Source organism: Myotis yumanensis, unplaced genomic scaffold (genome assembly GCF_028538775.1).
Source record: "Myotis yumanensis isolate MYYU_CA2020_CCGP unplaced genomic scaffold, mMyoYum1.0.hap1 SCAF_5, whole genome shotgun sequence".
NCBI classification, from domain to species: Eukaryota; Metazoa; Chordata; class Mammalia; order Chiroptera; family Vespertilionidae; genus Myotis; species Myotis yumanensis.
The window spans coordinates 40,370,132-40,442,220 of NW_027223756.1; the positions used below are offsets into that span (position 1 = coordinate 40,370,132).

At 39.0% G+C, this 72,089-nt stretch overlaps 1 protein-coding gene across 1 annotated transcript; it reads right to left on the reverse strand.

Annotated features, from left to right (window-relative positions):
• Positions 1 to 13,715: 13,715 nt before the first annotated feature.
• Positions 13,716 to 44,792, reverse strand: ANKRD50 (ankyrin repeat domain containing 50). The gene is made up of 5 exons (XM_070415157.1): positions 44,602 to 44,792; positions 42,155 to 43,023; positions 28,553 to 28,782; positions 18,044 to 21,591; positions 13,716 to 16,696 (listed from the first exon to the last, which is right to left on the reverse strand). The coding sequence occupies exons 2-4, from the start codon at positions 42,697 to 42,699 to the stop codon at positions 18,047 to 18,049; spliced, it is 4,320 nt and encodes a 1,439-aa protein (XP_070271258.1). The 5' UTR covers positions 42,700 to 43,023; positions 44,602 to 44,792; the 3' UTR covers positions 13,716 to 16,696; positions 18,044 to 18,046.
• Between the last annotated feature and the right edge of the window lie 27,297 nt (positions 44,793 to 72,089).

The following is a 72,089-nucleotide window of genomic DNA, read 5'->3' on the forward strand; positions in this document are numbered from 1 at the left end:
TCAACCTTTTCCTTTTTTTCTAACTATGGTGGCTACTAACTTTAGAACAATATTAAATAATAGAACAATATTAAATAATAGTAGTGAACCTTCTTGACTTATTCTTGACTTTCATGGGACGTAGTTCATATTTCTTCATTAAGCATCACGCATTTAATCATCTATTTTTGTAAAATGTCACAGGGGTTTGTCACTGGGAAACAAGGAAACAGTACGATGACATGTTCTGCTGTCTGTGGGTGAAATAAATCACAGGTACTCAGTGACTATCACCAACAGGCCCTGAGAGTGGTGACATGATGGTCACTGATCATCATGCATAGCTGTGCGTGCTTCGAGATTTGTAGACTGAACGGCGAGCAGTGAAGTTTTCACAGAACTATAAAAAAATGGAAAAAGAGTGTGTGTAAAAACTTGGGAAACACAAATAGTCTATCATCTTTTAAATAGTGTGAGTCCAGGTAAAGAATACATGAGAACTCAACACCATTATTATAAGTAAAATAAAAAGTTTGCTTGTATTTGAGCAAACTCTTGTCCTGAGATTGATTATTCTTAGACTAGAGGCCCAGTGCACGAAATCGTGCACTGGGGGCGGGGGTACCTCAACCTGGCCTGCGCCCTCTTGCAGTTTGGGAGCCCTCGGGGGATGTCTGACTGATGGCTTAGGCCCAGCAGTTGGACACCTTAGCACTGCCGCGGAGGTGGGAGAGGCTCCCACCACTGCTGCTATGCTCGCCAGCCATGAGCTCAGCTTCTGGCTGAGCAGTGCTCCCGCTGTGGGATCAGGCCAAAAACGCCTCTCTGACATCCCCTGAGGGATCCCAGATTGTGAGAGGGCGCAGGCCATGCCAAGGGACCCCACCAGTGCATGATCGGGGCCAGAAAGAGATGTGGGAGGTTGGCCAGCTGGGGAGGGACCACGGGAGGGCTCCAGGGCATGTTCAGCCCATCTCGCTCAGTCCCGATTGGCCAGACCCCAGCAGCAAGCTAACCTACCAATTGGAGCATCTGCCCCCTGGTGGTCAGTGCACATCATAGCCACTGGTCAACTGGTTGACTGTCTGCCCCCTGGTGGTCAGTGCATGTCATAGTGAGCGGTTGAGTGGCCTTACATACATTAGCATATTACACTTTGATTGGTTGAACGCCCAACCAGTCTACCGGACACTTAGCATATTAGGCTTTGATTATATATGATTTACTTCTTCATATAGAAACTTAGACCTTTTAAATATTAAGATAGGCATATGAATAATAGGAAATCCAATAATATTGTTTTGTCTGTGCACATTCAAGGTTCATGTTTGTTTCATACATGTTGTGGTTCTATTTTCATACAGCATTGTTATCTCCACTTGAAAAATTTGATAAAAATTGCTCACAATTGGGATATATGCTACTGTTTCCTGTACTGACCTCTGATAGGAAAAGAGGTATCTTCATTTGGTACTGTGACAGGTTGAAGAAATAAATATGATCCACTTCCCTTTGAAATAATCAAACTTCACTGTGGATTCCCTTGTGGGAAAGGAAGAATGTTAGAATAATCGATGGGAATGTAAAACCTTAGCGGTTGAGGCAGGGATAGAAATGCTTCAGCTTGGATTAAGATCTGTCCTATGACTGAGATTAAATATACTGAGTCATTCTATTGAAGAAGGAAGTTGAACTAGATGACCCAAAGCTATGCGTCACAACCAGGGCTGATTTTCAAAACGGCCAGGAAGTGATATGATGGCCAGCTGGGTTTGGAAATCCACTGATCCAAGGTAAATTTTTACAGCAAAATTATTGTTTTAAGCAGGACTGTATCAACATCCATTGCAGAGATAAATGCTATTTCCAGCTAACAACCCGCTGAAAAAGTGAGAGCTCTTTAACCAACCTATATATGTATTTCCAGACTTTAGAGAGAGGTGTTGTTTTTTTTATTGCTCTTTATCCATTGGATTTTCTGGATCACCTTTAAATCTTTGTTCTTAAGCATTCCCTTAAGAGTGTATTTTACTGAAATATATCCTGAATTGCAACTTTTACGCAAGAAGTTAGCATTTTCTTTGAGATATTGTGAAGAATTTCATTAATATGAAATAATTCATTATTCAAGATTTGAATAGGGCCACTATAAAAAAGGAGGAACTCCTTTAGACAAAGCTTCTATATGACTTTATAACTGATAATACACATCTTGCTTAACAAAGTTTTATTTTCTTGCTAGATTGTCATTGCTCAATTTTCAAAAATAACTGAGTAATTTTTCTTTCCCTTAAAATGTCTATTTTAAATTGTTTGGATAGAACAGCTTTAAATTATTTAGGTAGAAGCATCCATTCACATGGGCTAACTGCTTGAAGACCTGACTTTAAAAGTTTACCTTCAGATTGTTTATCTTTTTCTTTAATACTAACTTTTACCCTTAAGCCAACTGATATGTTTTTAAAGCAGAAACCAAGAACTATTCCTTCGGATATTCCTGAGAGGCACCTTACAGGAGAAATAGCTACAGGGACATTGCCCACACTTGCCCATCTTCTCCCATTAAGGTACTAGGGTGTTGCTCTTGGCTCAAGTCCCACACTTACAACAATTTCATCACTGCCCTGTGGGAGGGGCCAGGACTGACAAGGACAAGATTGGCTTCTTTTCTCCCAGGAAGTACCCGTGAGCTTGGACAGAGAAAGGTGCCTATATCAAACATAATGAGGTTTGATGAGGAAAATATTTCAAAGCATGATGGCCAGTTTTCATCCATCTTAGGAAACAGTGCAAGGCCCAGGTGTTGTTGTGGGAATTCATTCCAAAGAATAGCTCACTGTGCGCAGTGACTACTCCGTCACTAAGGTGATGGCATGAAGCTGGTCTCTTGGTTGAATTCCAAACTGAGCGCTGCCTGATTTACACATATTCTTGCATCTTCTTTGATAAGTACATTTGTGTAATTCTTCAAGTTCCGCCAAAGAGATGGAGGCACAAACTGACACAACTCTCACCCTGTCATAGGTGTTGCAAGCCTGCCTGACCCACAACAGCAACAAAGGACAATCAGGGTCTGAGATCTCCTCTAACGCCAGCACCAGCATGACCACCTGTTCTCTCTGAACCTATAAAACCCAACTCTCTCAGCTCTGGGTCCCTAATCTTATCTTATCTCCTAGTCCCTTTGAACTTGAGTTCTAATGTTTTGGACATTGACCTTTTTCTTCATCTTTGATTTGTATCAGACATTCATCTGTCAATGTCTCTTTGTCCCTCTCAACTCATCCTTTGACCTTATTGGCAGACAATTCTCCATGGAGGTCTCATGTTTCTGCCTATCTTGTGACATCTTCTTTTTGTAGCAAATAATCTTAGAAATATAGTATCTCCTTTCAGTGCAGAGGGAAGACTTTTTTTTTCAACTATCCAAGATAATAAAGACAATGGTTCTCTTCAAGGCAAAGGTTGGGCAAGTTTGCTAGCAGTCCCTTTATACGACTGAGAATTCCCAAGACTCAGAGTTTTTTAGGTGTGATGCACAATCACTGTGGCACATGAAGCATCTTTCTGGGGCTGCCTCTGCATCATCCCTGTAGAGCTTGTGAACAACACTAATGCAAACATGAAGGTCATGACGCTAGCTGTGTTCTGAGTGATAAAGTTCTTTATTTCTGACCCAAGTCTCGTGTCTTCTGCTGGCATCTATGAGACTGACAGGCTGACTTGTGAGCTTGTGAGTGAGGTAAAATCAGAGTTGTCACAATTCTTGATATGCCTCAGTTGACATAAGCAGTATAGCTGACATTTTCTAGCATTTATTTCCCTTCCTAATTACACCCTGATTCCCTCTTGAGAATTCTATATTCCCTATTGGATACTATCTCATGAATGTAATTAGGAATTCTGTTCTTTCCTAGGTAAGAGATGGGGACATGATCTGAGCTAACCTCACTAGAACTTAAACAGAATGACACAAAGATTGGAAAACTGGCTGCCACTCAGCAGGAAAAGCCATGCCACTCACACATGCTACAACATGGGTGAATCTCAACCCCCAAACAATTATTCCCCACTATTTCTGCCCATCCTTTTTCTAGAATCTATACTTTAATTGAACTCTGCCTGTGACCAGACCAGGTCCCAACCATTTCCCATGAATTTTGTGAGCTTTTAATATCCTCAAAATACATTTCCTTTAGCTTGAGTTGGTTGATGTTTCCTTCAACCAAAGAATTCTAACATAAACAGCCAGTCTAGGTCTTATCACCTCACAAGTCTAAAATATAAATCCTTTGTGGGCAAAAAAAATTGCTTTTCTTGTTTATTATTTTCTAATATGATACCTAGCAGATATTAAGTATTCAATAAAAATTTACTAAGTAAATAATCTTACTTTCAATGAGAAGTTTCTGCCACTGAATATCTGCATTATTGGTCATAAACAATTGTCCAAGATAGAAATTAAAAACAGAAGAACCCAAGGGAATGAGGAAATAAGTTCTCTTTGCATTTATGTGAGGCAAGTCTAATAGTTCTCAGTATCAACGTAATAAATTCTCAGTGGTCAATGGACACTGAAAATAATTCCTTATTAAATAAGAATTTAGCTACAAAGTAAATGTGATTACAATTAAATAGAAAAATTAATAAATGAGAAAAATACAGATTAAAAAATATATAGGAATAGAATTTAATCTATAGTTTAATGAAAGTTTTTTTGTACAAATCAAATGAGATATAACCCATAACTTTAAAATAAGGCAAAATCATAGTCTTGATTGCTTTTTGTCATCTCAACTGGTTTTTTTTTTTTTTTTTCTTTTAAAGTCTCTTTATTTGTTGTTTTAAAGTCACATTTTCTTTTATTTTTCATCCTGGTACACTTTTTATCACTGTTTTTATTTCATTATAGTGAGCTACAGATCCAACAGTTTCCATTTGAGCTTCTATTAAAGTTTATATCAGATGAATTATTCCTAGGTCTCCGATCAAATGCCAATTGTTATTGCACCAGGAGAATTTATGGTGGCTTCTCAGAGAAAGGGTTGGTCAGACAGGGAAGCGATGTGTCTGAGATGTGGCATGGGGCTGACAGCCCAGACTCACTCTTTGCATCCCTGAAAACTGCTGGTGTCCATGCTTGCTGGATAATTAAAGGACAAATGGATAGCCGAAGCCGGTGTGGCTCAGTGGATAGAGCGTCGGCCTGCAGACTGAGGGGTCCCAGGTTCGATTCCGGTCAAGGGCATGTACCTGGGTTGCGGGCACATCCCCAGTGGAAGATGTGCAGGAGGCGGCTGATCGATGTTTCTCTCTCATCGATGCTTCTAACTCTCTGTCTCTCTCCCTTCCTCTCTGTAAAAAATCAATAAAATATATTTTAAAAAATAAATAAATAAAGGAAAAATGGATATATTTTCTTGACTTTAGTGACAGCTACCAAGTTTGTCTTAAAAGAATCAACTGAATTCAACTTAATTGTTTCTAAGACAAAGAGGTCAGGTCAGGTTATCAGCAAAAGCAATCTAGCAGTCAACCACATATGTTTAAACTAATAAGCAATGGCTAATTTGCCTGTTTTCTCTTATATTCAACACAAACTGAGTCAATAGAATAGATGAGAGAGGAATCAGTGCTATTTTGTACTGAGTTTGATCCTTCTTTGAGCTTGGTTAAGCCAAGAGTATGTTTTAATAAGTGGCCTAAAATAGCAGAATTTAAATGTTTCTCACTGCATGACTCCTTTTGAAAAGAAAGTGCAATTAAAAGAATAGTCTTGAACACTTATTATGAACAAGACAATTTAAAAGATACAAACATGAGTAAGATTCGATTACTGCCTACGCGAAGATGAACCTAGGAGAAAAGAAAACAATGTGTTTAGCACAAGGCCGAAAAAGAGCCATAAACGACAATATGAAATACAATAGTAATTAAAAAGAAGTGCTCTCTGGCTTGGAGACTGGGACAAAAATCAACATGAGCAGCAAAATATAGCTGTGAAGGAGCATGGAACATTCTAGCAATAGCAAGTGGTCTGTGGGAAATGGGAGCAGGGGTTGGGGTGCACGTCCAGTGGGCTGGATGGGGAGAAGAAATAGAAGCAGCAGCAGATGGAAAGACAGGTGAAGAGCAGTCTGTGACGGGCTTTCTGTGCCTTGCAGTCACAGCGCCATTCTGTAAGGAATGACAGCTATTGCAGGTGCAGAGGGAGAAGCATACCATAATCAGAGAGATGTTCTGAAGAGAGAATTGGTGGCTCCCTGAAGGACAGACCACAAAGGAGACAGACCGAAGGCCAGCTGGAGTCTGCACTGTGATCACAGCCATGCCATGCTTTAAGAGAATTTATCTACCATTGATTTGTAGGGTTGGAGAAGGCACAGCACAGAGGAGACGAGTCCTGGTTAAGGGGGTTCAAGGAGAACTACTACACATTTGGCAGAGTGGCTGTAAAAAGTGACAATGCCTATTGTTGGCAAGGATGGAAGATCTCAGAGTACACGTACATTGCTGATGAAATGTAAAATGGTACAACACTCTAGAAAAGTTTGGTGGTTTCTTATGAAACTAAACATGCAATTGCCATGTGACCCAACAATTGTACTCCTGGGCACTTATCCTGGAGAAATTACACCTTATGTTCAACAAAAACCTACACACAGATATTGATAGCAACTTTATTCAGAATACCTCAAAACTGGAAACTGTCTGCATGTCCATTAATAGGTAGACAAATAAAATGTGTACATACATACCAGTACCATGAATGCTACTCAGCAATAAAAAGAAAAGCCAATGATACAAACAACTGGATAAACTTCAAGGGAATGCTGCTGGGTGAAAAAGCCAGTTTATAAAGGATACGGACTCTATGATCTCATTTACATAACAATTTTGAAATAACAAAATTATGGAAATGGAGCCTAGATTAGTGGTTGCCAGGAGGTAGGAACGGGGGGGGGGCTGGGCAGGAAGCAGGAGAGTGTGGTTATAAAAGGGCAGCAGGAGGGCTCCTGGTAGTCATGGAGCTGTTGTGTATTGTGACTGTTATAGTGGATACAGAAACGTATTCATGTACTGAAATGGAACGAAACTAAATGTGTGTGTGTGCTCACACATGGAAATGAGTACAAGTGAAATGGGAAATCCAAGTAACTCGGTGGATTGGGTCAATGTTAGTATCCTGCCTGTGATACTGTTCTGCAGTTTCACAAGATGTGCCGATGGGCGGAAGCTGCAGAGAGGGTACTTAGGATCTCTGTATCATTTCTTTTGACTGCATATGTGTCTACAATCATCTCAATAAAAATTTCCATTAAAAAGACCAACAGTACCAAGTGTGGGTGAAAATATTGAGAAACTAGAAATTTCATCCATTGTTGGTGAGAATACAAAATCGTACCACCACCTTTTAAAGTGTTTTGTCAGTTCCTTATAAATGTAAACATACATTTACTGCAGCCCAGTAATCCCGCCCAAGACAGATGAAATCATATGCTGACAAATATCTAAGCACACATGCTCATAAAAGCATTATTCATTATCACCAACAACGGGAAACAACTCAATATCTATCACCGTGTGAATGATAAACATCATGGTACAGCATTAGAGTGGAAAACTGGCTGCCAGTCAGCGGGAAAAGCCATGCCACCCACACATGCTACAACATGGTGAATATGAAAACACTATGCGAAGTGAAATTAGCCAGGCACAATAGTGCCTATATGATTTTACAGCCATTTCTGAAAAGGCAAAACTATCAGAAATCAAGACCAGTGGTTGCCAAAGGCTGGGGTGAGGGGAGGGAATAGATTTTAAGGGGCGTGCATAAAGAAATTTTATGAAGTGATGGAGATATTGTATATCTCAACTGCAGTGGGGTTTATGTTGTATAGACTTGTCAAAACTCATCAAACTATCCTTTAAAAATATGAATTTTATGTATAAAAGTTATGCCTCACTTAAAAATAAATTTAGGTAGACTTCTGAATAAATGATCAATAAACTGAGACAAGCTATTTCTCTATATAGCAGCACATAGAATATGAAATAAAAATGCCATTTACAACAACATCAATAAGAAACAAATGACCTAGGAATAAATGTAATTGGTACACCTACCTCTACACAAAAAAATAAAAAAAAAATTACTTAAAATAAAGAAAATCTAAATAAATGAAAGATATAGCAAGTTCATTGATTGGAAGACTAAATTTATTAACAAATCAATTCACCCAACTCCAAATTGATCTGTAGACTCAATTCAATCTCGCACAAAGTCGAGGCAAGTTTCTTTTTTAAATGAAATGAGAAGCCAGTTTTAAAAGTTATATGGAAATACAGAATGCTAAAAAGAGCCAAGGCAATCTTGAAGAAAAATGTGGAGGATTCATACTCCCTAATATTAAAACTTATAATAAAGCCATGGTAATTTAATGACTCTGATATTGGCTCAAGGATGGACAAAAAGACACATCCATATAAGAGTACCTGGTTTATGATAAAGGTGATAGTAAAAGACACTGATAAATATGGGATTAATTTGATAATTAATTCAGGTAAAACAATAGCTATTAGAAGAAAACAAAGAAGACTCTAGCATCATGACCTTGGGATAGGCAAGTATTTCCACAACAGGACACAAAAAACTGTAACTACTAAAAAATATTAGATTTTATTCAATAAGAACTGCTATGAAAACATGCTGCTGTGAGAGTGAAAGGACAAAGCTCAGAACCTGAGAAGATACTTGCACTGCACATATATTTAAAAAAGGACCTATATCCAAAATGTAAAAGAATGTCTACAAACCAAGAAACCCAAGGGGGGGGAGGGAAGGCAAATTTCTTTAAAAAATATGATATACAAACAAACAAAAATCTTATGTAAAAGTGCCCAATTTCATCAGTCATCTCAAAAATAAAAATTCAAACCTCAATACAAGTGCACAACCAAACAGAATTACAAAAAGAAAAAAAGAATTAAGCAATACAAAGTGACAAAATATTAGCAAAGATGTAGAGCACAGATTCTTCTACTGCTGGTGTGAATCAAACTGATACCAGTACCTGGGAAAACTGATGTTATCTATTAAAGCTAATCATACTCATGTCCTAAGACTCAGTAGTTTCACTCATATTATCCTATATAATAAAAGCCTAATATGCAAATTGTCCCCTCTGTCGGTCATTCAACCAGAGGTTCGACCGCTCGCTATGATGTGCACTGACCACCAAGGGGCGACACAGAACATGGTGGGCATCGGCAACATGGAGCTGGCAACAGGTGGCAATGGAGGCGCTGCCCGCCCTGATGGGCCATGACGAGATCGGGACCACTTCGGGATGGTGGAGTAGGTGAGCGGGCAGCGCCAGGCCAAGGCAGGTGCGAGCGGGGGCCCGATGGTCCCAGTGATCGCCCCAGGGATGGTGGCCAGTGGCTGCAGTCGGGGGTGGGGCTGTTGCCCAGCTCCCAGGCACTGAGGGAGCCAGGTGGGGGGCCCGGCCCTGACCGATCATCCCACAGATGGCGACCAGTGGCCAGAGGCCCTGATCACCTGATTGGGGCCGGGCCTCGGGCTGGGATGGGGAACTGGGGGTGGAAGGCAGTGACCAACCTCCCGTGGTGCCATGGCGGAAAGGCTGCACCTCTTGCCAGCTACCTGGGGGCAGGGGTGATGGGACCGGAGGAGCGGTAAGAATGTGGGGGGTCTGCCGAGCTCACTCTCACTCCCCGTTACCCTTCCACAGGACGCCAGGGCTCATTGTACCAGGGAAGCCCCTGTGCTCAGGTGCCAGGCACCACAAGGAGGCCGCCCCACACCCATGCTGCCTCTTCCAGGTGAGCCAGGCCGCAGCCCCAGGACCGCAAGGGCTGGTTGGGCTCCCCATGGGCTAGCACAGGAGCCTGTCTGCAAGTCTGGCTAAGAGAGAGTGAACTGCCCACCTGACTTCTGTGCAGCGCTGCTGGGCAGCCCAGAGGCCCACACTGTGCCCCAGCCCGCAGCATCCAGCCACACTCACCACATCTCCACGTGGGGACTCTGGCACTGTGACTCAGAAGGGGGTGCGTGGGGGCCCAGAGGCCCAGGTGCTTCCCAGGGCCCAGAGGTCAGCTGGGACCTGCCTTTTCATGCCAGACGCTCATGCTTCGATCGCCAGCCAGGCCTAGGGACCACACCTGTGCATGAATTTTGTGCACTGAGCCTCTAGTTAAAAATAAATATGTACTATGGGCACCAAAAACATGTACAAAAATGTTATTGCCTGCAGTATTAAGAGCCAAAACCTGGAAACAATCCTAATGTCCACTTGTAGTAAAATGTATTTTTAGAAATATTCACACAAAGCCATGCAATACAATTTAAAAAGGACAAATAATACTACATAGCAATGGAAAAGGGCAAATCATTGTTACACAAAATAATGTTAAGGAAACCAGCACAAAAGGGACATATTGTTTGATTCCATTTATATAAAGTTTAAAATACTAGTAGTTAATACTGATCTATGGTGATAAAAATTAAAATAGGGGTTTTCTTTGTTAGGGTTAATGTCTGGCAAAGGGTAAGGGAGGTTTCTGAGTGTGGTTATGGCCCACATCTTAATCAGGGTGGACAGACAGGTATGTTCAACTTGTAAAAATTTATAGGACAGTAGCTTAGGATTTGTGTCTTTTCCTGTATATACCTTATAGTTTGCCATAAGTTTATAAACAAAATCAGAGTACCAGACACTCATTAAAAATATAGCATCAATTCTTTAGGGACATACCATTATATCAATTTTCACACATGTAAACCAAGAATAAGTAAAAGGTATAAATATTTAGGGGGCTTCTTCTAAATGTTACAGATACATTTTTTAAAGAATATGGTTCTCAGAACTTAGCTAAATTTTGCAATGTGGTAATGACAGTGCATATTTAAGAGTAAAAGCCTACTTTAGCTATCCTATATAATAAAAGCCTAATATGCAAATCGACCGAATAGTGGAACGACCAGTTGCTATGACACACACTGACCACTAGGGGGCAGATGCTCAATGCAAGAGCTGCCCCCAGCCCGTAGGCCCCAGGCCAGCCAAGGTGGGTGCCAGTGGGGGGCCCCCCTATCGCCCTGCCAGTTGCCCCACAGATCGGCCCTGATCGCCTGCCAGGCCTAGGGACCCTACCCATGCACGAATTTTGTGTACCAGGCCTCTATTTGTAAATAATGCTGCAACAAACATAGGGGTGCATACATTCTTTCAAATTAGTGTTTTGGGTTTCTTTGGATATATACCCAGAAATGGAATTGCTGGATCATAGGAAGTTCCATTTTTCATTTTTGAGGACCCTCAATATTGTACCAGTCTGTATTCCCACTAGCAGTGCAGGAGGGTTCCCTTTTCTCCACATCCTCACTGATACTAGTTGTTTATTCATTTTTTTTTTTTATGATAACCATTCTGACAGGTAGGAGGTGATACCTCATTGTGTTTTAATTTACATTTCTTTGATGATTAGTGACATTGAGCATATTTTCATACCTATTGGCCATCTGTATGTCCTCTTTGGAGAAGTATCTATTTAGGTTCTCTGCCTACTTTTTAATTGGATTAATTTTTGGTGTTGAGTTGTGCAACACCAATTGTTGATGGGTGGGTAAAAATTGTGGTACATATATACAATGGAATATTACTCAGCATAAAAAAGAATGAAATCTTATCATTTGTGACAGCATGGACGGACCTGGAGGTTATTATGCTAAGTTAATCAGTCAGACAGGGAAAGACACATGCCATCTGAGTCCACTTATATGTGGAATCTAAAGAATAAGATAATGGAGTAAACAAAACAGAAACCGAATCACATACAGAGAACAACAGACTGATGGCTGCCATATGGGAGGGGGTGGAGTGGCTGGCTGAAAAAGGTAAAGGGTTTACGAAATACAAATCTATATATATAAAAAGCCAGTGACCCAAATGCCAGAATGACCAGTCACTATGATGCCCACTGCGGCCAGCAAACTGCCCGATTGGGGGGGATGATCAGGATGGGGCTGGCCGGGGGGAAGGGCTGTGGGCTGATCGGGGTGGTGGGGGCCCATTGGGGGTGGGGCCGGCCAAGGGGAGGCTGCAGGAGGTTGGCTGGCCCCACCCTCTTGGGGTGGTGAGGCACTTGGAGGTGGCCCAGCCCTGATTGGGCCCTGATTGGGGTGGGCCGGCCAGCCAACCTCCCGCCATCTCCTCCTCCCGACAGGCCCAGCCCTGATCCACCGATTGGGGCCGGGCCAGCCGGACCCCACGGGTGCACAAATTCATGCACTGGGCCTCTAATATATCAGCATAATCACAATAATAGTCACAGGGATGTAAAGTACAGCATAGGAAAAATGGTCAATAATCTATATATATATATATAAAAGGCTAATATGCAAAATGTCCCCTCGGGAGTTCTGGGAGTTTGATTGCTTGCTATGATATGCGCTGACCATCAAAGGGTGGCGCAGGGCAAAGGAATGCCTTGGCCGGTAGCTGGAAGGCCCTGATTGGCCCTGATCGCTGGCCAAGCCTAGGGACCCTACCCATGCCTAAATTTCATGCACTGGGCCTCTAGTATTGTAATAACTGTAGTGTCAGGTGTGTACTTGAAATATTGGTGGGATCACTTTGTAAAGTATATGATTGTCTAACTGCTATGCTGTACACCTGAAACTAATACAAAATAATAGTGAATGTCAACTGTAATTGAAAAATAAAAGTAAAAATTAGAAACCTAAACATACAATAAATTTCAAATGACTCCATTTTAATTTGGATAATTTTAATTTTAATATAATATCAAAATAGGCAGAGGCCTCCTCCTGAAAATAAGATTAGTGGCATATATTTGCATGCTGACTGAAATTTTCCCAGAAATTCAGGAATCTAAGCCTTCAATGTGTATCTCAGTACTATTAGCTGGAATCCTTCCAAGTACTAGAATGAAGGAGTGAAAACATTAGTCATTGCCAAGTTCTCAGTGCATTTTTTTTGGACCACCAGCTAGAAAATTCCTTGTTTATTTAGTCAACCAGTCTGTTTTAAATTTTTCTATGTATATCACCCATTTGTGTTTAAACATTATTAAATCATTTAGAATAAGGTTTCTATTCAACAAACTTATAAAGAATATAAGGTAGTTACTGAACCCAGTAATTATTGTAAAATTACCTAACAAAAAAAGACCTTGCTGGCCTTTTTAGAAACCTCTCTTTGGAGTAATAGAACACACACACACACTTACACACACACCATTGTGCTCTGGTTGGGGAAGCAGAAGGTTGTGAAGAAGTGACTCAGTTTTACTGAGTGAAGAATACACAGAAATTTATTTGGAAAATGAATGACCATGTTTGCAATAAAACTCCAAAATATCAAATGCAAGATGGCCATAATGTTCTGATGGTCAAGTAGCATACATGCACACAATTTATTGGATTAGTGTAATCTTAGGGGCCCGACACCTAACATGGTGAGACATAGTGTAAGTCAGGAGAAGCAAACATTAAGTCCTTACAGAAGCTTTTAGGAAGATTTATAGGCTAGATCTTTTTCTCTGCCTTCCTTTGGAAAGTAATCGTGTCTCATTTTTTGAAAATAGTTCCAAATTCATTTGGTCAGTATGTAAAACAAACAGTTGTTTTACTGTAAACATGTCATGCATGTTCTATTGGTTCAAAAATAAAATTAAAACAAGATATCCTCTGTAAAGCAAATATATTTATTATGCACTTTCATATACATAGGGATTTTTGCTTAATATAATACAAGGAATAAAATAAAACTTTTACATTGTGAAGTTCAATGTACATTTTAGGCTATTTACATACCCCAAACCAATGGAAAAAAAAAAAAAGTATTTGTTTGCAACTATATTTGCTGAGACATATAAATGGAGACATGAAGGAAAACAAACATTTGCATAGCCAGACAATATTGAGAAAAGTATTTACTCCTGTTTTTTAAGTAGGAATTCATTTTGGTGAAGATTCCAGTAGGAGAGGGGCAAGGATAAGGGACAAAAGATACTGTGTGCTACACAGTACACAGAGTTCGGGTCAAACCTTTCCTACAAGCATTCAGGTTTTCATTCTTCAGTACTGTATTTTTTATCACTTCCCTTTTTACCACCTCATGACTTTTAGGGATGGACACGGATGGAATATTATAAAAATGTTATAAGCACATGGCATCATAGGTGTGTAGTGGCATCAAGTGATTTACAAAATTTAAACATTTTAATTCTTAAAATAGCTATTTAGGAGTTATATTTGGGGGACTATTTTTACTCTTCTTAAGGATTAAAAGCCATTTTCAATCATAGTATTAAATCAGTACAGAAAGAAATCAGCAGTCAGGCATCTCAGCACCCTCTCATCCTCAGTCTGACTGAAGGCCGTTTTTGTCCTATTCCAAACATAATATAAAAACATCATATTGAACATCTTATTTTTTCCAACAGGTTCTCTTCCTACCAACTGTTTCAAGTGGTAATATAATGTGGACATGAAAACATTTAGCTCTTTGAAAAACATAAATCCCTTATGTAATGAGTCATATCTTTGCCCTTTGGCCACAAGGTGCATTTTTGTAAAAAACAAAACAAAAAAACAATAAAATTAAATAAATACAATTCCAATAATTCAAGGTTAATAGAAAAACTGGCAGCTTTCAGGGTTCTCTTTCTAAAAAAAATACACCTAATAAAACATTAGAGCTTCATCTTCTACAGTAATGTAAATGTACTGTATTTGAGATATGAATAAGAATGGTTCTCATAATAGTGTATATTCATATTTATTAATAGAATCATTAACACTTCTAAGGCTACTTTGCAAGAGTCCTATTAAGTGTATTTAATAAATGTCCCATAGGGACAAAAATTCAATACTTGAAACATTCACATTCGAGTTATCCATATTGCCATGTCACCTTAATAGCGAGTGAACTTATTAATGCATTTCCTACTCCTGATTATGACTTGATGACATAAACAAAATGAGTGTTGCTGACTTTAAAAAACAAAAGCAAAATGAAAAGCCTTACACAAAGATCCAAGTGAAACATTTATCACAACCAATTCCACGTTTGTTTCTGTGAACAATGCACTACATATGTATCCTTCATTTAAGATGACATTACTGACCTCTATTACTAAGACATTTTCTAAATATTCTTTTCCAATAGTAAGTTTTGTGCTAAATCTCCAAATTCTCTTTCCTCATTCCTCCTCCTTATCAACAGTATATGGAAAGAACAGAACTTCTGGATTTTGTGAGATTTTTCAGGGCTTATTTAAATATCAAACCCACACCCTCGGCTTCTAAGTACATTCGAACCTTTCCAGACATACACCCACCCACTCAACTGCCCCACTGGGTGAGAGTCCACCTAGGCCACGGCTGTGGGTCGCACGCTTGTCTGAGCCGGTCAACTTTGTTTTCCTTGGTCACAGACCTCACCCTTAACCATAGCGTTCAGTCATCCCACAAACAATTGTTCAAAGAAGAAAGCAGGAAAGAGTATGTGGACAAAAAATTGTTTATCAAATACTAATAAAAAATACACGTGTTATGACTGACAGGTTAGTGGTATCATCTGTGAAGGACAGCACTTATTACATTCAAGAATATTCATCAAACTAACCACTAAAATTGATCCAAATGACTTTGAGTGGGGCTATCTCCATCATGCAGTGATTTACAAAACAGAGGAAACTGAGAGGGAAGCCAGTATTAAAATTCACACTGGTAAATTGTATTTGATTCAACTGGACGGTAGAGATAAGGGTAGTCAATGAATTGTTCAGGGATCAAAAATCTACCCTCAGAGAGACAGGCATATCTCCTCCCACGTACACGTGGCTGCAGCATGGCTGTGTCCTGAGACGTTCCATGCTCAAGAATGACAGTCTGTCTTCTTGGAGGTGGGATGACGAGTGAATGGAAGGTGAAACTGTACCCCATTGAATGAAACAGAACTTTGTTCTGCCTATAGTCTTGTTTTTCTTTTTGACACATGTAGCCAGAAATTAGGAGGATTCTACTGGGAAATCCAAATTTAAACTACTTAGAGCAGCTCCCTAAAATACTAGAAATTATTTTTAAATCTACGAAGAAACCATTTTTCTTTACCTCAATGGCATTAAATAGAAGTTCATTTTCAACCAATGCTGAAGGTGTAGTGAGTATAAATAGTTGCATGATTTATTTTAATGAGTGACATTATTAAAGATACAGGAAACAAGCCACACACTACAGCAACGCAAATGTGACTGAAACAGTAGGCTTAACTTTTGTTTGCCACAAAAAGAAAAAAAAATAAATACAAGGAACACTGCCTTTTCATATATATTTGATCATGGCACATGCACATTTATCAAATCTTAACTTAAAATACTTAAAAATTTTTCAGCTTTTATCAGGGAACTGCAGTACATACCTGCATTAAAAAAAAGTGCTTATTCTTGTGTAGTGAATACAAAGCACACTAAATGACATTTTTAAGCACAGAGGGTTACATTGAGAAGGCAGCCTTGCTATTTAGGCACATTACAGTAATTAAGGTAACTGAACTGCAAATATCACATTCTTTTTTTTTCAGCAATCAACAGGCATGTTATGTTTCCATCCAGTAGCTGAAGAACCACTCCAATCACAATGTCTTCTGTCTCACAGAACAGGGAACTAATGCAAAAGTTAAGAAAAATACATTAATTTCTACATTATACTTATTATTTAACTATATTTACTTACCATGTGAAGAAAAAAGTAGATTATCTGAGATTCATTATTTAACTTATAAACCACTTTTAAAGATTCCACAAAATGTTTAACTTAATTCATGTGTTTTGCTGTTTAATATACTTTGCCTTTACAAAAGATATCATGAGAGTTGGAGAGTGACACTATCAGAACTAAGTATTTTTAAAATAAACAATAATGGGGAATGAATTAACTACTTTGTACATGTTATTTTTTAATAAGATTTGATCAGTTGTTCCTAGAGTCACATGGAAGTGTTTATTATTAGAAGGTATAGCAAAATTTATGATAATGTGTCACCTAAAATACTGTATCTCCAAAGACAAAAGAAACATAAGAGATTTCCATTTTCTAAAAGGAAAGAGTACAATAGAGGATAAAAATAATTAAGTAAACTGGGATAAACATACCTTAATAAAAGTAGGAAAATATTCCTAATGAAATCTTTGATCTATCTCCAATATCAAAAATGTGCTTTTAAAAAAGTATCGATAATATAAAATCATGTTATCTATTTTCCCATTAACTTCCCTTATATAATTAATGAATCATCCACTGAGGTGGGAAGAAGAAAAAAGTGTTTTTATTTAAAAAATATGAATTTATTTTTGAGGTTTAAACATTTAATTCTTATGTCTAAATATAGTGGGACCTAAAAACTCTCTTGCCAATATAGCCATTAATCTTCTTTTCACACCTATTCTTGGTGTGTGTATACTTTACTTGAAGAGTCTTAAGAATCTGTCCTACTAAAAATTACCTTTTGCTGATTAAATCTTTGACTCCTTGGGTGAAAAGTTAGGAAATTAATATTTACTATCTATCTACTAAGCACAAATACACTATTTTATTAAAACCAAGGAGTATTACAGAAATAGCCCCTCCCTCTGTTACCATCAAATAAGTTTTAAGAAGGAAAATGATTGTATAAGAAGGAATTCTTAATCTAAGATCCATAAATAGTACATTCATTCACTTATTCAACACATTTTTTACTGAGAAACTACTGTAAGTCCAAGCAGTATCCCAAATGCATGGAATATAGCAGTGAAACAGGTAACAATCCCTACCTTCACAAAGGTTACATTTAAGTTGGAAGGAAACAAATAATAAACACAATAATAAATACAACATATAAAGTATGTGAAATAGTAAGTACTTGGGACAATAAAAGTAGGAAAGGGAGTGCTCAAGCTGGGAAAGTTCAAATTCGTAAGTAAAGGGAACCAGACTTCTGGCATTTTATTCTTTATGTTGATGAAATGTTACCTGTTATAATGGTGTCTCCTTCTTATAGTTGAAACTAGGGTCAGAACCGTCGATCTGAAGCTTCAGGGCTTGTTTAAGGCTCAATTCCGTCTCTGACGAAGGGTACCCTTCCAACACTTCCTGATGCCCTCTGTCTTGTATTGTTCTTGGGACGGAAACCCTACCAAGAAACACCTGGTTGCTCTGAAGATGGTAATTTGGGTTTGTCATTATTCCATTTCTCTTCTTCTGTTCACTTTGTTGGTGAATGAGAAACTGCTGCTGAGATCGACCAACTTCTTGCTGAGCAGACGGTATCATAATTTTGCACTGAGATTCTGCGGGTATTTGTTTAGGGGGTGTGCTAGACCCGGGTTTGGCTGCAGGCCCTCTTGAATCAAACTGAGTCATTTCATATTCTAAAACCTTTGGCTGTGAGGAATTATTTTGTTTAGCCTTTTTCCCAGCTGACCCAGATTTGCTGGAATTTTCTGATTTCCCCCCTTTATTTGTTTTCGTTGACTTCAAACTGGGCTTGACTTGACTCCACTCAAATTCACTCGAGGGCGAGTTATGGCTCTGTCCCAAGGACTGTGTTGTGGAAGACGGGGACACAATGGACTGTCGACTTCTACTGCGGGGCAGCGAATGCTGCTGGATCTGCTCAGTAAACGACAGGTTGTGAAAGCTATCAATTGGCACTGTTTGAGCCGTTGCTGTAGACGAAGTAGTTCGCAAAGATGAATTTTTTGAGCTTTTCAGAGAATTATTGGACAAGGATGACTTCTGACGATCGACTGTAGAGTCTGGAGATTCTGAAGGAGAACTGAAGGCATGCGCTGGCCCATTCGGTAAACCACGCAGTGAAGGCTGCATGTCCCCTCCGCCAGTACTGCCGGAGCTATTTGATTTAATTGTTAACGACTGCATTTTTGAAGACACAGACTGTAGAGGCTTCTGCTCCATTGTGTGAACAGGAGAGGGGGAACAGCCGTTCAAACTAGATGCACCATATTTTTCTAATAATTTAATTATCTGAGAGTGTCCGTTTTTAGCTGCCACGCGCATAGCAGTGCGTCCGAATTGATCTGCGTGGTTGGGATCAGCACCGTGCTCTAGGAGAACCTGCACAACATCGATGTGCCCTTCCTGGGCTGCAATGCAGAGGGCAGTGGCACCTTGATTACAAGTGTGGTCAACAACAGCTCCATGCTCGATCAGAAGCTGCACCACTTTCACGTGGCCCTGCCACGCAGCAGACTGCAAGGCAGATCGCTTTTCGTTGTCTGCGGCATTGATGTCGGCATGGTAGGTTATCAGAACCTGCACCATGTCCAAATGGCCTTGCCAGCAGGAAACATGAAGTGCTGTCCTTCCTTCTGCATCACTTGCTTCTACATTTGCACCATTTTCTAAAAAATACTCAGCCATTGTAAGTTGGTTTTCTAAGGCCAAAATATAAAGGGTAGGCCTACCATCGGCATCTTTGTAATTAACGTCAGCTCCGTGGCTAAAAAGTAGTTCAACGATGTCCCTGTGTCCTTCTAGTGCAGCAACCCGCAGTGCATTTCTACCATCATAACCTCTTTGATCAATGTTGGATTTATTTTCCAGTAATATCTGAACACAATCATAATGACCCTCTTGTGAAGCTAATATGAAAGGTATTCGTCCATCATTATCAATCTCATTTGTTCTAGCACCTTGTTCAATAAGTGCTTCACATATTAATCTGTGACCTTCAAAAGCTGCCATGTGCAAAGGTGTCCATCCAGCATCATCTCTGTGATTTTCATCTAACCCTCTATCCAATAGAGTACGTACCACCTCAACATTGCCTTGGGCCGAGGCTATGCTGAGGACTGTCCTACCTTCACTATCAATGCTATCCACAGCTGCACCCCAAAACAAAAGTGTGTTCACGACTGAAGCATGGCCCATAGAAGCAGCTGCTAAGAGGGGTGTACGGCCATTGTTATCTGTGTGGTCTACATCTGCTCCCCCCTCGAGAAGCAAGTCAACCACATCGACGTGTCCTTCATAGGCAGCCACCAGCAGTGGGGTCATGCCATCTTTATCACAATGATCTACTTCAGCACCTCGATCAATTAAAAGGCTGACAACTGACGCGTGTCCTTTACTTGCAGGCACACAAAGTGCAGCTACAGAAAGTGCAGTCCTGCCATCAACATCCTCATGATTCACTTCTGCTCCGTGGTCCAGAAGGTGTTCCACAATCTCTCTATGTCCCATGTAGGCTGCTGCTATCAAAGCAGTCCTACCTTCATTATCAGCTTTGTTGACTTCAGCACCATGTTGTAGCAAATTCAGTACAATATCCTCGTGTCCTCCCCACGCTGCTGCTCTCAGAGCTGTTCGGCTGTCAGCATCCGCACAATCCACTTTTACACCAGCATAAAGTAGCGCAGAAACCACCTCCGTGTGACCACCCCAAGCAGCAGATCTTAATGCTGTCCAGCCATCCTGATCAGTATGATTAATGTTTGCTCCACACCCAATCAAACAATTAACCACCTTGGTGTGTCCTTGTCTAGCAGCCAGGGTAAGTGGTGTGTGCCCATGAGCATCTTCTATCTCTAAATCTGCTCCCCTAGAGACAAGTAAATTCACCACATCAAGGTTGCCACTGTATGCAGCATTAGCCAATAATGTTCTCCCATTTGAATCACACTGATTTACTGAAGCTCCATTATCGAGTAAGGTCCGAATGGAATCCTCTCTTTCTAAGGCTTGACGGACTATGCATGATGTGCGATCGTCTTCACTGTTCACATGAGCACCAGCTTTAACCAACAGCTGTAACACTTCTTGTTCCTTGGGTATTAAGGTTGACAGGGAGTCTCTGACAGGTGTACCATTCCATATCATCCACAGAGCTAACTCAGCTGTCTCCAACTGTAAGTTTGAATTAATTAAGTGCAATGCAAATTCTTGTGCTTCCAATGGTGTTAAATTCTTGGCTTGGCAGGTATAACTCATAGCCAGCATTCTGTGTCCTTCTGCTGCATTGCATAAGTACTTCTGTGTGCAGTGTTTCACGTCCAGAAGCCACTCTGCAAAGCTGTAGTGAAATAGGATTTTAGTATTTCCTAGTCCATCAACAAGGAGTTTGGAGAGCACGTCTAACTTGCGTTGAAAGTCTTCCAAGGTTAATGACATATTTTTGGTCCATACTGCATGATATAATTCCGTTATGGTCAAAGGTCGGCAGGCAGCAAGAATCACATTCAAAATAGGTTGAACTTTTGCAAACTGCTTTCTCACAAAAAGTCTTTGGCACAGCCAGAGATAGAGACCATTTAGAGTTCCTGGGATGTCACGGATCTCTCGTAACATAATAAAATTTTCTACAACTCCATCTAGAACCCGTTCTAGATAAAGAAAGCACCCGCTGCTTTTAATGTGCAGTTGATTTAACATCTCTGCAGTTTCTTTTGTGAGGTGTTGTCGCAAAGCTTCTTCTTGATCTAAACGATGGAGAATGTACTGTTGCACATCCTTAACAATATATGCCTTCCGAAGGTCATCTAAACTTATTTTTCGAAAACCTAGAGAGGAGACAAAAAAAATAGATGTCATCATTTGAAAATAATTATAGAAGTTGCCATACAAAGAAAATGTCTTCAGTATATAATAAACTAATAAGCAAATAAATCAATGATACATGAACTAATACTAAGAAACCTATACCTGTTAGTATAGAAATCAGTTTTCTTTTCCTTCTATAACACACTGATAGCAGAGAAACAATTTCATTTTCCTGTTTACAAATGGGACATATTGTAGTGGCTCTGTGCTCCTCTCAACTTCAGTGATAAGCATTAGACAGTCTTACAGACATATCCATAAAGGCATGTTAAGATTTTCTGAACTCTCAAATGATTAGGAAAAAAAGTGCAGGAAGCAACAAATAAGATTTGTTTGCTTCTACAGCTGATCATTTTCATATAAAAATTTTATATATTTCCACCTGCATAACTAAATATATACTAGCTTTAATTAGGGGTCTGAATATTCGTATCCAATTAGAATATCACCTGTCATGGCCTTTAAGTAACATTATTTTACATGTTGTCAAATTAAATGTCAGGTTGTCAATAAATAGCTTGAACCTTAAGATGCAATTTGGTCAAATTACGCTAACAAAACTTCAGCATTGTAAAAATAAAGCAGCTTAATATATTTAAACCAATATAATATACTAGTTAAAGCTATTTGAAATTCACTTTTAAGTTCTTTAAAGGGATCCATAATTTCATTTTCTAAAGAGAGATGATATCTTGATTTACAGACAGGAATTTATTAAACACACGTATTCCTCTTAGAGAAGAAAAATACTGCTGAGTAAATGAATTCCCTTAAGAGAAACAACTCTAGAAATTGAGCAGAGATTAGAGATGGTCACCTGTTACTATGGAGGCAAGACTTTTCAAAGAATCTGTGATCCAGTCTAGATAAGAATCACTAAGGGCTTGAACAACCACAGCAGAACAGATACAAATAAAATATGAGTTTGGGAATTATTGCTAAGAGCTAGATGCACGGAGCTCAGCGAGTATGGAGAAGGAAAGACAGGAGGAGTCAACATTGACTTAATTTCTGGCTTGATGGAACAGGATGGAAAAGACATCACTGAAGGATAAATAATAGGTTTGGAGAGAAAGCTGATAAATTCAGTTTTGTGATACTAAGCTTGAAGAACTTACATGAAATATATAAATTTATTGAAAACACAACCTACTAAGAATGACATATGAAGAAATAAATTTGCATAGCTTTAAATCTATATAAAAATAAAAATCTAATTATATATATGTACAACTGATTATTAATTAATTATACAGATAATAAGATGCTTTTCAACAGAATTTTAAAAGGTAATTTTAATTATAACAAAGACACTTTTGCTCCAAGGAGAGTTTAAAATGTGCACTGAAATTTATAACAATCTACATTTACCAAGGACATGAGGTAACTTGCCTCTTAACTTTTTTCTGTGTGTTCATTTGCTCTTGGCTTTATAAAATCATCAAACAATTTAAGTTGAAAAACACCTGGAATGTTGCTAATAAAAAATTTTTAATAATAACTATCTTACATTATAAAGTGTTTTAAAGTTTCCAAAATGATCTTGTAGATATTGACTGATTTACATGAAAGATTACAGTACCTAGAGGCCTGGTGCACAACATTCGTGCACTGGGGTTGTGGGGGTCCCTCAGCCCGACCTGCCACCCTCTCCAATCTGGGAGCCCTCAGGGGAGCCCTCTCCAATCCGGGAGTTTCTGTCTGTCTTTGCAATCATGTGAGTGAATTGTCTGAGACCCCAACTCAGTTTGGTTTGTTGCTCACAGAATAACAGAGGCTTTTTTTTTTCTTTGCTTCATTGGTGGAGATTTCCTGGAAGTTTTAGGATATCTTCCCTTTAATTTTTCCTAGACACTCTGATTTTACTTATGTCTCTCACCTTTGCTTTCCCTCCATCCCCCACCGCAACAATAACTTGCTCCAGGCTCACTTTGCTCTAGCAGCGGTTCTCAACCTGTAGGTCACGAACCCTGAAAATATATCCTGCATATCAGATATTTACATTATGATTCATAACAGTAGCAAAATTACAGTTATGAAGTAGCAACGAAAATAATTTTATGGTTGGGGGTTCTGAGAACCACCACAGTGGTTCTCAACCTTCCTAATGCCGTGACCCTTTAATACAGTTCCTCATGTTGTGATGACCCCCAACCATAAAATTATTTTCGTTGCTACTTCATAACTGTAATTCCACTACTGTTATGAATCGTAATGTAAATATCTGATATGCAGGATGTATTTTCATTGTTACAAATTGAACATAATTAAAGCATAGTGATTATCACAAAAACAATATGTAATTATATATGTGTTTTCTGATGGTCTTAGGCGACCCTTGTGAAAGGGTCGTTCAACCCCCAAAGGGGTCTCAACCCACAGGTTGAGAACTGCTGGTCTATGAGATCAGTCTGCCACCAGAACTACAATTCCCAGAATTCCTGGTGCCCCCCCCCCCCCCCCCCCGCTCTTGGTTTTCCCTTCCTGCTCTGTCTCCGTCCCATGGCCTCCCACTCTGCCAAGTCCTCCAAGCCGCCAGCTCTCCCTCTCTGCTCTCTATCTGGCGGCTTGGGGAGCCAGGTTCCCCAAGCCTCTCCACTCTCCACCAGCTCTCCCGCTCTGCTCTCCACCTGGTGGTTTAGGGGGAGTGACCGAGGGAGCCACGTCCCCCCCAAGCCGCCAGCTCTCCCACTCTGCTCTCCGCCCGGCATCTGTGTATGCAAATTAACCCACCATCTTTGTAAGTTTTATTTGCATACTCCTGATTGGCTGGTGAGTGTAGTGGAGGGATGATCAATTTACATGTTTCTCTCTTATTAAATAGGGTATTTATATATTAAACCTACTTAACCTAAGATACCACAACTGAAACCTGAGATAATTAAAACAGGCTAAACCTCATAATAACAGGTTCAGTACCTGAGAATCAAATAAGAGAGCAACAATTACTGAGTCAACTAGTTTTAAAGCAGAACTTCAAGTACTTACCATACCTAACTTCTTTTTATGTCAAACCTGTGAGATAAGTTTCCCTACTTTAAATCTGAAGAAGCTGCCTGGCTGTTGTGGCTCAGTGTTTGAGCATCGATACCTGTGAACCAGGAGGTCACGGTTTGATTCCCAGTCAGGGCACATGCCTGGGTTGTGGGCTCAATCTCCAGTAGGGTCATACAGGTGGCAGCCGATCAAAGATTCTCTCTCATCATTGATGTTTCTCTCTCTCTCTCTCCCTCTCCCTTCCTCTCTGGAATCAATAAAAGATATATTTTTAAAAATTAAAGAAAATAAAAATGAAGAAGCTAAAGCTCATAAAGGCCAGGTTAATTGCCCAAAGCAGCACAGCTGGTAAATCATAGATCCAGGATTCTGATTGAAGTCTGCTCTTTACATTAAGATGGCGATGGGCAGAGAAAGTTGTGAAAGAAAGTGCAAGTGCTTGATAGGAGATTGAAGGGCAGAGGATAGAGCCATAGGATTAATTCTAAAATAAACATAGAAAATGTCATCAAGTATAGATATAAAATACTTGCAATTAAAAAAATGAAGCGCTCCCAAATCTAAATATACTTAGTAATATGAATCTACATAGAATCAATTAATGTGTTCATCATTCATGAGAGTTATTTGTTCATTAATACATAACTAAGAATATCTAACTAAAAATTTGAATATCTCGAGTTAAAGTTACTGAAAATAATTGCTTTTATTATAGTGCAACTTCTGACCATTGTACATGTAATTCCCTTCTTAGGAACATACACAATTTTAGTACATTATATTAAAACACTTTAAAAATTTTTATAAGGCTGAAAAATGCTCAAAAATTATAAGCGAATATAAACACGATTTACTGAAATGTTTGACCACTTTTATATCATCCTTCCTTAAGACATTTCTCAGGATGTGAGATTACTCAGTGCTGGTGAAAGTAGAATGATAGAATGATAGGACCTGTGCCAAAACTTATAAACTAATGCTCAATGCAATTATTTATTATCCTGACGAATCTGTGGGGATGGAAAATATAATAAAACCTAACAGCATGATGATAAGAAAGTTAAGTGAACTCTGGCATATTGATGCACTAATAAATTATGTATCCATTAAAATAACTATTGAAAAGAAAATACAGTGACACTGAAGGCTTGTAAATGTTAAATTTACAAAATAGAATTTGAATTGACAGAAAGCATGATTTCAACTAGGTAGGGTAACATACACAGAATTTAATCCAAAGTCGTCAAGAGTGGCTAATTATTACTTTATCTCTGAATGATGTACTATTTGAGTATGTTGTCATTTAAAACATTACCTACATGGTGCATGTATTTTTTAAAACTTTTTTGATATATATTTTTTATTAATTTCAGAGAGGAAGGGAGAGGGAGAGATAGAAACATCAATGATGAGAGAAAATCACTGATCGGCTGCCTCCTGCACGCCCCCTACTGAGGATTGAGCCCACAACCCAGGCATATGCCCTGACCAGGAATCAAACCCTGAACTCCAGGTTCATAGGTCAATGCTCAACCGCTGAACCATGCTGGTCGGGAGTATTTTTTTTTAATCAGATAAAATAATATGTATAAAAATCTTTGAAGTTTAATTTTTTTTATACACAAAATGTTTTCAAATGGACTGCTATTTCTTTTAGTCCCATAACAAGTATCAATAGCTAGTAGCTTATGATAATACCTTCATATTTAATCAAGATTCTGCTTGGTGCCAAAGGGATTTTTCATTACATTAATCTGAAGCTGTTAACAAAAATGTTTTTGGTCAGTACAGTATATACATGAGGAAAGAAATTCTCTTCACAAAATGTTAAGTGCTTAGATATGAATAGATGAAACTGATTTAAACATAGTAAAAATGTTACTATGTTACTATCCTAAGATTATGCACCTGCAAGTTTTAAATTTGAATGCATACTTCTCAATTTAAAAACTACGTATTTCAACTTACAACAGTAGCAATAAGCAGGAAGGTACACAGGTATATATATATATATATATATAAGAAATACGGAAAAATCTAAGAAAAAAGCTGAAAAAAATCAAAATATAAGCTATGTTCATAGATGGAACAAAAGCATATTTTAAATGTCAAACTCTTCCTAAACTAAACTAAAATTTTAAACCAAATCTAGTAATATTTTTGGTTTATATCATAGGTAGTTATAATTTTTGAAAATATGCTATTAAACTCAGTCTGGAGGAATATAGGTAAAAATATATAATTTAGAATAACATTAATGACAAAGAGGTCTAGGAAGTAACTGTACCAAACAATTAAAAATATTTAACCAATGTTGCACTGGCATAAAAATGCTGACAGTTCAGAAGAGCATAGTTTAGAAATACATCAATAACACACTGACACACACATATGCACACATACCTGAACTTAATGTATGATGAAAGGGAGTCAATAAATAGTGCTGAAAATAAGTTTGTGGTTTGATAAATTATCCTAGTAAAGACAATACATAGATTACATATAATAGATTTCAAAGAATTACCGTAGTCCCCCCCTTATCTGTAGGGGACACATCCCCAGACCTCCTGTGGATGCCTGACCATGAATAGTACAGTACCTAACCTACATACACTGTCTTTTCCTATACATAAATATTTATGATAAAGTTTAATTTATAAATTATACACAGAAAGATGATCAACAATAGTTAATAATAAAATAGAACAATTATAACAATATAATGTAATGAAAGTAATGTGAATGTGGTCTCTCTCTTCTTGTGATAATGTGAGATGAAACAATGCCTACATGATGAGATGGCTTGAGGTGCTCCATCAGTGTTCACTCTTGTCATTTTCACCCCAAACTTATCAACTATGTTTTCATCAAAAACAAAAAATACTACACATGGAAACTAAAAGTGCTGCCATTAGCAGCAAGGAAATCTAAGAGACAACCCACAGAGGGAGGAAATCATTTGAACAAATTAGTCAGGTTTTACCATACTATAAAGTGCATAGAACTACTTAAAATTGACATGGCTACTACAATAACTTAATTACTTTCTTTCCAACTATAAATCCTGTGAGTGGTCCTTGTTTTACACTCTTTTTATTTCATAAAGCACAAAGAATGTTTTACATGATCTAAGAGGATCTTAACTTTATTGTGATAGTAAGAAAAGTAGAACAGTCGAGTCAGAAAAAAAGTTAAAAAAGAAAAAACAACTGATCATGTACTTTTATACATTATATCAATTTTTTACTCACATATCAGAAAAGGATTTTTAAAAAGGATATATTTCAAGAGGTATCCTAAAAAGCTGTTGCCTCTGTCTCTCCTCCCACACCAGGAAAAACTTCTTCGTAACTGCCATTGACTTACTTTTTTAATATGTTTTTAATGATTTTAGAGAGGGAGAGGAAGAGAGAGAAACATCCATCAGTTGCCTCTTGTACGCACTCCTGACTGGGGATTGAACTCAAAACCTGGGCATGTGCTCTGACCAAGATACCAGCAACCCTTTGGTGCATGGGACGATGTTCAACCAACTCAACCATCTGAGCCACATCAGCCAGGGCTACCACTGATTTTTAACAAGGCATATTCACAACTCTCAAGATGCTTAGTCTAGTGAGAATATCACAAACCGACATAACAGCATAATAAATGAAGCTCTATAGAGCTATAGCAGCTACCATGGCATGAAATACTCCTAATCTTCACTAAGAAAGTTAGGAAAAGAATATTGAAAAAGGTAATATTAAAGGATCTTAAAACATCCCCTGGCTTATTTTTAACACAACTTTAAAAAAGTACTGTTGCAAAGAGCTGCTAGAAGCAACCACCAGATTTTCCACTGCATACTCTCCTCTAAGGAGCCACAGAGACTAGTTTATCCATGAAAACCACTGGAGGATAGCAGGAAGGAATCATGCTTACCAGTAAACATTTTAGTAACAGCCTTACTCTGTTTTCGGGCAGAACAGAGGAGCAATAGCCATGGTGGAAAGAACTCATGGTGACCAGCTAAAAGCTCTGCCACAGTCCCAGATAAGCTGGTGGACGTCTGTTCACCTTCAGTGACGTTACAGCCTTCATCAACTGAATCCACAAGCAGATACAGGCTTTGCTGGGGAGGCTTCATTCCCAAAAGCGGGAGCAGAACACACCTGTAAGGCATATCCATACAAGCAGTGTGAGCATTGTCGCCTGTGCTGTTAACATTTAGTATCCAAACATTGATATTACTAGTGACAAATATGCTTTACAAAGTGAATTAAGATTTTAGAATAAAAATATTGTACAGGTTTCAATTCCTTACTTTAAGGAGAATACTTGTCCAAAATAGTTTGCAGTGCCAATAACATTTTCCACAGTAAAGTGTGAGTGTGTGTGTGTGTGTGTGTGTGTGTGTTAGTAAGTCAGCATAATTGAGAAGAGCAGAAGGAACTTGAGGAAACTAGATATCAATATTTTCTTTCTAATTTTTTGAATCGGTAAAAAGCTAGAATTGTTTATGACAAAGCTAAAATGTGTTGCATGGGGAGAACAAATTTGGGAACCACTGTAATAATGAGAAAAATAGTAAAGATTCAGTATAAGTTTGAAGTGTTTTATCATTATTTCTCTTATAAAGTGACTGTACTGCATACTAGCTTGTCACACAAATATTATTAGGAAAAACTGTACAAAGATAAACTATTGTCTAGGTCCCACTGGATGTATAGTGTATTTTTAAATTTCAATGTAAAGAATAAATTATTGGGTATAATTCTGCTGAATATATTTTCTACTCATAATTTATATTGCAGTTGAATATGTTTTCATAACTAAAGCAATGCTCATTCATTTTCAACAAATATTTACTTCATACATGCCTTGTGCTGAGTAAGGTGCTGAAATATACAGTAGTGAAGGACATAATCCACATTATTATAAATACCATAAACTTAAGATAATCCTTTCCATGACTGTCTTCTTAATCTTTCAATCCCACAGCATCCAAGGTCCAGTTTATCATTATGTCCTATCAATATTTCTTTTAAAAAAATCCTTCAAGCCCACTTCAGCCTATAACAGTGATTTTCAACCTTTTTCATGTTGTGGCACACACAAACTACTTACTGAAAGTCTGCAGCACACCAGAAAAAAATATTATTTTTTTGCCAATTGGACAAAAAAAGATATATTTTGATTCATTCACACCGGATAGCCATTGTTGTGTTGGCTATTGTCTTTGTTTATTTGACAATCTAAGAGAAAAGAGGTCAGTGCCCCTGACTAAATAGTCAGGTATTGCATGTTTTAAAAATTCTTGCAACATACTGGTTGAAAATCGCTGCCTTAATCCAAACTACCATCATCTGTGGCCTGGGCCACCATAATAACCACATGTTCCCAGAGTTCCTGCTGCAGCCAGAGTATCCTTTTCAAAATGATAGTCCAGTCACAGTGGCCTTCTTTCAATGACTTTCATCAGATACTATTATAAAAGGCCTTTTCATTTACAGTTTCCTCTGTTGGTATGTGCTTCATGTCTCTCATCATGCAATTAACTCATTAGGGAAATACAAATTAAAACCACAGGAAGATACCACTAGACACCTATTAGAATTGCTGAAGTAAATGAAAACCCTGAAAATACCAAGTGCTGTCACTGATGTGGAGCAATGATACTGCCATTTCCAGTGGTACAGCCACTTTGGAAAAGTTTTGCAGTTTCTTAAAAAGTTAAATGTACACTTACCCCACCTACCCCATGGCCCAGCGATCCCACTTCCAGGTATTTACCTAAGTGAAGTGAAAACTTAAGGCTACACAACAATCTGTACATGAATGCTTATAGGAATTTTATTCATAAACCTACAACAACAATCAAAATTACTGATTCCCATCTACTTGAAAGCAGTATATTAATTCAAGCTGCTTTGCTTCTAGAAGTTGGTAACAAACCAAAATTCTCAGGTACTAACACTCCAAGTCAGAAACTAAGATCCAGGTCTGGAAATGACTGAACTGTTAGCTATGTTAAAACAGCATGGCTTTCTGATGGTAGAGGATGTAATAATGCATCTGTCTTCTGAACCAAATATATATATATATAATGTATGTTTGTTTTATTTGGGAAACCAAATATTTAAAATATAAAAATGGGAAATAAACATAGTAAACCTAACATTCACTGAGTGCTTACTAAGTATGAAGCATGATGCTAAGTAATCTCTATGGACTTACCAGTTTGTCCCTCACAGCAATCCTATAACAGAGATACTATTATCATTCCCATTTCACAGATGAAGAAACAAAGGTACAGACGAAAGTAGATTGCAAAGTGAAACAAGTAGTAAGTGGCAGAGGGAATAGAATTTGATAAGTTTCAAAGTTCCTCTTCTTAATTATTATGCTAAACTGCTTAGGAAAATATCAAAAAATTATATATACATATGAGCTTAAGGTCCAATTAAACAGTAAAGTCCTTAGAGCAACCTGACTAAATTAGTAAGTGGCTAATTTTTTCGCATTTCAATTACCTGAAAACGTTTTCATGGGAAAAGCAAACTTATATATTTTAAGATCTTCTAACTGAATATACTACTTTTCAAATTCTACTTTCCTGAGAATTAAACATCTATGTCTGTTTGCCACAGATTCTGTACTAAAAGTCACTTGCCTCAATACTGAAATTCCAGAAAATTAGTAGATGGTAGGTGTTCCTAATAATTTTGCTACAGTTATTATATGATTAATATCAAGGAACAAATATTTGTGGGAGAAGAAATGAATTACCAATAGTCTCTTCAGAACTTTCAATCAAAGGCTTAGAAGGACCACACCAAAATGACAGAAATAAGCCAGTGATCTCACTAAGACCACAAAGGCGCCACTGGCCTAGCTAGATCCTGACTGTGTTGTCCCCTCAGCCTGTCTGCCCAGCAGAAAAAGAGAAACCTTCTCTGATGAAAAGACATAGTCTGGAACTCTACAATACACACTGGCTAACATAAAATCAAAACTTATTAGACAGAAAAAAATAAAACTACAACACTTCTGGTTACCTCTACCACTTCCCCCAAGTTCAAGCACCAACCTCAATTGCTGCACCAGCCATTTCCTGGTTTCTTTGCTTCCACCTTCACCACCACAGGTTTCAACACAGTAGCCAGTGTGAGCCTTAAAATCTTAAATCAGATTATGTCACTCCTCTGTTTAAAAGTTTTAATGGCTTCCAATCTTCTCAAAGTGAAAATAAAAATGAATGTCCTTACCACAGCCTCCAAGTCCATACACGGGATGGCTCCTAACTAACTTCTCTACTTGTCTCCTGCTACTCAACCCTTGTTCACTTTGTCTAAGCCACACAGGCTCACCTTGTTTTTCCTGGATAATATTACGCCAACTCCCACCTCAGGACTGGAATGCTTTTGCCAGAGACTTCCTTCAAAGCACCCTAACCCCTCCTACTGAAATGGCAACCCCTTTACCCAGCCTAGCCAGCACCTCACTCCTATCCTCCTTACTCTACTTTCATTTTCCACATAGCCCTTCTTGCCAAGTGATATGCTAAGTTTTATTTTTTTCTACCAACCACACACACCAACCCTAAAATTCTAACAAACACAGATTACACTTGCCACTTTTATTTGCTAACATATCCCAGTACCAATAGCATCTGGTATATTCCTGGTAATTATATTTGATAAACCAGTGAGTGAATGAATAAACCAAAGTAGAATTCAGAACTCAGAAATACATACATATATTTATGTGTGTGTGTGTGTGTGTGTGTGTGTGTGTGTCTTACTGTGGTAGTATTACAAATTAATAGTGAAAGATGAGCCAGCCAATTAACAAATGTTGCTGGATCAGGTAGAAAACAAGTTTTAAAATATTAAGACCCAAAAAGGCTAATCCATAAAGGAAATCATACAGAAGAAGACTGATATATTTGCCTATATTCATTTTTACACTTCAAAACAAAAAAATTCACACACAAAATGGCCAGCCACAGGGTCAGATATATTTAAAATAATGAGATACCATTTCACACCTTACAAAACATAAAGAACTTTGACAACAGAGCAAGTGCTGGTGACCTGAGTCTGTAAATCCAAGTACACACTACTACAAAGGTGTAAGCCAGTGGTTCTCAACCTTCCTAATGCCACGACCCTTTAATACAGTTCCTCATGTTGTGGTGACCCCCAACCATAAAATTATTTTCGTTGCTACTTCATAACTGTAATTTTGCTACTGTTATGAATCGTAATGTAAATATCTGATATGCAGGAAATATTTTCATTGTTACAAATTGAACATAATTAAAGCATAGTGATTAATCACAAAAACAATATGTAATAATATATTTGTTTTCCGATGGTCTTAGGCGATCCCTGTGAAAGGGTCGTTCAACCCCCAAAGGGTCTCGACCCACAGGTTGAGAACCGCTAGTGTAAGCTGATATAATTTAAAGGGTAACTTGGTACTATCTCAGAGTTGAAGATAAACATACCACCATATCATCCAGAATTTCACCTGTGAGTATGCAACTTGGAATCAGTTTTCACTGCACCTGGAATGTAACCATGAGAATACCACAGGTTCTCAGCAGCGCTGTGTAAAGTTAAAAAGCTAAATCCATCTTAAATGAATATCAATATGAAAACAGCAAATGAGTTACATACAACGTAGCAGTTAATGGGAATTACATAGACCCACAGGTAACAACATGGGTAAATACACAAGAATAGTATTAGGCACAGAATGTTGCAGAATAGACACCATTCACACAGAATAGTGGTTTTCAAAGTGTGGGCTAGGGATCCCAGGAGTCTCCTACACTCTGGGCCCTTTCAAGATCACAATAAAACTAAGATGTTATTTGCCTTTTTCACTCTGGTTCTCTCTCAAGAATATAATGGAGTTTTCCAGAGGCTGCATGCAGAAGCAGTTATGATACTCCAGATGTCTTTTATTATGCCTAATATTAAAAAGATTTGCCAAAAAAAGTAAAACAATACCACTCTTTTAAGTCTTCTTTTGTCTTGGACAAGATATTTTTCTTTTATTAAGTATTATTTATGTTAATGTGTAATAAATTTATAATTATTAATTATATTAATACACATTTTAAATTTATGTTTAAATTTCAAATAAGTATATATTGATAGATATAATATAACCCCCCAAAACAAAAGTTCTTTGAGATCCTAAATAATTTTTAAGAGTGTAAATGATACCTAGAATAAAAAGGTTTGAGAACTACTGATATGAAATCAAAAGTAGACAAAACAGGAGCAGATCACAAGTATGTGTGTCAACACAGAGGCCTCCCTGTGTAGTCAAACTGCACAGACTACCAAACCACACATAAATCCACAGGAGGGGCCACATACTGGGAGTGAGTAGGTCAGAATGAGGAAGAGGACTGGGGGACTTCCAATGTGGATTATTTTTCTTTAAAACAAAACAGAAAATCCAGACTTAAAGCAAATGTGGCAAAATGGGTGCATGTGTGTTTGTTTCCCTGTTTATTTACTTTCCTGACTAACTGAAACACTGTGGGGGTAGGAGCAATTCCTAAGCCCCATAAACTGAAGTTTTCTACAACCGTTTCTTCCCCTTTGGTGCCATTAGTGTTACCCTTTCAATTCCTGTGAAGTCCATGATTTGCAAGCTGCTTCTCTCTCTAAAGAGACACCAATGGACACAGACAACAGGGGGTTGAGGTCATGAGTGGGGGGCGGTGGGGGGTAATGTGGGGATAAGGACACATATGTAATAACAAAAATTTTTTTAAAAAGAGACAATTTAACAAGCATATAAACTGAGACTGAAGCTACAAAAGTTCTTCCTCCTTTCTAAATGAATATGAATTTTAAATGATAAAATACAAGTTATCAGTGTGACAAATCATAATGTTTTAAATTAAACTGAGTCTCTACCATATTCTAAACCCTGGAGATTCCAAGGGCACAAGACAGGCAAGTACTCTGCTCATTCCCATAAATAGGCAGGAAGTCCAATTAAACAAATGCAGAAAATAATTCCAAATCATGAAAGACACTGAAAATTAAGGAACAAAGAAAACAAAGTGTGCTGATGTGATTTTAGAAAATGACCAGGTATGGAGTATTCTAAAGACTTAGTGGACGGGGGAAGCTCTCTGAGGTAATAATAAAGTTGATACACCTAAGTGATATCAGAGCAAGTAGCCACACAAAAATCTGCCGGCCAGAACTTGACCTACTTCAGAATAGAATAAGGGCAGAGTGGATGAACAGCAATAAACAAGGGTGGAAGGGGTACAAGCTGAGGTCAAAGGCTAGGCAAGGCCTGGACAGCGGGGAAGCTTAGACTCTATTCTAAAGGCAGTGAGAAGCTGTGGGCAAGCTTTAAGCCTGGGAGGTAACATGATCTGATACTCTAACTGCTCTGTGAAGAGGGACAACAATAGCAACAAGAAGACCAAATTGGAGGCCACTGCAGGAGTCTAGGCAAGAGATCATAGGAGCAGCAGCCATGGGAGATAGAGAAGAGTGGAAGTATTTGTTTTATCTTGGGATAGAACAAAGGTAGCTGATGAATCAATGTAGAGGGTGAGTAAAATTGAGGAATCAATGAGGACTCCTAAATTTTTTGTGAAAATTAATGATTTCCTATTTAAAATATTATTTCCTTAGTTTTTATATTGTTAGTTTTTTTCTTCACATTATTGTTATATCACAAACCACCCCAATACTCACTAGCTTAGCTTAAAATAATAATCATTTGTGCTTTCTCCTGTGTCTGTTGATCTACTCTAGACTTGGAGTCATGGTGCAGGATGGGTCTTGTCTACTCCATATCTCTCTCCTCTTCCTTCTTTAACCAACAAGCTCGCCAGAACATATCCCCCTCACATGATAGCAACACAGAGAGGACAGGCCCAACCACTCCTTTGCATGTTAAACCTCTGTTTGAATCTTGTCTGCTAACATACCACTGGCCAAAGGAAACCACATGGCTGAGCCCAAACCAAAGGCAGAGAAGTACAGTTGTCTACACAAGGATCAGCAGTAGCGCATGGCAAAGAGCAAGGGTGCATGGAGCGATGAAAACAAAGGCAGACGAGTCCATGCACTAGTTTCTACATATGCAAATGAGTCAGAATTGTAAAAGGTCACCAGTTTCTGGAAAGCTCCAAATCTTTTTTCAAGATAACCACAGGTAAGACATAATTAGTTCTCTTAACTAATACTTTTCTTAATTAAGCAATTACATTTTTCATTTTCAAAGTGTATTTTATAATAAAAGACTAGTTATATATGTATATAATAGAAAAATGACATTAGCAATATTTCAGAGATTAGGACAACATGAAAGAAAGTGGTTTGAAATTTAAGACAATTATATGTGGTCAAAGACATCACTAGATCAACTAGAGAGTAAAGACAGGCCACAAATCAGAATACACTTCAAAGCTTTTTAAGGACAGAAAAATAAGTATTTACTTATTTACTTCATAAAACCAAATTATTTTACTGTATAAAAACCATTTTATTTCATAAAACGTTTTTAAGAAAGCAACATTGCTAAAAACAAGTGAAGGGCTAAAAAACAAACCAAAAAATCTGCAACCTATATAACAAAATAAAAGGCCAAATCCTTACTATATATATATGAAGGTCTTACTAAACAGTAAGAAAAATAAGAATATTCTTATTTAGTCATATCTCCCTATCAACTTAATACTATCTCCGATGCTTAGAAATATTTCTTGAAAGAATAAATGAGCTTAATGTGCTTTGATGAAGTTTGGAAACATGATACATACTTTAGATGGAGCAGAACGACATTATCAAGAGCTTTTAAAGCCAGGCAGAGAAATTTGAACTTGTGTAGATTATCACAGGCTCCGAGGAATGACCTAAAGAAAGCACTATTTTACTGTGGTTAACTGTCCAACTGGAACCAAGTGAATTGGAATAAAGAGGGGCTAAAATTAAGTAGACCAAGCAGGAGTAGATGAATAAACATTCTAGATCAGGGTAAAAGAATTCAAGAAACATTCCAAGAAAAAGATTAAATACCTTAAAATTTAATATAATAGAAAATAGAGAACACCCTAGAATCTAGCCCAGGACAATGCTTCTCAAACATCATAGTGCACAGGATTCACTTGGAGATCTACATTGCAGATTCAGAGTCAGTAGACCTGTGATTCTGCATTTCTTACTACCTCCCAGGAGTTGCCAATATGTTGATCTTGAGATCACACTTTTAAGGAGAAAGGGTCTAAAAATAATAATAATTATGAAACAACTTAGATAATCAGTTTTCCCAGAATTCCCAGCTTCATAACATGTGTTTTAATCATCCTGTCTCCTTTCTTCTTAGCATGTATCAAAGCTGAATTTTTATATCTGTAATTTCTTGTTTAATGCAATCCCTGCCCCGCCCCTCCCCCCGCCCCTGCACACACACACACACACACACACTTAATTCAGTGTCCTGTTTGGCTCACCTTTTTAGCCCTGTCACTCAGCACATATCGAGCACATAGCAGGAACTGAATGTTTATTTAAGCAATGAATGAATGAGTCAATGAACAGAAATGCTGAAAGATGCTGATTTGAACACTGGAAGGTACTTGAGGGACACTCCAGTAAAAAGATATATATTGATCAGAGTGAAGATAAAAGCTGTTGATGCAGCTTTGGTTGCTATCTTAATAGATACAAGCATTGGTATCCATGTAAGTAAATACAATATTTAAAGGAATGAGTATGAGGAGAGAAGATCTAAGTAAGTTTTGCTGGGTAAACATCCAGGCACAATCCAGAGGAACAGCCACCAAAGAACACAGCTGGAGAGGGGATTCTGAAAGGAACAAAGTACAGATAATGAAATATTGTTCTAAAACATGCCATCTAAGGCTAAAGATAGAGCAGTGAGTTCAGAAGCTACTTTACCTAAATAACTTTCTGTGCATATGTGCAGAGAGGTCAGGTCTCAGTAAGTTAGGAAGCAAGGTGATAGGGAAGAAGCACTTGTATACACAAATTTTTGATAACATGAGGCATATTTAGGGGGAGATAAAATATAGTGTTTCTTTCTTTTTTTTTTCAAAGGAATAGGAAACGTATTCATATTTGAAAATGCCTACCGGAGCCAGGCTGGCACAGTAAACAAATGAAATGGTTTTGGATAGAATGATAGGGGTGAGGAGGGACGACTGGATCAAATCAGTGTGTAAGCCCATCTACAGACAGCAGCTAACTCAGCTCAACCAGATTATTGCTCCAAAGAAATTAGAGCCTAATATTGTCAAAATTTCCTTTTTTTTTCCCCCAAGAAAAAACAAAAAGCTGGATATGTGTGTGAAATTTCCTGAATTGGGTAAAAAACATATTCACCCTGTAGGGCACCACTTTACTCTCTCTGGTCTAAAAAAAAATCTGAGTTATCGAGAAGGACACAAATAAAAGCATGGGCAAGCAGAACTAAGAATGTGGCTAACATTACATGGTATAAGCATGGAGCAATATGTTGTGCCATTATAATGCAGAAGTGATTAATAAAGGTTGAGGACTGGTTCAGCAAATGATAGAGTACCAGCGACCAAAGGAAACAGCACTTAGACATGAAGCATAAAAGAGAAAGCCCATCCAAGGAAGAAAGGGAAGATTTTAGGAAGAGAAAGAAGAGTCTGAATGAATGGAAGTCCATCTTAAAATAAGTATAACAGTTAAATGTTGGAAACAACAGACATTTCACTGAAAAGTGACCATCTTAGACTAAAGGAAATTTGATTATGAAAATTATATTTATTCATTTATTTTATTCAAAATGTGAACAGTAAAGACACTTTCACAAGGTCTTTTAATCTGACATTATTTTAAGAGTGGATAACAGTTATCGTAAATAGTATTAGTTATATGAGGCAGATAATAAAAAGGGAATATTTTTGCCTTGAAAATACCCCACTAGTGAGGGTAAGAAGGAAGCACCCTTTCTAGTCCCATTCTGTTCTTCATCCTTTTATTGAGTTTGCCAAAAATACCTGGAGCCAGTAGAGACAGAAGATAGACATCTGGCCACTTAAAACTATCTGGAACAATGCCATATACACACGTGCTAAGGAACAGACAGCAGGTCAATAAATTAATAATCACCACACCACTCTGGTCTGCACTGAAAACTGACCTAAGTGATAAAACATTTCAATTTCCTTTCATATGCAAGAACTTCAGCTGTCCTTCAATTAGATTCAAACATATTCTAGGTAGGTAAGTAGCATTATTCAGTCATTCAAATGATAATCATTTAGCAATTACTATATGAAAAGTGCTGTTCAAAGCACAATGGTAAATATAAAAAATTAATCAGTCATAAATAATGTCATGAAGAAGCATATGCCAAATAGAGGAGATAACAGACGATACATGCATAAATAACTACAAAAAAAGTTAAAATCTAAAGAGATATGCGTGAATAATTATAAATGTTCAAGGAGAAGGAGATGAATAGAAAAAAGATTACACCATCTAAGGATTCCTGTTCAAGATAAAAAACAAATTGTCAGAGTTCAGACTTCCAGTTTCCTATCCTAACAAGCCATTCCTATCATCACACAGAGCACAATCTTTTACTCAACAGGGGAAAATTGACATCATACACAGAAAACTCAGACCTGGTCTTGCAGATTGTTAAACAAATAAAAGTTAGGACACATACATATGATCTCCAAAAAGACCCTTGGCTTCAAGGCATGACAGTAGGGACAGCAGGTTCAAAAAGGAGTTTATGGTTGAATGAATTAAATAACCATCTTCACTTGTGCTTCTAAACCAGGCACAGGACCCAAAACCACTGCCCCACCCCCTCATTCCCTAACTCAGGTGCCTCTATCCTTCTCTTATATTTAGCTACTTTGATCTCCATCTCCCACAAAATACTGTTAACTCCTTGAGAACAATGATCAAACGATCTTCTGCCCATTGTCTACTTGTTGAATTACCTCTATCCAGCCTAAATAACATACATTCCGATTAAAATTCTCTAAAGTTGCAGTCACTAACCAAACCTACAATAAAACCTTGACTATTTGTCCAAAAGTAGAGGCCTACAACCATCTAATGCCATAGACTATGCAAAAATACTTCTTTTAACTTTGAATTGTGTTCTCATGTTTATATTTGACTATGGTTATATTACAGCCTCCCAATCATAGAGGAAGTATATATCTAATGAATTATCAGAAACAGTTGTTCCAATACCAAAATTACCTAATTTATTGAATGATTGATTACTTTATGATAAAAAAAAAAGGTGACTCAGGTTTCTGAAAGATCTAGTAGGAGATTAAGTTAGAGCATCACAACGGCCCACGTAGAAACACTAGGTTTTCTCTACCAAAATACAGACTGGGAATACAAAGTGTTCATTAGCTCCTTCGGCCAATCAGATAATCGGTACTGGTGTGGACTTTACACACAGCTCCAGTTGCTTCTTATTTCTCTCCAATTAGCTAAACACTAAAATTCACACAGGAAAACGAAAATAAGAGGATCCTCTCAGTAGAAGGATCTTTTTCAGGAAAATCTATGATACTATAAAGATTTGCTCAGGATCAGAATATATAAAAATATACAGTTATCAGACATGATTTCAAATATTTAAAAGTATTAGAAATTTAATATGAATTCCAATAAAATAAAGTACATATTTAGTTAGGCTAAGTTAAATTTAGTTAGACTATACTCTAAAACTGATTTTCTAAGGTGTCAATAAATCCAAATAGCTTATGAAATGACTTACATGAGATGCAAATTCAGCTCTTCAACTAGTGATAGAAAAAGCATTAAGTCAAGAGAAGAGTTATTTGTGTACAGAGGCTTGAAGTCTCTTAAGAAGTAAAGTTTTATATTAAAGCCTACATTATTGATTCCATATGGACATAGTGAGTCCATGTTAAACATTGTCCATCAAACCTGGCATCTCATATTTGTGCTAGCAGATTTCCTCATTGGTTTATGAATGATATAATAGTTTTAACCCAGACTTTGCTAACAGCAAAAGATAATAGATTTGATTGGATGCCACTTATGCATTAAAAGGTCTACAAGAATATCACACTTCACACTTTGGCTGAATTTCATAAACCCCTCACCTGTTGGAACTGTGTGCCTCTATTCATAATGATCATTCCAGATTAACCACTGATCACGTATATGGGTAATCTGAAAACTGCACTCAAACCACAACTGTGACAAACATCCATTCTCCACAAACTTCAAACCTATTCCTCTTCCCGTAAGTCCTCCACAGGATGTCTATGGTTACAAACCTGTACACATACACTCGTCTTTCATAGCCCAGCTCTGCCCTTTACTAGCCTGTAACCTTGGACAAGTTACTTAGGCTGTGCCTCAGTTTCCTTATCTATGAAGTGGGACTAATAACTGTATCTACCTCACAGGGCTGTTATGAAGATTAAATGATTTAATACTGGTATAGCACTTAAACAACGACTCACACAAAGTGCTTGCTACTATTATTATTTTCAATAGACTTCATACCATTAGATCTGAGGACATCAAAAGAACAAAATCACTTTCACAGCAATTCAAAGCCTGCTCAAATGACTCAGGACACACACGCACACTAACCTTCAGTGCAGAGTATACCTGTCTTTGGGAAACAAACTTTTGCCAGCTAAGAACTACTTATTGTGTAGGTGATAAAAGTATATGACAAAATGACTAAGGCAGCAGGGAGGCAAAAACAGCAAGCACAGAATAACTATTTGCCTCCTTCTTTTACAATGAGTAGAGGAGTGACATGCAAAACATTTTCAAGTAATCATTTTTTTAAAACACATTTTGGATCTGGAATCACTCTGAAAAACAACTTAAAATTGTTTTTTTGTATCATTCTCTAAAAGTACTAAAAATGACGACAAATTTCCATTATTTTATAAAGATCACATATTTCATCAGTCAACTTTTCATTTACTTGCAAAACATATTAGCAAATTTTCTTCAGATTCTCAATGGTCTCTTTCAAAGAGAACTTTTCTTATTTAAAGGAATAATACTGTAAACAAAGAAGACGGTAGATTCTATGTTGAGAATTCCTCTAAACTCAGGACCAGGTATAGTTTGCCCTTCCTAAAAATGCAGCCCAGTTTCCAAGCAGCTATACGTTCTTCACTACAAGTAGCTGAATGTTCTTCACTACATAAGAACAGATATCCCTTACCGATTATAAGTAATATTAGAAAAGCAAATATTTGGCATACATTTGAAAAACAATGTTTCTACAGTGCTTCAAATTCTGTTATAGACATTTTTAATCCATAGCCTGTGCAAACAGAGCTTAAATTTCGTTTCCTTCAATATTCAAATAAGCATGTTCACTCACAACCACAGATGATCCCCAAATTTACAGCACAAGTACAGGTACTCCACAAAGTTTTTTTTATAAAAAAACTCGGATAATCTAAAAAATTTAATTTTCATTTTTGCATAGAAACTTAGAACACCATGTCATTCTTGTTACCTTTTAAATGCTTCAGCTGGGTTCCTCTCACATTCCCCGGGCTGTAAGAGGCTCTGGATGGCTGGGTCCCTCAGCTTGTCCTCATATCCTTGCAGTAGCCCACTGTGGCAGATCTGGGCAACAAGACCTCTAATAAACCCTCCGACACACAGCGTGTCAGAGTCCTGGGCTTTGCAGAAATGGAAGGCCAAAGCCTGGCGATGTAAACCTCTCTGCAAGCCTGTAGGTGAACTTGGCCACAAGAGCTCAGTACACAGGGCTGTCTTGCCACTGCCAGGCCCTCCTACCAACAACACACCCCAGGCAGCGCCTTTTCCAGAGACAACACTAGCATTGCTCCCAGAATTCACTAAGAGGGGAGGGGTGTTGACAGTGCTGTTGCAGCAGTTAGTTTTCTCCTGGAGGCAATGCTGAAGCTTGTGGAAAACCCACTCCCTACAGTAAAACTGCTTCCCCTGCAGTAAACTCGTTTGAGCCATTTTGCAGACTTTCTCTTTACAAGGATTAGTCATAGTAGGTTTCTTATCTTCAACATTTGCTAACATCAGAACACATCAACACAGGTCTCTACATCCACTAGGACATAACTGGCAGAGTAAGTTGACTTTGAATGACAGAGTAACCAGTTACAGCAAAATTCAACAGCCACAGAGTCCATTTGTCAATAGAATGTGCATGACTTTACTTGGCTCTTTATTCTTGATTATCAGCAGAGAATATATTAGTTTAATTGTTGAACTGGTGAACAAGTGCCTGGTTCCCAAGCTCAGCAGCACTTTTTCTATATCTTGATGGGTCACATGGCTCCATGGTTACAAGCGAGTTTACGTGATTGTAGATCCTTCAAGTATGCAGATGAGACAATGCATCTGGAAAACAAAAGAGAAAGCCCAATCTTTCCATTTGTACAAAATGCTTCTCCAGATTCAAATTGTTAATTCTGTATCTGAGAACCAGATCAGAAAAGGTGTCCATTATAGTAAATGTCATCAGAGATTATATTTATACAGTAGATAGGTAGCTCTATACTTCTTGTTCAAGGATAGCCCCTCAAACTACCAGATCCTGCCACTTTCAGGCACAGGGGCACAACTGTGTAGATTGTGGTCTCTTATATGACAGGCCACTGTTCACACCTCTTATTTCAAAGCATTCATAAAATGCATTTTTCAAGACAGATTCTCAATGAACCTGTTCACATGTTCCTCTTATAAGGTGTCCAGGTAATCAACAATTTCCACAAGTAACCGAAATAAAACAAAAATATTTTCGTGCAAAAATATATGTTAAAAGCTTACTTATCAAAGGATACAATTTACCAGTTAATCCCCAAAATCCATATTTTCATTTTTGGCACTTTCAAAAAGTTGGACAATTACCCTAAAATAATGATTACATTTTTCTTTCTGTATTTTTCTTCCACTACGGTCACGCTTCCCAAAGAGCTACATTTTAATCGTTACCCTAGATTTGTAAAAGGGTTGGGGGGGGGGGGGAGGGAGTTGACAACGTGCACCTAGAGTAACATCCGTAAGCCTAGCCAAAAAGATCGTTCCACTAGCTTGGTTAGAACGGCACCAGCGAGGGAAGCTCTATTGACTTGCACAGCCCAGCCAGTCAAGGACTCTGTTTACTCCACTAGCCACACTTCTTTGTTGATAGTTTGCAAAATCTAGGGGGATGATTCCCAGGGAGGAGGCTGGATGGCAAAGGGTTAAAAAAAAAAAGAAAAGAAAAGAGGGGCGGAGGGGGATGATCTCACACGCATGATAAATCCAAACACAGGTACAACGTGAATCTTTCTCTGCTCGGTGCCAAAGACGAGGGTTTGGGATGGGGGTGAGGAGTGCCAGCGACTCCCGCGGACGGAGGAGAGGCGGCCGGGGAGAACTCCTCCCGGGGCAGAAAGGGAGAAGGAGTGGAGTGCTCCAGCGCCGGTGGGTGTTTGCCTACAGTTCCGGCCGCTGGTTTCGGCTGATAGACAAAAGGAATTCCGGGATTCCCGGCGACAGAGCCACCTCCGTTTCAGCAGCCCCACAGAGCCACAGGGGGCCACCTCGGAGCTGGGGAGCGGGGAGGGGGGCCCCCAGACCGAGGTGCAGCCTCCTCCGGGAGGTCTTCCCTCGCAGAGGCTGGGAAATCCTCGGCAGCCCGCCCCGCCCTGAGATTGGGGTGTGTCTTTCGAAGGGGGAGGGGTGCCCCACGTCCTTGCCAATCCCGGCCGAGGGGTCGCCTCCGAATCCGCGTCCCGTTCTGCCCCGCTCTGCGCCCCCAACCCGCGCGCCGATCCCGCCCCCGCCTGGCTCTCCGCGGAGCGAGGGGATCCGCGCCGTCCCGGGTTCCCTCCTCGAAAGCGCGTGGGTGGGTCAGGTCGGCGACCCGGCCGCAGCCCCCAGGTTCCCGACCCCAGGAGCAGCCTCGCTTCCACCGCCGCCGCCCTGGGTTACCTCCGCCCCAGCCGCCGCCGAATCTCAGCCTCAGACACTTGCTTCTTGGAGACGCCGCCGAGGCCAGCGCGCCCGGCAGTCCCGCTGCAGCCGCAGGCTCCGCCCGGCCTGGGGCGCGCTCCCCGCGCCGGATCCTCCGCTTGGCCCCGGCAACTGCCAGCTCCAGCTGCGCCGACAGCCAGGGTCCTGCTCCTCCCAGCCCCCAACGGCCAACCGCCGCCGCCGCCGCCAGGGCAGTGACTGTCTCAAGCAGCCGCGGACCGGCCGGCTCCGCCCCTCCTCGCCCAGGCCCCGCCCCCCGCCCAGGCCCCGCCCCTCCGGCCGCTGTCTGTCTCCGCGCCGGCTCCGCCCCCCGCCTCGCCCCTCCCCCACCGTGCGGGCCTGGCACCGCCCTGGCCAGGACGCGGGTGGCCGCCGGGGACCCTCGGCGCCCGCTGCGGGAAGCGCTTTCCCGGGGTGGCCTGGAGGCCCCGCCTTTCGCGGGGACCGGGCGGGGAAGGGGGCGGGGGCTGCGCTCTCACGTCCCCGCGCTCACGCGAGTCGCTGCTCCCACCCTCCCGTCCCCGCTCGGCCCTCGCCTTCCTTTGTCTTCCAGGCCCCAGGGACTGGCTGGCTTTGGGGGCCATGTCCGCCCGGAGGACGGGCCGCGGGGCTGGGGATTGCCTGTCTCAGCCTCGGGTCCCAAAGGGACGCTCCAGATTCGTCGTCCTCTTCAGTCGTCGGGTTGCCTTTCCATCCATTCTATTCCGGTGGTTCTCTTACTTTCTTAGCCTGGAACTAAGAGAAGAAAGGGAAAGACTGGAAAGTGTACAAATAGAAAGAGCAGGGCCTGCCGCGGCGCGACCGCCGCCTCGGGACCAGCGCGTGGCCTCACTCGATGGAGGTGGAAGGCGGTCCCGGGCTGAGCCCCTGCCCCCTGGACGGGGTGATCCCCTCTGGACGGGGTGATGCCCCCTAGACGGGGTGATGCCCCCTGGACGGGGTGATGCCCCCTGGGCGGGGTGGTGCCTCCAGAGGCCGCTGTGGGGCCGAAGGCCAAGGTCGCGGTCAGAATGGGACTGAGATGAGCGCCCCGCCGGACCCAGCGGCACCAGGATTAGACGGGCCGGTCTGCGTCGCGTGGACCTGGGTTGTTTAGATCTCAGATTTCTGCGGGGAAAGTAAATGTACTTACCGTCAACTGATAGAGTAGAAAATGTACTATGTTATTTTGCTAAAACCATGCGCTCTATCTCCAATTCTTCATTCATTTGCATGTGTTTATTTCCCAAATATTAAGCTTTTATTTTCCATCTGGTTTTAGGAATTTCAAAGTATAGCTGTCATATTTAGAAAAAAAACGGGGCGTGCTTATTTTTCCATTCTCTTTCCTCCCCATCCATTGTCTATTGATCTGAATATTTAACCGTAATTCATTTACTGTGAATTCTGAGGTTGTTTTCCAAAACACAAGCAAAAAAAAGGCAGAAGACTAATTCTCTAGAATTAGAGTGATGAAAATTGATTTTAAAAATCTACAGTTTTTATTTACGTTCACTGACGCACTTCATTACCACGTCAATTGTTTATACAGCTAGTTTGCATGCAGCATTATAGTCATGGACTCCCTCTGGTTCATGGTTGTTAAATTATGTTTAGAGGGAAAAAAATTAAATGAGAAATATTTACATCATATTATTTCCATTAAAACTATTTGCCAATATAATCAAAATCATTTCTGCCCAATCGAGAAGTGGGACTGTTGTTGTTTTTTTAATGCTAACTAACCATCATGAATGCTGTTTTAAATAACATAAGGGATAGCTAAACTGTAATTAATCTTCAGACTCATCTAGACTTTTTTATTTAAAGTTTATATTACATTTCATATTTTGGCTCCCCACCCCACTAATTCCTTGGCTGTAAGGTGGCACCATGGCAACACTAGGGGGTTCATGCTTTAGGAAAGTATGGTTTTGGCCGGAGCCACCACATACAGCTGCGTAGGCTGTGCATTGCACAACCACATGTGGCACCAGTCAAATGGACCGGGTTACACTTCACAGAGCGGAGTGTCTCCAGGTAGTGGATGCAGTTACAGATCATGCTTGAGCACCTTGAACAAAACCCGCTTCCAATGGTCTGATACATAAGGGCTTGTTTCTCTTATGTAATAAAAAGCCCGGATGGCATGGCCTAACCAGCACTGCAGTGCCATCAGGCCTCCCCCTTCTACTTTTCAGACAGTAATAGAGTGGAGTAAATATACTATATTTAAAAGCGACTGCCTAATCTGAAGAAATGGAATATGACTTGTGTTGATAAAATGATCTAGACATTTTGACTTTATACAAACAGAACAAACTCTTTAGTAAAATTAATTAAATGTTTAATAAAAATTAATTTAAAAATATTTTTAAAAGTCCGAACTGTTGTGATCAAATTATTTTGAAAATCAATATTACCACATTTTGACTTAATAGTAGAAGAAAACATCATTAAAATGTTGACAAAAGTCTTTTCTAGCATATTTGCCAAAAAGGCTCGGTAGTATTGGAAGTTAAACTTGTTTTGTTTTTACCTCTAAATCAACCTCTTGTGGGGAATAAGGCTTTTGGTGTGCCAGTTATCTGCTGCTACATCATATATCATAACCTAAAGCTTAGTGGCTTAAAACAAAACGGACATTATTTCTCATAATGTGGGGATTGACTGGGCGGCCCAGATGGTCTCCCCTGGGCTCCCTCATGCACTTGCATTCAGCTGGCTTCACTGGGGGAGAAAGGGTGGCTGCAGAGAGGGAGGTGTATGTGTCTTCTCCCCATGGCTTCTTCACAGCAAGGTGGTCTCAGAACTCCAGGAGCGCCCAAGCAGAATCTGAAAGCCTCTTGAGGCCTTGTTCTGGAATTCACCCAGTGTTACTTCTGCCAAGTTTGTAGGTCAAAGCAGTTCACTAGGACGGGCCAGACTCAAGGGGCAAAATAAACTCCACCTTTTGATGGAATGAGTGCAAAATATTACGGTCATGTTTTTGAAGTACCACAAATGGAAACCTTTTAGGATTTGACACATAATTTAAACTTTCCACCAGAAAAAATAAAAAATGCAGGCATATACCGTCTGTGTTATTATAAAGGAATAATGCCCTTCTATGTCACAAAACTCCAGATTACGAAACAGCTTCTCTTAAATTCAATGAGCTACTTAACATGAATAAATAGGAATACAGTCCAAATATATGTACATATATCCATTTACACTGATACTTTTCTCAGTATTCTGTGTTTATCAAAATTTATGCTTTTATTCAACATAATGGGACCTTAAAGAGTTAAAGTTCAAGAAATTTGAATGTCATAGTTGAACAGAGATTGATAATTTTTTTGACTTTGACAAATTCTCTTTTCTAGTTCTATAAGAAAGTTCTGATTTTAACTAGCCTATCACTCAATCTCTGATTAAATTCTTTTAAAGAGGTTAAAAACAAATTTTTGCCTTTTTTAGTCATTGGTGGTTGAAGGAATTTTTCCTTCAAATAGAAAAGTCAAGTAGAGTTTTTGCTTAGTTTGTTCATTATTAATAAATAAATGAGTAAATTAACTAATGTGTATTGAAATGTACATCAACATGAACATTTTCAAAATAATGTCACACTTAATAACTGACATCTGTAATACCTTCTCGAAATATATATCTATTTAATATAATATCATATTATGATATTTGGTCACATTTCAAATGGTAGCTTAATTTGGCTAAATTCCAATTAAAATTAATGAAGACTATTTTATTTCATTACTTGTATTTGCTTATATACATTTATTATTTGCTTTCAGAGAAGATAGAAATGTCATATAAGTAGGTGCCTGGCATTTCAGTCTATAATCTGTCCTTGATAAGATAAAAGCAAGACTTTCAAATATGTACACAGGCCGCATAAAGGAAGCCCTCATAGGGTTCCTGAAATTTGAGAGGAACAAGGTGCTGCCATTTGATAACAAAACCCAGAGTCTGGAGAGAGGAAAATATCTTAATCAATGTATGCTCTCAGATCAAGGCAGAAACAATTCTTGAAAAGTTCATTGTAGGGAGGTTATATCAGAATCAAAGTCCACAAATTGTACACTAAATTGAAATAAAGAACTCCAGTTGAAGGATTTGATGCACCATTGCTGACTTGGAAGATGGAGAGAACCTTTGCAGGGGTTGGAGAGTAGCCACAAACAGCTGAGCGTGACCCCAGACTAAATGCCAGCAATGAAATGGGGATCCTAGTTCCTATGACGGCAGAGAACGAAATTCCACGAATAACAAGAATGAGCCGGGAAGAGGACCTTGAGTTCCTCATGAAAACACAGTCAGTCGACATCTTGATTTCAGCCTTGAAAACATAAACCCGCTTGAGCCCGCCTGGACTCGTGATGTGCAGAAATTGTGAAATAATAAGTGGGTGTTGTTTTAAACTCCTTTGTTTGTGATCATTTATTTTGTAGCAATAGAAAACTAATACAGATTTTGGTACTGAAAGAGTTAACATGAAAGATACCCCCAAAAGGAGAAGGGGTTTTTGGAATCAGGGAGTGAACTGTTAGAGGCTGTTAGAATTTTGAAGAGCATGATAGAAGCAGTGCAGTTTGCTTTGCAAAGACTGTTAGTAGAAATAAGGACACTCCAAATACTGCTGGTGAGGGCTTAGAACAGTGGTTCTCAACCTTGGCTGCACATTAGAATCACCTGGGAATCTTTTTAAAATCCTGATTTTTGGGCCTCATCCTCCTGAAATTCTTTTTCTTTGTTACTAATGTTGTGGCCCCACCCCATAACAAAGAAACAGAATTTCCGGAGGATGAGGCCCAAAAATCAGGATTTTAAAAAGATTCCCAGGTGATTCTAATGTGCAGCCAAGGTTGAGAACCACTGGCTTAGAAGGAAGTGAGAACATGTACTGGAAACCGGAGGAAGAGAGATTCTTGCTAGGTCGCAGTGGGAAGTTTAGAAAAATTACCTGTGGAAGTGAGCAGAACTTGTAAATGATGAACTTGAATATTGATTGAGTTGCGATGGTTTGTAAGCAAAGTTTTGAAGGTGAGACCTGGTTTCTTCTTTCTACTTCTAGTAAAATGTGAGAAGAGGGAAAGAAATTAAAGAAAGAACTGTTACACCAAAAGGGACCAGGACTTGATTTGGGACAGAGTGAAAGCTGTGGGGTGGCTGTGAAACCTTTTGTTGCAACACTGGAGAGATTTAAAAAAAAAAAAGTCAAAGGTATTCATTCACAAGAGATTAAAGGTGGGCCTCACAGATCCTAATCAAAGCAGGCAGCCTCCACAAAGCTTATTGGCAGTGCCCCTGGGCCATCTCAGCTGAAGCCCAAAATAGAAATGGAATTATTTCCCCCCCAAAAAAAATCTGTGGATGAGCCTTTTGTCTAATGGAGTGAGCTCCCCTGAAATCCACATAAAGCTACAAGGTGCTTGGTGATACTCTATCACCAGGAGCACTGCCAGCTGGGACTGAAAAGGGACAGAAAGCATCTGACATAAAGGAGACCCTCAGCATCCCACAATCTCCTGCAGGAAACGGGCTGATAACACCCGTCGTGGAAAAGGATTGCCTGAATTCTCGCAGTCACCATTTGGGACATCTCTGCTGATACAAGCTGCTGAGGCATGCGGTTTACTGCCACTCTCCCCCCCAATGATACGCTGCTGAGGGGCAGGGACCACGCACACTGCTTATTGTACCGTCCACCCCCACCCATTACCCTTGGCTTGTAATTCCTCAGCAAGAATGTCGAATACATAAATGTACCATGACTAATACAGCAACCACATAACTACTTTTATAAAAAGCCACCTCCTTGAATATACCCAGTACATGATATTTTCATTTCAATTCAGATGATCATATCTTCCCATCCCACACAAATCTGTCCCTCCTCCTGGATTTGCTCTTACTGTTTGGCTACATGATCCACTTGGTTGCCCAAGACAGAAACCTAGGAATCACCCTACACGTCTTCCTTTTCTTACTCTTCATACAAACTCTATGTTTTCTCTTTACTATCTTTTATAACTGTCCTCACTTCTGCTTCTCATCCTTACTGTTTAGTTCACATTCTTATCTCTCCTGGTCTTCCTACTTCAGTCTCCACCTCATGTGTTCCATCTCCCACACTACTGCAAAATAACCTGCGGAATACAAAAAGCTGACATCTTGCTCCTTTGTTAATTTTTATTTTTTATTGGCTGCCCCTGGCCTATTTATAGCTCTTCCTGTCAGGGCCCCTAACTGGCAGTCCACATTATCTCTTGGCTTTTTTCCCATGTATGCTTTGTATACAGTAAATTATTCGAGCTCTTGATACTTCCATGCCTGCAGAGGTATTCTCTGTAGGATTCTTCCTTCTCACATCTTCAACTCATCAGAAAAACTCTTACATTTCAGCTTTAAGTTTATTTGTGAAACCTCTCCTGATTCCTCCAGCAGTCTGAGCTCTTCTTCTGTGTATGTCTGTCCCATTAAAGCAATTGCATTGTGTTTATCTACTTTGCTATTAGACCCTTTGGGGACACAGATATATATTTTTGAAATGCGTGCCTTTAGAATCTGGTGGAGGCCTGCCGGCATGGCTCAGTGGTTGAGCATCAACCTATGAACCAGGAGGTTACGGTTCAATTCCTGGTCAGGACATATGCCCTGGTTGCGGGCTCGATCCCCAGTATGGAGTGTGCAGGAGGCAGCTGATCAGCAATTCTCTCTCATCATTGATGTTTCTCTCTCTCCCTCTCCCTGCCTCTCTGAAATCAATAAAAATAGAAATAAATTTTAAAAACAGAGTATAGCAGGATGTATTTCATATAGTCATTCAATAGGCACATGATAAATTCTTGTGGAAATGAATTGAGGAATAAATTAATTTGAATTATAGAATATGAACCTCTTTATTTCTTAAATTTTAAGTCATATATCCAATTGTCAAATCATCTCTTGGGGTATAAAACACATTATCTTTGTTCACTGCAAGGGAATAGCCATCAATAATGACTATAAATTAACAATAATAAAGCCAGAATTTCCATTTCCTTTAGTAATAAAAAGTAAAATCTGTAACCAACACCACACATAGAATGCTAAAATTTGCATAAATGTACTATTTCATTAAATTAAGAAAACAACACAGCATTCTGTAGTTTCTAAATATGACATCTTGAAACATATTTATGTTTGTTTTCAATGATGAGGACAAATGAGTTGGCTTTTTTCAATAATGATAAACATCATTTTTTCATCCCAATGCCCTTAAAATCTGCAACTGTTAAAGTGAAAGGATGAAGGAGTGTCTGTCCCTGGGATGATGTGCAAATTTTATGTTCTTAACATAAAATATATCAAGTAGTGAGAAGAATTACACTTCAATAAAAAAGTGAGTATATTTTATACCACAATCATTGAATTGGGCAATATCCTATCGGTGGTCCCCACCTTATAAACCAGTAATACTCAAGTAATTTCAGAGTATTAACAAATTCCATTCATCTTACCATCATCAAATTATAATCTTTTATTTCTGCACAATAGCTAAATTTAAGTTCATTTCACATTCTGCTTTTCTTTGGTGATATTTGATACTGGACTTCTGATTACTACTTTGTAATCTTCTCTGCATAAAGTTTTCATCCTGCTAGACTATCCCCTGCAGGAGACGGTGGCACACCATGGCCAGGACTGGCCTGCTCAGGGTAGAGACCTCCTGGGCATATCACTATGCTAATTCCTATGAATAAAGTGGGTTTTGTTGTTTTTTTTTTAAAGAAATACTATTAGTCTTTAAAAATAATAAATCCCATTTAACTAACAAATGATTCTGTGGTCAGTGAACTGTGTTGACTGAGGAAACATTAAAATCTCATAATTCTAATGGACTCAGGACACAAGAACAGCCTGTAGGAACTATTCTAGTGACCTAGTTCGTATGGTGCTGAGGTTTGTTATGACAGTTTTGCACAGAGCACATGCCTAAAGAATATGCTATCACATATATATCTTCTTAAAAAATGTGTATTTCTATTGTGGAAACAAAAGAAGAAAAGGTAATTTCTCAATAAGACTTTAGAAGATGAATCACCCAGATGTAGTTTTCTTTTCATAAACTCAGGACGTGGGGGAAATGGCAAAATATGTTTGATGAGCCATCGGAGTTTCCCCCATTATGCGTATTTATAATTTTTAAGTTCCCTTTAGTTTGCAGATGCATTTAATTAAATCAGTGGGTTAGAAAATAAAACAATGAAAGCTACGCTTCACAGGACAGGCTCTGGATAAGAAAATGTATGCAAGGCCCAATTTGCTTTCCATTACAGCCACTTTTAAAAACATTATAACGAAATCCTGATTACCTTTCCGTGATTCCTTTGGAAGTTTTCTGACTTTTGAGTACTTAGGAAAAACAGGAATTCAACATTTTCTTATTCTTGTATTTGAACCCTATTTTCTTATATCATCAATAAGCATACTTTTGTTTTCTAAAGAAACATGTTAAATATGATCCGCACACTATAAATACAGCTGAAATTTAAAAACACTTTTAAAGTGATGTCATCGTAAACATCATAGCCACTCAAAGATAAAGACATGATGTGCTCCCATTGGTCCATGACTCGCCTTCCTCTTGGCTCAAGCAACTTCCTAGGGTGCTCTGATGTCTACAGTCTTGTCTTCCAATTCTAGGCCAGACATACCTTTCAGTTAGTGTTGTAAACCCTTTTGCTTTATAATTAATTTCTTTAATTTACGCATGTACAGTAAGAATAACATTTACACTATTGGTGCCAAGGTGCTAAAAATCGAGGGCCATCTCTAGGGTTATCACATTTTATCTCTCTCTATCCCAGCACAATGTGTCCATTCGTATCGTGGCTTTTGGAAGCAAAAGGGGAAAATGAAACAAACATTGGCACAGAGGATAAATCTCTGTGCCAACCTCCATTCAAATACATCAATGTCATCAACCCAACACCAGGACTTTCCAGTAATCTAGGTTGTTTGGGGGGACCAGAGAAGATAGTGTGGAAAACAACTTGAGGTAGATGGGAATTTTCAAAGACTACGATGTGGATTGCCATCTTTTGCCAAGAGAACCACTGGTTTACTTTATCTTTAAAGTTTAGTAGTAACTCATCTAAATGCAGATATACAATCAATTATTTTTTTGTTGAAAGTTGTATTCAGATTATTCAATACTAGAGGCCCAGTGCATGATATTCATGCACTGGGAGGGTCCCTTAGCCTGGCTTGTGCCCTCTTGAAGTCCAGGAGCCCTCAGGAGATATCTGACCGACGGGCTCCTGCCACTGCCGCTGCCCTCGCCAGCCATGAGCCTGGCTTCTGGCTGGGCGGCACTCCCCCTGTGGGAGCACACTGACCACCAGGGGAAAGCTCCTGTGTTGAGCGTATGCCCCCTGGTGGTCAGTGCGCATCATAGCGACCGGTGGTTCTGCCATTCGGTTGATTTGCATATTAGCCTTTTATTATATAGGATAGTTTAGCATTTTTTTTTTTTACAAGGTCTGTGTTATAAAACACCATTTCCCATCTTAAACTCAGGGAGGCTCATTTCCTGGTTTCCAATTGCTAATTTTACTTGTTTACAAGAGATATGCCATTGAGACTTCTTTTTACTCCCTTTTTTAATTGACTTGAATACATAGAAAAGGCCAGAGAGGTTAAAATGGTGGTTTGTGTTTTCTTATTTCCTCTTGCTCCCACTTTCCTGCAAGCAATTTCCATGTCATTAGAGAAATGTTTTCACATTGGGATGATCTTGTTGTGTGAAATAACACTTACATTTATCTTATCATACTCTGGAACTTCACTGAAAATATTTGTTACATCATTGGTAGAGACCTTTCATTCTCTAGATTAGAAAAGAGAAACCCAAAATCCTTTGAACATCACATCAAGAAAACACTTTAAGTAGGATTAGTAATGGGGTTAAATGAATGATGCAATGTGTTTGGAAAAGGGAAAAAAAAAAATCACAAACCAGTTCCCGTTGACTTCTTTTAATTCCTAGGCTACAACACTGCAAATTTAATTGAGCAAACTTTTCCTTTCTCTCTGCCTTTAACTCCAATTTTATTTACAAATAAAATAAAACTTAATATCATTATTTGGAATTATTCTCATTATAAAGCAAATGGGGCCATAAGCATACTTTAATTAAAAACCTGAACTAGGCAGATTCTATTAAATTAGATTTCACAGGATATAACTTTATGGAATTTTCATTTCAACTCATGAGAAATATAAATACTGGATGGAAGCTTATGACTCTTAAGCTTCAGGACTCTTCCCTTGAGCACGGCCCCCTTCTAAGGCTCGGTCCCTATTTATTTTTGAGTGATATTGACTATTTCTATGAGGAGAGTTAATATATTGACAACATGGTTTGTACCAGGGGAAGGTGTTATTTTTTTTATCAGTCCCCTGTACTTTAATATTTTCTGTCTATTATATACTATTTATTCAGATTATCTATCTCTTTTATCTCATAGAGGTTATTAAATTTTTCTTCACTTGGCAATTACATTTTTTACTTTAAAAAATCAACTTTAACAAAGAATAATTTGCATATTATAAAATGCACAAATCTTAATTGTACCACATTGACAAAGGTATATACCCATGTAACCATTACCGCCATTAAAATATGGAACAGACATTTCCATTACTTGGAAAGGTCTATCAGAGCCCCTCCATGCAATAATACCCCTGTCTCAGGTAAGCAATTTGGTTTATTACTTTATTTCAATTTATTTTTAAAAGACTATATTTTAGAGCACTTTTAGGTTCACGGCAAATTTGAGAGGACGGTATTTCACACAACCCCCTTCCTCCAACATGCATAGTCTCCCCATTATCAACATTGCCTACCCTAAGTCCATAGTTTACTTTAGGGTTCATTCTGAGCGTGGTACATTCTATGAGTCTGGACAAAATTATAATGACATGTATCCACCATTATAGCAATATATACTAGAGTAGTTTCACTGACCTAAAAATTCTCTCCTATCTACATATTCATTACCCACTCCCACACCCTTGGCAACCCCTAATCTTTTACTTTCTCCACAGTTTTGCCTTTTAAAGAATCAGACACCTTTTTTTAGCTTGGCTTCCTTCACATAGTGATACGCATTTAAGTTTCTTCCATGTCTTTTCATGGCCTGATTGCTCATTTATTTTTAGTGCTAAATAATATTTCATTGTCTGATATGCCACAGTTTATTTATTCATTCCCTCCTGAAGAACATCGCAGTTACTTCCAAGTTTTAGCTAATATGAATAAAGCTGCAATAAACATCTATGTGAAGGTTTTTATGTGGCCATATGTTTTCAACTACTTTGAGTAAGTACCAAGGAGTGTGATGATGGATTGTCTGATAAGAGTAAGCTTAGTTTAGTACAATCCTCTAAACTGTCTTCCAAAATGTCTGTGCTATTTTGCATTCCCACCAGCAATGAATGAGAGTTCCTGTTGCTCCATTTCCTCATCAGCATTTGGCGTTGTCAGTGTCGCAGACTATACATTCTAATAGGTGTATAGTGGTATCTCTTTCTTGTTCTCATTTAAATTACCCTGGTGGTATATGATGTGGAGCATCTTTTTATGTTTATTTGCCATGATTTTTCCTAGGCTTAGATCTGATAAAGTGAGGGGTTGGATTGAAGAATCTTTAAGGTCTCTTCCTACTGGCATGTTTCTGCCTTTTGGATGAAGAATGTAATGGGCAAGGCCATCTGTCCCCAGCGGGGCTGGCTGGTGCCACTAATCAGCCCTCTGTCCTACAAGAAGTGAAAATAGGGAGTCGCCCAGGTTGGTGAGCAGAGGAAAAAGCAGGTCACTTCTCCACTGCGTCTGGAAGAATTCCTGGTTCGCTCTGTTTCTATAACCCTTTTGTAAAAGTTGTTTTCTCTGCAAAAGGTGAAGCTTCACTCCCTTTTTCTGACTTTCCCATTAGGCTAAAATTTGCCAGTAAATTCGATTTCTGTCTTTCCTTTTTTGAACTTGGTTTCACTCACATCATAATGCTGCCTATTTACTCCCCTGCACTGCTGGGAGGAGATCATGTGAGATGATCCACCTCTTTTGGGAAGCATTTTGGCATGAAGGATCACAATGCTTAAAAATATCCAGAGCCTTTTATCTTTCTTTTCTTTTTTAAAATTTTATTTATTGACTTAGAGATTGAGGAGGTGGGGGTGGGAGGGAGGAAGAAAGAGCAAGAGATTGATTTGTTGTTCCACCTACTTATGTATTCATTGGTTGATTCTTGAATGTGCCCTGACCATGGATCAAACCAGAAACTTTAGCATACGGGACTATGCTCAAACCAACTGAACTAACTGGCCAGGGCCATAGCCTTTTAATCTTATAATCACAAGTCCATAAAGCTAGCTCAAGGAGGTAATTTTAAATGTTGTTAAAGATTCAGGCATAAAGATGTTCGTTATAAAGTTGTATAATTTATAATTGTGAAAAATTGGAAGCAACCTAAATGTCGAGAATAGGGGAATGGTTAAGGCTTAGTATATTGAGATGATGAAATACTGTGTGAACAAATGGTATTATAGGGTTTAAATAAAACTTGGGGTCTGCTTAATTTGCAAAATGGCAAATAGAAAGAGTGAGATACGTAATTGTATGGTGTGATTTCAACTCTGTTTACAAAAATATATATTTGATAAGATATATATCGAAATGTTAGCAGTGATTATTTCTGGATGCTGTGATTGAGTTTTGCTCATATTCATCTATTTTTTATTGTAAGCTTTTATTATTATCATAATAAAATATCATTCAAATATTAAAATAATAAAAATCAAGATTATACTCACCTCAGTATTTGTGGGGATGTTTCTGTAGAAGCTGTTCATGGTCATGGTTTGTTGAGCTGCATTAATACGCTTTTCAAGTTTCCTGCCAAAGATTTCTTAAGATTCATCAACTTCTTTCTCCTCATGACATTGACGCTAACTAGAGCTTTCCCTATTGTATCAAAAAACAACCATCAGCTCTTGAAGTTTTAATTAATTTTAACACTTTGCAGCTGTTACAGGCAACTCTTTCAAGCATCAAAGTAAATTTAGCGTGAACTCGAGGAAAAATTGTGATACGGGTGGTTTTTCTTCTTCAGCACGCTACCTCTTTCTCATGACTCATCCAATTTTTATTGGCAACTTCTTTCTCAGTCTATTCCTCTGCCTGTCTAGCTGCTGTTGGCTTCTTTTTGGACCTATGGGAAACCTCCCTTCTCTAAGTAATACCTATCTTCCTGCTCTTCTGTCTTGTCACCTCTCCAATTCATTTTCCACTAAAAATTATGTCTCTTTGATCTCTCCATTGTCTTAATTTTTGCTAAAGTAAATATATATATATGATGGATTAGATGATACCTACTCCAAGGTAATGGATTTATAAATTAATATTTACTCTGCAGTTTTTCTAAATGAGAAAATACATATAAAACCACTACCATAGCCCCTCCCTGCATCCTCAATTTTGCTTTCCGCAGACTCAGTTACCAGCCTTCAACCATGGTCTGACAATATGAAATGGAATATTCCAGAAATAAACAATTCATGAGTTTAAATTGCATGCCGTTCCGAGGAGCGTGATGAAATCTCGCAGGACCCGCGGAGACCTGACCCATCCATTTGCAGCGTCTCCACGCTGATTTAGGCGTTCACGCAGCTGTTGGCCGCGCAGTGGCCACCTTGGTATCACACTTACTGTCTCCGGACCTCAGCGCTTGTGTTCAACTGGCCCTTGTTTTACTTCGTAATGGACCGACGTGTAAGAGCAGTGATGCTGGGGATTCAGCTGTGCCCAGGAGAAGCTGTAAAGTGCTTCCTTTAAGTGAAAGGGGAAAAGTTTTCTACTTAACAAGGAAAGGGAAAAAGTCGTGTGCTGAAGTTGCTAAGGTCTATGGCGTGAACGAATCTTCTATTCATGAAACTGTGATTAAGGAGGAAGAAGTTCAGGATGATTTTGCTGTTGCACCTCGAACTGCCAAAGTCATGGCCACAGTGCATGATACAGCTCGGTTAAGATGGAAAAGGCATTATGTTTGTGGGTGGAAGACATGAACGGAAAATGTGCTCTGATTGACTGCAACGTTTTGCACCTGAAAGCAATGAGCCCGTACAGAGACCCGAATCAGGTGAGCCCAAGCATTAGCTGCAAGTAAGGGACGGCTACACAGACTCAGGAGGAGTTTTGCTATTTATCATCTCACGTCAGCACAAGAAGAAGGGTGAGTACAGTCCTATGAGATACTTTGAGAGGGAGAAACCATAGTCACATAACTGTTATTACAGTATGTTGTTTCAATTGTGCTATTTGATTATTAGTTATTGTTGTTAATCTCTTACTGTGCCTACTTTATAAATTAAACTTTATCATAGGTTTGTATGTACAGGAAAAACATAGTACATATAGGGTTCGGTACCATCCAGGGCTCCAGGTTTCCACTGGGGGTCTTGGAATGTATTCCCCAAAGGTAAAGGGGGATGACTGTACCTACATTTTATTTATTTATAAGAATTCTTTTTGGTTGATCTTTTCCCCTTACCCCCACCCTCCGCTACTTTCCCTCCGGGAATTGACCAAAGGACTTGTATGCATACATATAAGCCAAACCAATGGACACAGACAACAGGGGGATGAGGGCGGGGGGGAGGTTGGGGGTTAATGGGAGGATGAGGACACATTTGTAATACCTTAACCAATAAAAAATTTATAGATAAAAAAGAATTCTTTTTCTTGGGTCCTGGCCGGGTAGCTTAGTTGGTTAGAGCGTCATCCTGATATACCAAGGTTGCAGGTTTGATTTCCAGTCAAGGCACATGTAAGAATCCAACTAATGAATGCATCAATAAGTAGAACAACATATCAGTGTTTCCTCTCTCTATCTTTTAATCCTTTGAGTGCCAACCAATATCCTAGGAACTATGCTAAAAATTGCTAAGGCATTTTTGCTGATTTTACAGCAGTTTAGGAAAAAAATTATGAACCGCAAGTAAATGAAGTTACATATTCAAAAACTTAAGGAAACCTTTACTACATTGACATATTTAGCAATATCATCATCACTAATAAAAGCAGACTTAGAACTGGACGCCATTTCGAAACTTTGATAGCACTCCCGGCATTTTTGGCGAAAGACAGGAGGAGCGCGATCACGCTCTCCGGCACTCGTTAAAAATGATAATAAAAATATTATATTTCTAAAAACTAATATTAAGGGAAAAACCTCATTAAATATGTTATCTTATTACTCCTCTGCTCAACATTTTTCGCTTTGATGCTGTCATCTATAGCAAAGGTCAGCAAACCTCTTCTGTGAAGAACCAGATGGTTAATATTTCAGAATTTGCAGCCCACATGATCTCTGTCATAATTACCAACCCTGTGTGCAGAGGGTGAAAGCTGTCATGGGCATTACTTGAATGAACATAGCTGTGTTCCAATAAGACTTACAGAAGCAGGAGGCAGGTCAGATTTAGTCCATGGGCAAACATTTATCAATTCTAGTGTATAAGCTAAATACTAATCCACTTAACATGCAATTAATGGTCCTTATACATTTGTCATGCTCATTAACTCCTTTGTCTTTGTGTTCCAGATGTTCTTTAATGTTTAAAAATATACTCTCTCCTGTATTTCCTTAAGATTTTATTCATGCCTATATCATAGTACTTTCTTTTTACAGTTACTATCACTTTATTCTTTCATATTTTTCCCAGCTTCATTTAGGTATAACTGAATAAATAAAATTATGTATATTTATAGTATACAATGTAATGATTTGATATACATTGTAAATTGATTATCACATCCATCACCTAACATAGGTATCGTGTGCATGTGTGTGTGTGTATGGGAGGGGGGGGTGAGAATGCTTAAGATTTTTTAAAAATTTTATTTTATTGTTTAAAGTACTACAAATAGTAGTACATATGTCTCCTTTTTCTCCATTGACCTCCTCCTGGCCTCCCCTCCCCCCACACATGCCCTCCTCTCCACCCTGTGTCTTGCGTCCATTGGTTATGCTTATATGCATGCATACAAGTCCTTCAGTTGATCTCTTACTGCCCCCCAAATCCTCCCCTGCCTTCCCACTGTAGATTGACAGTCTTTTCAATGCTTCCTTGCATTTGTATCTATTTTTGTTCATCAATTTATAATGTTCTTTATATTCCACAAATGGGTGAGATCATGTGGTATTTATCTTTCTCTGACTGGCTTATTTCGCTTAGCATAATGCTCTCCAGGTCCATCCAGGCTGTTGCAAATGGTAAGAATTCCTACTTTTTTACAGCAGCATAGTATTCCATTGTGTAGATGTACCACAGTTTTCTAATCCACTCATCTGCTGATGGGCATTTAGGCTGTTTCCAAATCGAGAATGCTTAAGATTTAATCCCTCTTAGCACATTTTAAGTACACAGTACAGTATTATTAATTGTAGTCACCATGCTGTAATTAGATCTCCAGAACTTATTCATCTTTTAGCTGCAGGCTTGTATCCCTTGACCAGCATCTCCTCAGTTACTCCATTCCTGAGTCCCTGGTAACCACCTTTTTGCTCTTTGTATGAGTTTGACATTTCTGTTTTAGATTTCACATATAAGTGAGGTAATACAGTATTTGTCTTTCTTTGACTTATTTCACTTGGCATAATGTCCTCTAGGTCTATCCATGTTGTCACAAATGGCAGGATTTCCTTGTTGTTTTTTATTGCTGGATAATATTCCATTATGTATCTGTGTGTATTCATATAAATAACATCACATTTTCTTTACCCCTCATCTGTCTATGCATACTTTATTTGTCACCATATCTTAGCTACAATGAACAAGGGAATACTGATATTTCTTAGAGACACTGATTTCATTTCTTTTGGATAAATATCAGAAGCAAAATTGCTGGATCATATGGTAGTTCTACTTTTACTTCTATGAGAAACCACCATACTGTTTTCTATAATGGCTGCACCGATTTATAATCCCAGCAACAATGTATAGGACTTCCTTTTTCTACATCCTCACCAATACTTGTTATCTCTTACCAGTTTGTTAGTAGCCATCCTAACAAATGTGAGGTGATGTCTCAATGTGTTTTGGATTTGCATTTATCTGATGATTAGAGAGGTTTAGGCTATGTTCCAGCCCCTTCTTGACCCCCAGTCATGCAGAGCACCTCAGTGTCCTGGATGGAGCAAGAAAGAAATGAGCCTCTTAGCATCCCACACAGTGGGAAGCCAGATGCTCACACACTCTCACGTCCCCAATGAGGAAAATTGCAGGCAAGGGGATCTCTCTTGGCACTGAGTTGTGTTGCCTTGTGGTGGGTTGACATGAGTCAAATAAAACTCTACCTCCTACTGTCTTCAATGTTTCTAACCTCAGATTTTTTTTTCTCCAATGGTGTGCTGGAACTTCTTAGCTGGACCCGTAGACTCCTGAGAGGTATTCTTATTTGTGAGTGATTGTCAGTTGGGTGTTCTTTGGGATGAAGAGGATAGAAACCTCCTATCTCATCACCTTGCTTATGTCACTTTACACTCTTGATCAATGAGGGATAGAAGTAACTTTCAGATTACACAGAGTCAAAAGAATAGACAGTACATCAGTGAAAAATCTCAAACTCCTATGAGTCAGTAAAAGCTTGTACTATTTTATACTACAATGAGCAAAAGATGCTATATTATAGCTAATACGGAGTGGGAAAGCTAATTTCTCTTGCCCATCAAATATATAGTGCATTAATTAAAATGTTTCAATTAAAAATATCTGGTACTTTATATTCAGAAAAGATATGTAATGATTTAGAAGAACTATAAAAAGAAGGGACTACAGAACAACTTGAATTAGAACATGAATTAGGGATTGCTTGATTGATTCTTTACTTAAAAAAGAGAAATGAGAAGTTTATTTCCTCTGCATTTTTGCCCAGTTTTGTAAAAGTTTAAAGAGGTGAAAAATCATGGGACGTTAGATAACAACTCTAACATATCTTTCGGAAAACTAACTAATGAAAATAACTTTGATGAGTAATTTGACTCTCATGTGCATGAATCAGTTTGAGGAAGTTGAGACTAACCATGGTCAACATAATTAAATTATCTTATAAATCTTGATAGTAATATAAAACAATAATGTAGTGTAAAACACTCTTCTAAATACTTGACATCTATCAACTCATTTAAGTCCTCAAATGACCCCATTTGACAGTTGAGGAAAGCACAGAAAGTTGAAGTAAGTAGCCCAAGGTGACACAGGTCCCAAAAGGCAGAGCCAAGACAGAAACTGAGACAGTCTGACTCCAGCACTGTGCTTTGTTCTTCAGGTATATAAAACGTTATGTATGCATACAGGAGTTAGCTTTAATATAATTAATTATCACAAATCAGTTTTATACTTGCTGGAATTTCTTCCTGCCCCCATTCTCCATTGATGAGTTAATTAAAATTTGACTCTCTATGATATTCTTTAGTAGTGTATGGAAGTTCTGCCTTTTTTATTAGTCTCTGGAAACTTTGATTCAGTGGAAGTTCTTATTCAAGTTTGAAGTGTTTTGGCATTCAAAGCTTTTGCACTGTACTTAGAATTTAGTAGATGTTCAATAGAATGCTTGCTGAATAGATGGATAAATGATAAAATGCAAGGCATAGTATTTAGATGTTTGAGAGGGCTCAAACCTAGAATCAAACTTTCCTGCTTAAAAAAAACAACAACAAAAAAAACCACACAAAAATCTTTCCTGCTCAAGTTCTGAGGTAATGGCAATAAACAAAAAAGATTCCGTGTTTGGAAGGTAAATTTTCATCCCTGATATTTCAAGCTGATATTGGAGAATATAGTTTATATCTGCTAACAGATATAAAATTTAAGAGCACTTAATCTCGTATATTAATTATCTATTGCTGTGCAAACATCTGAAGACTTGCAGCTTAAGCAACAATAAATAAAATTATATCACTTTTCTAAGCATGAGGAATTCAGAAGTGGCTTAGCTGGTTGGTTCTTGCTCAGGGTCTCCTATGAGGTTGCAGTCAAAATGTTGGCTTGGGCTAGTGGGAAGCTTGATTGGGCCTAGAGGATCTGTTTCCGAGAGCTCAGTCATATCTCTGACATGCAGATGCTGGCTGTTGGCAGCAGGCCTCAGTTCCTTTCCATTGGGCCATTTGAATGTCTTTATGACATTGCCAGTTGGCCTCCCCCAGAGGGAGTAATCCAAGAAAATGCAAGATAGAAGTCACAGTTTCTTTCATGGCTTTGCCTCTAAAGTTACACAGTGTCATTTCTGCATTATGTTATTGGTTTTACAAGTCAGACAGATTCAGTGTGGGATAGGATTACACAATGGCAAGAATACTAAGGTGCATGAATCTTTGAGGGCCAAATTGGCTTCTGGCTACCAAGCCCTCTGTCACTAGCTGTCTTGAACTGGGGCAGGCCTCCTCCATAGTCCCTGAACTTGCCACTGGGAGAACACAGTAGAGCAGTGATTTTCAATGGTTGTGGCATAAGAATTTTTAAAACATGCAATACCTGACCTATTTTCCCATAGATTATAGAATAAAAAAATGACAATAGCCAACACAATAATAGCTGTTTAGTGTGAATGAATCAAAATCATACCTCCTATTTTTTTTGTCAGATCAGCCCAAAATATGTTTTTGGTTTGCCACAGAATTTTAGTAATTAGTTTATGTGTGCCATGAAATGAAAAGGCTTGAAAATGACCGCAGTAGAGAAAATGCATGACTTTCTATAGAACTCACTACAAAGAGAGAGAGAGAGAGAGAGAGAGAGAGAGAGGGAGAAAGGTGAGGCCAAACTATGTGGACCAACTTTCTTTCTCTAAACTCAACAATCTGATTAGTGGTCCAAATTTGCCTGAAGCAAATTGAGTGAGAGAGTAGCAAGAGGCCAGGACTGTCATAATGGGAGACTACATTAAAGGTGGGAAATAATAGTTCTACCACTAACGCTTCATGCAATTTTATGAGCATAAATCCTTTATGCTAGTGCCTTAATTCATAGTACTTTGGTGAAAATAATGACAATAATTGCCTAACTTTGTAGTGTAGTTGAAAAGCTCTTTATGTTAATTTCCTCGTTTAATTTTATCAAAATATTATTATCCTCATTTTTTAGGTGGGTAAAAAGAGTAAAATTAAAGTAACAGATCTAGTTTATAAGATGTGGTAATACTAAAGATAAAATGCATGTCAATTAAGCTCAGGGCTTCTGCCATTAAATCTGGATGTCTCAGAATCTTTGAAACAGATGTTTCTCTCAGGGCAGGTAATGGAGGCTGTCTGAGATAAATTTGAAAAAAGTAGCCTTGACTGTATTGGTAGAACTAAATAAAAGGTGACTGTAAAACTTTGAAATACATTAGATCAAAATTTTAGAGTAAAATGGGGAGATAAAACAAAGGAGTGTTTTGTTAAGCTCATACTGGACATAATTAGCCACAAATCCTTCTCTTCAGATGCTGCTTAGATCATTTCTGTGTTCTGAGGCTAAATAAACAGACCAAGATAATTATTTTTTAGATACTGATTTAACCAGTGCAGTTAATTTTCCATGTTCCTCTTAATAGGAATTACTTTTTGATTTTAAATAACTTTATTTTTTAATTGCAATTGACATTCAACATTATATTAATTTTAGGTATACAACCCAGTGATTGGACATTATATAAATTACTAAGTGATCACTCCAATAAATCTAATACTCATCTGACACCATACATAGTCATTATAACATTATCCTACATAATAAAAGGTTAATATGCAAATCAACCGAACAGCAGAATGACCAGTCGCTATGATGTGCACTGACCACCAGGGAGCAGACACTCAATGCAGGAGCTGCCCCCTGGTGGTCAGTGCACTCCCAGAGGGGGAGCGCCACTCAGCTAGAAGCCCTGAGCTGGGCTCATGGCTGGCGAGAGCAGCGGTGGTGGCGGAAGCCTCTCCCACCTCCACAGCAGCGCTAAGGATGCCAGCATCTGTACATCCCCCAAGGACCCCTGGACTGCGAGAGGGCACAGGCCAAGCTGAGGGGCGCCACCTCCCCCTGCCCCATGCACAAATTTTGTGCACTGGGCCTCTAGTTAACTATATTCCCTATGCTGTACTTTATATCCCCATGACTAATTTTGTACTTCTTAATCCCTTCACCTTTTTTTTTATCCATTCCCTCAATCCCCTTCCCATCTGGCAATCATCAAAATGTTCTCTGTATTTAGGAGTTTGTTTTTGTTCTGCTTGTTCCTATGTTTTGTTATTTAGATTACATATATGAGTGAAATCATATCACATTTGTCTCCCTCTGCCTGACTTATTTCACTCAGCATGAAACTCTCTAGGTCCATCCATGTTGTTGCAAATGGCAAGATTTCATTACTTTTTATGGCTGAGTCATACTCCATTGTATATATGGAATACTTCTTGTTTATCCATTCATCTGTTGATTGGCACTTAGGTTGCTTCTATATCTTGGCTATTGTAAATAAGGCTGCAGTGAACATATAGATGTATATGTCTTTTTGATTTATTGTTTTGGGTCTCTTCGGATAAATACCCAGAGTGCAATTGCTGGGTCCTTGTTTGTCTCTTGCTGTAGAGCCTTTGTTTTAAAGTATAAGTATTACTAGTAATAGCTACTAGCTCTGGAGAATGAAAAATGAATACACTGTTTTATATTTTAGTTGTCTATATTATTTTCTTAAACTAATTTACCCAGTGCCCCAAAACATGTAATGAGCATATTCCATAGATACTGATGTATATACTTAAGATGTAGCTATGGCCCAGCTGGTATGGCTCAGTGAATGAGCATCGACCCATGAATCAAGAGGTCATGGGTTTGATTCTGGGTCAGGGCACATGACCATGTTTAGAGCTCAATGTTTCTGTTTCTCTATCCCTCTCCCTTCTTCTCTCTCTAAAAATCAATAAAAAATATTCAACCAGAGTAGTATTCTACCAGGTGTTATGCTGAGTGCTGGACACTCAGTGGTGCCCAAAGCTAAAGGATCCCTGATTCCTACAGCCTATAATTGAGTTGGGGAGGGTGCCATCAAATAAATAACTTATTAGATGATTAAAAAAAAGCAACAACTGTGGTAATTACTCACTATTAACTGAATGTGTGCTATGAATGCCGCCCCCCCCCACCTCCTTAAATTCATATGTTGAAGCTTTAACGCCCCCACCACCATTGTATTAGAGATAAGGCCTTTCAGGAGGTGATTAAAGTTAAATAAGTTTATAAGGGTGGGGCCCTAATCTGATAGGACTGGTGTCCTTACAAGAAGAGAAAGAGACACCAGAGCTCTTTCTTCACCTTGTGAGGACACAGGGAGAAGACAACCCCCTGGGAACCAGGAAGAGAGCTCTCACCGAACTAGATCATGCTGGCAGTCTGATTTCAGACTTCCAGCCTCCAGGACTGTGAGAGTAAATTTCTATTGTTTAAGCAATGCAGGCTCTGAAAGTTTATTATGGCAGCCTGAGCTAACTAATAAAGTACTATACAAGAAAAGTATAGGGTTACTTGAGAGAATATATGTACAGAGCCCGCTTTAGATGGCGATCAGGGGAAATCTCTCCAAAGAGAGTTTAAGGCTGTATCAGAAGAATGAGTAGTAACCAGCTGTGAGCATTGCTGACTGAGGTCACAAGGTTAACCAAAATTTTCCTCCGTTAGGTTAGGTTTGACTCTGTATTGGTGAATGTATGGGTAGACAGAATAACATGTCTGTTATCTCTGTTTTGAAAGCCTTTCCAGTTCTTACCATGACATCACTACATTATTCCTGTTTTAGAGTTGTTACGCTGAGGAATAATGTGTGAGTTTAAAGAGGTGCAAAATCAAAACATAAATCTATCAAAAACATCAAAAAATACATTGTTTTCAACATAGAAGGCCTAAAATGGGATGATTTATTTATATTTATATTCATATATATATATATATGGTGGGCTCCCTCACTGATAACCACTGTGAGCCACATAGAAATGTGTATGACCTTTTCTCTAAGAAGGAACAAAAGACATTAGGGAGGGGGATGTCCAGCTCATAGGAAAAGGACATAAAATTAGATATGTCATTGAAATAAAAAGTGATAAACTATTTTCCAATTAAAATTCCTTTTGGAATGAGTAAGATATAAATAAATGACAAACGGACTAAAATATTTATTACAAAATACTTCAAGGAGTACTTTTTGAATGTAGAAATTAATGACAACTTTGAAAAGGTCAGAACAAAGAATTCCTTGGGAAATCTTGACATCTGTGAGGCAGTAGGCTGTGCTGATGTTCAGCTTTCATGCCGTGAAGCCTGGAGCACCAGAGCAGGTGCTTGGGGCCTGCTGAGCCAGATGGAGTTGCTGAGGCTGAAACCTCAGGCTGAGAAGCTCATCCAACTGATAGGAAGACAGCTTCGGAACTGCTTATCTTAGCTTCTGTTCCCATTGATGATATTGGGGAAAGTATAACTCTACATTTCAGGGATGTATTAGAATTCGCGAGCTATCTAAAAGATCTTGAGGTGTTGATGATTACTATCACCAAAAGAGTGGAATATGCAAAAACATTTATAGTGATTCTTGACATGAGGCATGGATATGTTGCCTTCTGGTATATGGACCTGAGCATGGGATTAGAATTGGAATTGGGTCACAGCTATGTCACCTCAACTGGTTCTTAGTTTAATGAATTTGGGTAATATTTACTTTTTCATGGTTAGCCTTGCATTATTGAAATCTGTATTCTTTCAATATGCTTTAGTAGCTTTGTGTTTTAATAGCCTCTACAATTTTACAGGCTAGACAGACAACAAAGAGACACAATTCCCGGTAAATATTGAGCAGTTGTTTCAGTAAGATATCTCACAAATTATGGGACTGGAAACATTAGAAAGTGGATAATGCCAAGAGCTGGAAGAGATATGAGGATATGGGAATCCTCTGGAGAGCAGGCTGGAGTATTTGTAAAAATTTAGTGTAAACATGGTATACGACTCAGTGGTTCCACTTTAAGGTCCATAAGCAAAGTTCTTACATGTTCATAATCGGGCATTTAGAAGTATTGCCATTGCATCATTTGTGCCTATGTGACGTGAGTGTGTATGTGTGACTCTGTGAAAGTATTTGTGTGCATGTGTATTTGTGTGTGTATATGTGAGTATGAGTGTGTGTGTGCATACATGTGGTGGCAAGTTTGTCTAGACCACCCAAATGGCCAGCACTGGGAGAGTGGATGAACTAGGTATAATAATAGATCACATGGAGTCAGAGCAACATAGGTGGAGCTTAAATGCATATTTTTTAGTGAAAAGTAAGAAACAGGGAGAATTTTAAAACAACACATTAATGTACATTTGAAAATACATGTGCTCAATCTATATTTTGTACAAATATACAAATAAAAATTATTCTCATTAAACAAATGTGCTGAGGTCCAGCCCCAGCGGGTCCAGGGGTCCCCAAAGGTGTGGACGGAGTCAGCGAAGAAGGAATGACACGGAGACAGTGTTCAGTTGATCAGCAGCCTAGCCAGGATCTCTAGCCAGTATCTCCAGCCAAGTTCTGGTCAGGATCTCCAGAGAAGTTCTGGTTAGGATCTCCAGCCAGGTTCTGTGTCCATGTTCTCTCGCTAGGTTCTCCAGCCAGGTTCTCCAGGTTCTCCATCCAGGTTCGGTCGCCAGGTTCTTTAGCCAGGTTCTCCAGCCAGGTTCTACCCATGTTCTTTTGCCATGTTCTGTCTAGGTTCTCCAGCAACGTTCTGTCTCTAGGTTCTGTGTGGGATCTCCAGCCAAGTCCTGTCTCTAGGTTCTGTCTAGGATCTCCAGCCAAGTCCTGTCTCTAGGTTCTGTCTAGGTTCTGTCTCTAAGTTCTGTCTCTAGGTTCTGTGTAGGATCTTCAGCCAAGTCTTGTCTCTAGGTTCTGTCTCCTATTGTCTTGTTACATCTGTATTTATACCAGTTGATTTTAATCCTATCAATTTCTATTCCAAAGGTTAGGGCGTTTCTTATCTCCATTCCAGGGAATAAAGATTATGTAGCTCAGGCGTGATTGTTCTTAAAGTGATTAACTACCCGCCTGGCACTTAGTTAAGGGGTTCTATTCCCTCCCTAACTTCAGGGAAAAATTTCTACCTGGGGAAACAACCTTTCTTGGAGAGGTGACCTTGGTTAAAGCACATAGCGCCAAGAAGGGGAGCAAACATATTAAGAACAATATGCCATATACGCCAGGCCCTTGAAACATATGCTGTGCAGATGTTTCTTCTCTGCAGCAACTGTGTCCAGCAGAAAGGATGGACCGGCTCCCGGCACAAATGAAAAATTACACTAGTTGCAAATGATAGAGGAAGGGACAGGAGTGGGTGAGGAGCCAAAAGGTAATGAATAAATACCTACAACAGGAGAGGAATTTTGGACTCATGATGATAACGTGGCATGGAATAAGCCACACATAAGTAAAATAATGGCCTTGTCGGGTATCCTGGTGGATGTGAGGTTTGAGATGGGTTTCATGAGGATGAAAAGAGTTGACCAGACCCAGTGTTAAAGAGTGAAATCTTACTAGAAAGGGTACTCTACTATATTCTTTGCAGTAAGAGCTGCAGATTCAATGTCCAAAATTGAGAGTGCTGGCTTTCTACTAGGGACTGCACATAGTTCAATAAGACAAGGGCATGGACTTCAAAGTGAAGAAGTGGTGAGATGAAGAGACAGAGAGGCAGACAGAGCCCATGTGATGCAGAATATTATATTGTATTTCCATGTTTACAAGAGGTTTGAAAGGTTGTGGGGAGGACTTTCAACTAGAGAATAATATGATCTTTTTGGACCTTAAAGCACTCTCTCTCTAATTTGGGATAATCTATTGATGTTTAAGGCCAGTCCAGTCTCATTTCATCCATGTTCCTAAGTGAATTGGATAGTCTTTCTTCCTCTGAACCTCTGTAGCATTTAGTACTTTTTTTATGCATTTAGCTCTTCTTTCTTATAATTGTACTAGTGGCCTGGTGCACGGATTCATGCACATTGAAAGGAAAGTAATTAGAAGAAATATTTTTAATATCACTATTAGCCCTTTCTCTCTAATGGAAGTGTCAACCAAATTCATGATCAACAATGACAGATTGAAACACATGCATGTGATTGGTGCCAGCGCAAGCTTTAGTATATGTATTGCACATGTGCAAGTCAACTTAGCTTTTTATATATATCCTCTCTAATAAAGAGGGAATATGCTAATTGACCCTCATGCCATCACAAAGATGGTAGCACCCACGGCCAATAAGGAGGGAATATGCTAATTGACTGCTCTGCCCTCAAATATGGCAGCACCCACAGCCAGTAAGGAGGGACTATGCTAATTGACCGTCCCGCCCTCAAAGATGGCAGCACCTACAGCCACAAGATGGTGGCGCCCAGTTTCCTCAGCCCCACTGGGGTGGCAGCTGCTCTGCGTACCTGCCTCCAGAGAGCCCCAGTCCCTTCAGCCCCCCAGCTGCCCAGGGGTGGCCCGAGGTGCAAGCAAGCCTTGGATGGTGGCTTCCCAGCTGCCCAGGGCTGCCTGAGGCTCAGGTAACCAGGGCCGGCCAAGGCATGCACTGCCGGCAGTGGCAACAGCAGAGGTGTGATGGGATGTCACCTTCCCCTGATTGCTGGGTTGCCTCCCACCCCTGAGGGCTCCTGGACTGTGAGAGGGGGCAGGCTGGGCTGAGGGACCCCCCTCCAGTGCATGAATTTTCATGCACCGGGACTCTAGTATATATAGAATAAACTTGCTTAATTAAACCTGCTTTCTGATTTAGCTAAACTTTTTCCAGCCCAGTGAAGCACCCCAACTTCTCTTTTAGCTAATTGTCAGCAACACAGCAGTAAATATCAACACGAAGCAGATTATTATTATAGATCACGCAGGGAAAAGAAAGGGTAAAATATTTAACTGCAACAGTGTTTAACTATATTCTGTGCAGTGAGAAAACCTGAAGTCATTTTCAAGGTCCACCATTTCTTACTTCTTTTCAGTCGGGTCAAGTTTCTAAGCTTCCTAAATCTCCATTTTCTGGCTAGTGAAAAGATAGGATTCCACTGAGTCTCCTATCTACCTCAGGACTTCTGTGAGGATCAAATGAGATGAGGCCCAGGAAAATTCTTCACAGACATTTGGTTAAAGTGTGAAATGTTTCTGGCTATAAAGCAAGTTGTTTTTCTGGGCTGAAGAAACTGCAAGGAGGCTAGTCACTAGGGAGAGGAAACCGGGCGTTGCTATGTGACGTCATTACCCGGGACCCACAGCCACTGTTTCTGGGCTGGGCTGTGGGCTGCATTTTGCACCATGGGGTCTCAGCAGCATCAGCTGTGATTTGATGGGGTGTTGCTCTGGGGTGGTGGGGCCTGTG

Bases quoted from the DNA above. Each gene is read 5' to 3' on its own strand.
- ANKRD50 (XM_070415157.1), bottom strand. From the start codon at position 42,699: ATGTTAGCAAATGTTGAAGATAAGAAACCTACTATGACTAATCCTTGT. The intron at 28,783-42,154 runs GTAACAAGAATG...TATGCCTTACAG, and splicing joins CCAGCTGAAGCATTTAAAAG to GTGTGTTCTGCTCCCGCTTT. The intron at 21,592-28,552 runs GTAAGCATGATT...TCTCCTCTCTAG, and splicing joins TGTTACTAAAATGTTTACTG to GTTTTCGAAAAATAAGTTTA.